The sequence below is a fragment of the Laccaria bicolor genome, genomic scaffold (assembly GCF_000143565.1).
Source record: "Laccaria bicolor S238N-H82 LACBIscaffold_21 genomic scaffold, whole genome shotgun sequence".
Classification (NCBI taxonomy): Eukaryota; Fungi; Basidiomycota; class Agaricomycetes; order Agaricales; family Hydnangiaceae; genus Laccaria; species Laccaria bicolor.
In genome coordinates, this window is record NW_001889892.1 from 604852 (window position 1) to 670692 (window position 65841).

The 65841-nt window shown below is 47.9% G+C and overlaps 24 protein-coding genes across 24 annotated transcripts in view; 15 read left to right on the forward strand and 9 right to left on the reverse strand.

Moving 5' to 3' along the window:
- LACBIDRAFT_329437 (uncharacterized protein) overlaps nt 1-219 on the reverse strand; it is a gene marked incomplete at both ends in the record, with an annotated part of 1674 nt that extends 1455 nt beyond the window's left edge. The window contains one exon of the mRNA XM_001883565.1: nt 1-219. This exon is cut by the window's left edge and continues 1455 nt beyond it. Coding sequence (XP_001883600.1) covers nt 1-219 — 219 coding nt within the window.
- An 8443-nt stretch (nt 220-8662) lies between these two features.
- Nucleotides 8663-9483, forward strand: LACBIDRAFT_329439 (uncharacterized protein; the record flags this gene model as incomplete). The annotated part of the gene is made up of 5 exons (XM_001883463.1): nt 8663-8726; nt 8765-8846; nt 9006-9026; nt 9221-9298; nt 9372-9483. The coding sequence occupies 5 exons, from the start codon at nt 8663-8665 to the stop codon at nt 9481-9483; spliced, it is 357 nt and encodes a 118-aa protein (XP_001883498.1).
- A 391-nt stretch (nt 9484-9874) lies between these two features.
- On the forward strand, nt 9875-15413 carry LACBIDRAFT_302624 (uncharacterized protein; the record flags this gene model as incomplete). The annotated part of the gene is made up of 5 exons (XM_001883464.1): nt 9875-10695; nt 10755-11229; nt 11808-14671; nt 14723-15101; nt 15162-15413. 5 exons carry the CDS (start codon nt 9875-9877, stop codon nt 15411-15413), a joined length of 4791 nt encoding a protein of 1596 aa, XP_001883499.1.
- A 744-nt stretch (nt 15414-16157) lies between these two features.
- LACBIDRAFT_251636 (galactokinase gal) lies at nt 16158-18328 on the reverse strand (the record flags this gene model as incomplete). The annotated part of the gene is given in 10 exon segments (XM_001883566.1): nt 16158-16456; nt 16529-16762; nt 16816-17291; nt 17343-17358; nt 17412-17469; nt 17555-17728; nt 17779-17844; nt 17875-18044; nt 18064-18079; nt 18167-18328. 10 exon segments carry the CDS (start codon nt 18326-18328, stop codon nt 16158-16160), a joined length of 1671 nt encoding a protein of 556 aa, XP_001883601.1.
- Nucleotides 18329-19825: 1497 nt separating this feature from the next.
- On the forward strand, nt 19826-21758 carry LACBIDRAFT_191053 (uncharacterized protein). The gene is given in 9 exon segments (XM_001883465.1): nt 19826-19949; nt 20008-20315; nt 20380-20438; nt 20498-20541; nt 20592-20695; nt 20765-20933; nt 20945-21102; nt 21171-21379; nt 21460-21758. 8 exon segments carry the CDS (start codon nt 20097-20099, stop codon nt 21713-21715), a joined length of 1218 nt encoding a protein of 405 aa, XP_001883500.1. The 5' UTR covers nt 19826-19949; nt 20008-20096; the 3' UTR covers nt 21716-21758.
- Nucleotides 21759-23353: 1595 nt separating this feature from the next.
- LACBIDRAFT_147958 (uncharacterized protein) lies at nt 23354-24189 on the forward strand (the record flags this gene model as incomplete). The annotated part of the gene is given in 5 exon segments (XM_001883466.1): nt 23354-23456; nt 23533-23649; nt 23699-23931; nt 23983-24129; nt 24145-24189. Coding segments are annotated over 5 exon segments (645 nt in total), but the record flags the coding sequence as incomplete, so codon positions are not given.
- A 1735-nt stretch (nt 24190-25924) lies between these two features.
- LACBIDRAFT_302629 (uncharacterized protein) lies at nt 25925-26214 on the reverse strand (the record flags this gene model as incomplete). Its single annotated transcript, XM_001883567.1, has 2 exons — nt 25925-26132; nt 26189-26214. The coding sequence occupies 2 exons, from the start codon at nt 26212-26214 to the stop codon at nt 25925-25927; spliced, it is 234 nt and encodes a 77-aa protein (XP_001883602.1).
- A 113-nt stretch (nt 26215-26327) lies between these two features.
- LACBIDRAFT_291245 (uncharacterized protein) lies at nt 26328-27633 on the forward strand (the record flags this gene model as incomplete). Its single annotated transcript, XM_001883467.1, has 7 exons — nt 26328-26528; nt 26579-26721; nt 26784-26900; nt 26951-27043; nt 27108-27228; nt 27283-27422; nt 27475-27633. 6 exons carry the CDS (start codon nt 26328-26330, stop codon nt 27403-27405), a joined length of 798 nt encoding a protein of 265 aa, XP_001883502.1. The 3' UTR covers nt 27406-27422; nt 27475-27633.
- Nucleotides 27634-28296: 663 nt separating this feature from the next.
- Nucleotides 28297-28512, reverse strand: LACBIDRAFT_302632 (uncharacterized protein; the record flags this gene model as incomplete). The annotated part of the gene is made up of 1 exon (XM_001883568.1): nt 28297-28512. The coding sequence occupies one exon, from the start codon at nt 28510-28512 to the stop codon at nt 28297-28299; it is 216 nt and encodes a 71-aa protein (XP_001883603.1).
- Nucleotides 28513-28945: 433 nt separating this feature from the next.
- On the forward strand, nt 28946-33066 carry LACBIDRAFT_329444 (uncharacterized protein; the record flags this gene model as incomplete). Its single annotated transcript, XM_001883468.1, has 11 exons — nt 28946-29104; nt 29800-29890; nt 30039-30049; nt 30208-30641; nt 30673-30724; nt 30782-31131; nt 31194-31702; nt 31877-31918; nt 32023-32154; nt 32203-32364; nt 32420-33066. 11 exons carry the CDS (start codon nt 28946-28948, stop codon nt 33064-33066), a joined length of 2589 nt encoding a protein of 862 aa, XP_001883503.1.
- Nucleotides 33067-33162: 96 nt separating this feature from the next.
- Nucleotides 33163-33794, forward strand: LACBIDRAFT_302634 (uncharacterized protein; the record flags this gene model as incomplete). The annotated part of the gene is made up of 2 exons (XM_001883469.1): nt 33163-33292; nt 33349-33794. The coding sequence occupies 2 exons, from the start codon at nt 33163-33165 to the stop codon at nt 33792-33794; spliced, it is 576 nt and encodes a 191-aa protein (XP_001883504.1).
- A 273-nt stretch (nt 33795-34067) lies between these two features.
- Nucleotides 34068-34244, forward strand: LACBIDRAFT_302635 (uncharacterized protein; the record flags this gene model as incomplete). Its single annotated transcript, XM_001883470.1, has 1 exon — nt 34068-34244. One exon carries the CDS (start codon nt 34068-34070, stop codon nt 34242-34244), a length of 177 nt encoding a protein of 58 aa, XP_001883505.1.
- A 2410-nt stretch (nt 34245-36654) lies between these two features.
- LACBIDRAFT_302636 (uncharacterized protein) lies at nt 36655-36882 on the reverse strand (the record flags this gene model as incomplete). The annotated part of the gene is made up of 2 exons (XM_001883569.1): nt 36655-36754; nt 36809-36882. The coding sequence occupies 2 exons, from the start codon at nt 36880-36882 to the stop codon at nt 36655-36657; spliced, it is 174 nt and encodes a 57-aa protein (XP_001883604.1).
- Nucleotides 36883-38546: 1664 nt separating this feature from the next.
- LACBIDRAFT_329445 (uncharacterized protein) lies at nt 38547-39161 on the forward strand (the record flags this gene model as incomplete). Its single annotated transcript, XM_001883471.1, has 1 exon — nt 38547-39161. The coding sequence occupies one exon, from the start codon at nt 38547-38549 to the stop codon at nt 39159-39161; it is 615 nt and encodes a 204-aa protein (XP_001883506.1).
- A 1758-nt stretch (nt 39162-40919) lies between these two features.
- Nucleotides 40920-41400, reverse strand: LACBIDRAFT_302637 (uncharacterized protein; the record flags this gene model as incomplete). Its single annotated transcript, XM_001883570.1, has 3 exons — nt 40920-41059; nt 41110-41311; nt 41362-41400. 3 exons carry the CDS (start codon nt 41398-41400, stop codon nt 40920-40922), a joined length of 381 nt encoding a protein of 126 aa, XP_001883605.1.
- Nucleotides 41401-41866: 466 nt separating this feature from the next.
- On the forward strand, nt 41867-44776 carry LACBIDRAFT_329446 (uncharacterized protein; the record flags this gene model as incomplete). The annotated part of the gene is made up of 11 exons (XM_001883472.1): nt 41867-41889; nt 42089-42154; nt 42180-42278; nt 42319-42375; nt 42592-42629; nt 42756-42841; nt 43077-43164; nt 43262-43282; nt 43358-44003; nt 44033-44178; nt 44238-44776. 11 exons carry the CDS (start codon nt 41867-41869, stop codon nt 44774-44776), a joined length of 1809 nt encoding a protein of 602 aa, XP_001883507.1.
- Nucleotides 44777-45679: 903 nt separating this feature from the next.
- LACBIDRAFT_329447 (uncharacterized protein) lies at nt 45680-47438 on the forward strand (the record flags this gene model as incomplete). Its single annotated transcript, XM_001883473.1, has 6 exons — nt 45680-45996; nt 46047-46231; nt 46275-46483; nt 46556-46600; nt 46955-47017; nt 47082-47438. The coding sequence occupies 6 exons, from the start codon at nt 45680-45682 to the stop codon at nt 47436-47438; spliced, it is 1176 nt and encodes a 391-aa protein (XP_001883508.1).
- An 805-nt stretch (nt 47439-48243) lies between these two features.
- On the forward strand, nt 48244-48765 carry LACBIDRAFT_302638 (uncharacterized protein; the record flags this gene model as incomplete). Its single annotated transcript, XM_001883474.1, has 1 exon — nt 48244-48765. The coding sequence occupies one exon, from the start codon at nt 48244-48246 to the stop codon at nt 48763-48765; it is 522 nt and encodes a 173-aa protein (XP_001883509.1).
- A 1883-nt stretch (nt 48766-50648) lies between these two features.
- Nucleotides 50649-51595, reverse strand: LACBIDRAFT_329449 (uncharacterized protein; the record flags this gene model as incomplete). Its single annotated transcript, XM_001883571.1, has 4 exons — nt 50649-50864; nt 50913-51283; nt 51483-51514; nt 51549-51595. The coding sequence occupies 4 exons, from the start codon at nt 51593-51595 to the stop codon at nt 50649-50651; spliced, it is 666 nt and encodes a 221-aa protein (XP_001883606.1).
- A 770-nt stretch (nt 51596-52365) lies between these two features.
- LACBIDRAFT_236913 (galectin) lies at nt 52366-52863 on the forward strand (the record flags this gene model as incomplete). The annotated part of the gene is made up of 1 exon (XM_001883475.1): nt 52366-52863. The coding sequence occupies one exon, from the start codon at nt 52366-52368 to the stop codon at nt 52861-52863; it is 498 nt and encodes a 165-aa protein (XP_001883510.1).
- Nucleotides 52864-57272: 4409 nt separating this feature from the next.
- LACBIDRAFT_302642 (uncharacterized protein) lies at nt 57273-57556 on the reverse strand (the record flags this gene model as incomplete). The annotated part of the gene is made up of 1 exon (XM_001883572.1): nt 57273-57556. One exon carries the CDS (start codon nt 57554-57556, stop codon nt 57365-57367), a length of 192 nt encoding a protein of 63 aa, XP_001883607.1. The 3' UTR covers nt 57273-57364.
- Nucleotides 57557-57680: 124 nt separating this feature from the next.
- LACBIDRAFT_329451 (uncharacterized protein) lies at nt 57681-59442 on the forward strand (the record flags this gene model as incomplete). Its single annotated transcript, XM_001883476.1, has 3 exons — nt 57681-58336; nt 58357-59125; nt 59383-59442. 3 exons carry the CDS (start codon nt 57681-57683, stop codon nt 59440-59442), a joined length of 1485 nt encoding a protein of 494 aa, XP_001883511.1.
- Nucleotides 59443-59626: 184 nt separating this feature from the next.
- Nucleotides 59627-60296, reverse strand: LACBIDRAFT_329452 (uncharacterized protein; the record flags this gene model as incomplete). The annotated part of the gene is made up of 2 exons (XM_001883573.1): nt 59627-59889; nt 59954-60296. The coding sequence occupies 2 exons, from the start codon at nt 60294-60296 to the stop codon at nt 59627-59629; spliced, it is 606 nt and encodes a 201-aa protein (XP_001883608.1).
- Nucleotides 60297-62316: 2020 nt separating this feature from the next.
- The window catches only part of LACBIDRAFT_294783 (uncharacterized protein), a gene marked incomplete at both ends in the record, with an annotated part of 5911 nt that continues 2386 nt past the window's right edge, over nt 62317-65841 (forward strand). Inside the window, 14 exons of the mRNA XM_001883477.1 lie at nt 62317-62414; nt 62535-62846; nt 63163-63219; nt 63369-63440; nt 63484-63495; nt 63701-63735; nt 63792-63849; nt 63878-63926; nt 63988-64340; nt 64394-64947; nt 64999-65057; nt 65109-65150; nt 65315-65393; nt 65450-65841. The exon at nt 65450-65841 is cut by the window's right edge and continues 37 nt beyond it. Of these exons, the coding sequence (XP_001883512.1) occupies nt 62317-62414; nt 62535-62846; nt 63163-63219; nt 63369-63440; nt 63484-63495; nt 63701-63735; nt 63792-63849; nt 63878-63926; nt 63988-64340; nt 64394-64947; nt 64999-65057; nt 65109-65150; nt 65315-65393; nt 65450-65841 (2172 nt within the window). The remainder of the gene's footprint in view (nt 62415-62534; nt 62847-63162; nt 63220-63368; nt 63441-63483; nt 63496-63700; nt 63736-63791; nt 63850-63877; nt 63927-63987; nt 64341-64393; nt 64948-64998; nt 65058-65108; nt 65151-65314; nt 65394-65449) is intronic.

Below are 65841 nucleotides of genomic sequence, written 5' to 3' on the forward strand. Positions count from 1 at the left end.
AATAGGTGAGGTCAACGCGTGATACTGATTGATAAGCCGGACTAGCTCGTCGCGCTGACGTTTCAATTCGTCCAAAGTTGCCTGTGCTCGCTCAATCTCGTCATTCATTCTTGCAAGGCGCGCCTTGGGTTCCACGAGGATCCGGGGAATTTGCTGCAACTCTTCATCTGATGGAGCATAATTGGTGTTGAGACGTTGCTCGAGGGGTAGTAATGCCATGACTGTTGGTTATCTTCTACTAAAATGTAAGAAAACATAAGCAATAGATGGTTGGCATGCCTACCGCAATTCTTCACAACTCGTTCACCGTCGGAGAGGGCAACAGGTTATTGTGAATTGTTATGTTCGGCTTCAATTATGTAAGTACAGTAGGAGAGCCGTGCCGCGTGCCGCTTGACAAATCTCCCTGCTCTCAACTTTTGTACATGGTCAAGGAGCTCCTCCGAACACACACCTCAGCATCATATAATGAGAAGAGCTCTAGCATAAACACAATTTCACTGCACAATTACAATCAAAGCAAAATCAAAGTCTTCATATCATGCACAAAGAGTTTCTTGCCGTCCCTTCTTTCGATGCTTGAGATAAAAGTTTACAACCGATTCACAACTTCAAAAAAGTACGTGGTTGGAAGCTGTGAAAACCTGGACACAGCTCTCCTTCCAGTGAAACCAGAATCTCGGATCTTACACACTACACGCCCAGCTCGAATGCACTTGCACACCAAGGTGCCCGTGTAGTACACTGAGCGAATGGCTCAGTTTGCCACATAATGACACCCGACGAAAGCATAAACTGTAGCAGGCGCTGGCGTCGTTGGCCTTGAAGAGAAATTGAGAGTCCATCAAACCCAGATGCGTGGCATTCACGAACGTACGCGTCTTCTGCATTTTATAACCATTTTAAGGCCAAGGATACATGATCATAACTATCTTAAATAAGGTGGTGAGCGCAAGGACATTCTAGTTGGTTCATCGTGTCTTAGAAGTGTTGCTGGGAAGAGTATGATGGTGGAGTGACGTTTGCAATTTTGGGTGCCAAAAAAGCGAGGAGGTCATCTCCTGGGAAGGGGATTTGCTTTCTTTGCCTGTTTGTAAGATAAAGATAAGTTGGTAAGCGAGATCAGAGCGACGTGGAAGCTTACATCTCGCGGACTGGCACGGTGAAATGTATATGAACGAAGGTATCGAGAAGCGGCCGGATAATGAATTTGATCAAGACGAACGTGGTATGTGAGCGGAAGCAAATGACCAGAAAAGGAAGAAAGGTACAGACCCCTGATAATGAAATTCGCAAGGACAGCAACAAAGAGGGCAATGCTGAGTAAGATGGGGCCTGCAAGAGCGTCTATGGTACATTGAATCAGTTACGTTGTGCGGAGTGGATAGGATGGGAAAAGGTGAATACCAAAGTGACCTGGATCACGACGGCGGATCATGGTAATGCGATGTTGGTACAAGGTGTACCCATAGATCTTAAGATGGAAACAATCGGATGTCGAGAAACCAGATGCGGGGAGGAACGAACCAGAACACAAATGCTTATCACAGCGTAAACGTAGGCCATTCTGCGCGCGATGTCGTCCTTGGAGGCATTGAACAACCCAAGAGCAAGAGCAGCGAGTAGGACGGAGATGTTCAACCACGAAACCCACGCTGAAAGCAAGTGATCAAACATTCATAACCGCATGAATGGAAAAGAAACATAAAAACTCACTCCGTTCATTCGCAAACCAGACCTTGCTCTCGACCTTGATTGAAGTAGGTATCTTCTTCGGTACACGGACCTGGGGGGGCACCGAGTTGATGGCGTGGTAGTCGCGCACGGTCGGTTGCTGGCCCTCGCCATCGGTGGAGGTCTCGGGAATGTCGTCCAGTCGTAAGTACCTTGCTGGACGTTGGAGATTGGGCAAGGTTGCTAGCGCGGAGGGCGAGAATGGCGAGAAAATGGCATGCCACGACCGCGTGAGTATCGATTGCTGTTGGGCGGGCTCTTGCTGCTGGGTCTGGTGGTTGCCATTCCCATTCGCAGGCACCGTTGGTGCTTCGGACATTGTTGTTGGCGAGCAAATTGCAATCGACCGCGTGACGGTGATCAGATCGTATCGTCAAGTCACATGACCAACTTTCACCCTCAAATTAAATTCAAATTGCCTTCCAATCTTCAGAATAACGACTCACAATGCATACTCCTCCGCGAGTGCTATATGGAGATCATGGGTTTGGCTCCGCTCCTAGCCCCATTACTAGGATTACTCTGTCTAACCGAGGAAATGCTCGGACGAGGTTCGGTCTCGACGCCCACGATTAGGGAAAGGAAATACAAACTTGTTCACCTATTCGACGGATCCCTTATGAAATTCTCCAAGAGATATCTAGCAATTGCCTTCCGCCAAACCGAAATGCCCCAATCTCGGCGCATCTGTAGCAGCTGGAGGTCGATTTTGCTGTCGAGTCCCCGTCCAGTATGGACAACGGTTCACGTTCCGATGCCCAACCCGTCCACCAAACTTTACGCTTCAGAATTTCCCGACACGAGCGCACACAAGCATCACAGGCCCGGGAGTGGTTGAAGCGTTCTGGATCACTTACAGTTGACATCGTTAAGGCGATGTGTCGAGACTCCGACACGAATTTCTCGGGAGTTGCAGCCTGTCATTGACATCATTCTTTCTGTTTCCCAAGTTTGGAGGAATAACACCCGTACGTAGCGGGTGCAGCATGGTGTGTTTTCTCACCCACCCGCCCCACGGACTTCCGTTCCCGGTGTCCTTTGACTTCACTTTTGCGAGGCTTCGCGCATGGGGAGTGCAGCCCCAAGACGACTGCCTTCAGCTTCCTGTCAACTGGGCGTCCCTTACAGACCTGACTATAGGAGGAAATTTATGGACATCGGCAATCTTGTCTTTACATCAGGCGGTGGACTTGCTGTCGCGATGCCCACGTTTCATCATCCGTTGCAAATTGGAAATCCGAAATGCTGAGGTAACGCCAACCCAATTTGCCGTGTTGACGCTGCCCACCTCGAATCCCTCTCAATATTTGAGACAACCATGTTCGATTGCCTGGATCTTCCTGTCTTACACGAAATCGAATACCATAGCGATACCGACACCGCATTTGACTCTACCAAGAGACCCTGGTTATTTACGCTTCTCAGAAAATTAGGCGAAGCAATTCACAAGTTCACAACAGGGCCTCAGCATTTTACGAGGAAAGACTTTATTGACTGTCTACGTCTCATCCCCCATGGAACCATTCTCCATTTCGAGCTCCCACTCTTTTGAACGTTCACAGCAGGAACGACTCCCGGCGCTGTCTCGATAGTTTTGTCTGACGGTGACAGCGAAACTCTTTGCCTCAAGTTGAAATTCCCGGAAATTACTTCGCGTTTGAGTTTTTTGGACGAAGACCTGCAGATATCTATCCTGGAGAAACGGCGAGGAGTTTATTTGGATATTCTGAAGTTGAAGTGCCTCGGGATTATTTTCCTCTGATCTGGAAGGTTGGATATTGCGCAGCATCTTACAAGGAAGAATTAGATCTTCCCGTAAGGGCAATCATTTTTTCCTTCGGACGGTCTCCTCGAGGTCATTTAGTTGGTCCTATTTTGACATCGGCGACTCCGAGGCGCCGTTTGGCCCATGGTTTTCCAACATCGACGTACCTTCCCCTAGCTTCGTGGCAGCCCATCCTCCGCTAGAATTCTGCTTTTGCAATGGGGTTGTGCGTACCTCATTCCAAAATCTCAAGGCCATGAGAAGTCACTTGATGATTCATGAACAATGATTTAACCGAACGATCCTCGCTGTAATTCTTGCCCCGTTCATCTTCTTCTACGCCCGAGCATCCAGGTGATATGTGCGGCCATGCATCCCCTTTTCGACGTAATTACTGTTCTGCGTCTTCTAAGCTTCACAGCCTAAACTACCCCCCTTTTACGGAGTGCGAATAGTCCTATAAGAAGCTCAAGCGAGGGTCCAGCTGCTTCAAGTTGGACCACACCGATCCTTCCTCCTCTGACAAGGAAAGCACTGTCGTACTCCATCCAGACTCGACTCACCGTTATACTAGGCCAATATTGAATGATGATGAAATTCCTTACAATCATCAACCTCCTTATCACGATCACCGCCGCCGCGACTATTTCACCCAAGCCACGCGATACTCCCCCAGAGTTCCGGTGCTATCGTCTGTGCTACTATCGTCCCATGGTGCCGGATTGCAACTCCATCTCGCATGAAGTGGAGACTAGTCCGGGATGCTGGAGGTGTTGCTTGAATGATGATCAGCCTTAGAAATTTGGGGCATCTCTCTTTGGAGGTGAGCAGCACCTCGATTATGATCATGGAATGAACACTTTGTTGATTTTAGATTTAGGGTTTTACGGACTTACAGTTCACTCCTCCCTCTATTTTCCTTTTTAGCAAAGATAAATTTATCTCGCATCGCGAATTTCGGTTCGCTTTATAACGTGGGATCTCTTTTCAACTGAAAAACTGAAGTACATACTCTCGAGATTCTTGTGGTGAATGTTGCGAGCAAGATATTTTTGAAATTCAAGTTCAATACCTGGCAGTGCGTCTAGTATATTTTGGCCGTTTTCTTGTGGTGTTGCCAAGGTGTTGCTGCTAGATCATGAACCTAGAAATTTCAGGATTGTTATATCCATATCTTACGCACAGCACAGTATGGCGCTGAAGTGTACAGGTAAGTACATAAAGAAAGATTCTGATCAAAGTTCCTTCCTTGAAAACTAGGTTCAATTCCTGGCAGTGCCGTACCAGTGTGTACATCTAGCTGAAGTGATTTTTTATGATTATAGGAATAAGTCGGGATCCTGAAGGCCAGATGACTCGGAGATTCTTCAATTCGACTTGAAAATATTCAATATGTATGCAACCTGTCTTGGGAGCCGCTTCGCGAAATGCTTGCGCGTTCCTTAAAAGGGTACAGTGTGCAGTGGTGAAGTACGGATATTTTGCTAGCTAATAGCCCTCTTCGTTTCACCATGATTTTTATTTCTGCCAAGAATAAACTGGCGCGTTGGTTCAACCTACCCGTTCAAAAATTGAACACTGGAAACATGAATAATACATATAATCTCGATGTTATGACTCGGATACCAATCTCCACCCTCCTTTATTTTTTTCAGCCGGCATTACATTTACACTGCAGTCCAGGGGGCGTTCTATTTGTGAGTGAATCAAATTGGCAATTTACAAACTTCCTTCAATTTAATCTCGCGAGTCGCCGTGGGGCCGGTGAAATAAAAATTTATTGACGTGCAAGTCGCCGTATCGTCTATGACGACTCGGATTTTGCCAACTTGATTTAGAGTTTCTGGTGCCGAGCTCCTGTGGAACGTGTCGAATTGGATTTTCAGTACTATAATGGATGTCTGGATTTAGGAGGTTGGTTGTGTTGGCTGTAAACGCTGCGGCCGTAGGACTTGAAATCTACTGACACTGGCAAGCATGCATTTAAGAGCATTAACCTATATGAATTTTTTCGTCAACATTTGAGGTCGGCGCTACAATGTACCCACCTTCAAGTACTTGTTTCCTTTTTTATGTTTCTCATACATGTATAACCAAGGCACTAAAGTGTAGCGGTACACTAAATATCCTTGTAATTGCATATAAGTATAAGAATACAACATTATTGAATTACAGGTTCGAGTCCTGGTAGTGCCTCTGATTACCTGGTGTTTGTTGATTTTTACTTTCGCCAGGAATCATAATAAACGTGCGCGTCGGTCGGTATTCAACAGTATTAAATTTATCTGTGCAATGCCTGTGATGTCCAAGGCACTAAAGTGTAGTGGTACACTCAAGATCTTTGTGGCTAAATCGGAATGATGAAATATTCTTGAATTCCAGGTTCAAGTCCTATAGCTTCATTGCGTCATGATTTTTACTTCTACCAGGAATTATAATAAACCCCTATGTGTCAGTCAGTATTCAACAATCTGTGCAATGCCTATGATAATCAAGGCACTAAAGTGTAGTGGTACACTCAAGAGTCAAGGTCCTTGAAACTCAATCAATAATACAGAATATTCATGATTTCCAGGTTCGAGTTCTGGTAGTGCCTCTAAATCGAAGTTCTGATTTTTACTTCCACCAGGAATCATGATGAACCCACGCGTCAGCCAATATTCAACAGTCCATACAATGCCTATGATAACCAAGGCACTAAAGTGTAGTGGTACACTCAAGATCCTTGTTAGTGTGTATAGGAATGAAATATTCTTGAATTCCAGGTTCAAGTCCTGGTAGTGCCTTAGCTAGTTGTGATTTTTACTTCTGCCAGGAATCATAATAAACCTGTGTGTCAGTCAGTACTTATCCACAATCCATGCAATGCCTATGATAACCAAGGTGCTAAAGTGTAGTGGTACACTCAAGATCCTTGTATTTCGAAGGGAAAACAGAATATTCTTGAATTTCAGGTTCAAGTCCTGGTAGTGCCTCTACTACTAGTTTCACAGCCTTGTGATTTTTAACTTTTAAATCCGCCAAGAATCATAAGAAACCTGCGTGCCAGTTGGTATTCAACAATCTGTGCAATGCCTATGATAACCAAGGCACTAAAGTGTAATGGTACACTCAAGATCTTTGTAGCTGGATAACTTGAAGAACTATGGAATATTCTTGAATTACAGGTTCAAGTCCTGGTAGTGCCTCTTTCCATTCGGTAGTGATTTTTACTTCCACCAAGAATCATTATAAACTTGCACCGCAACACATCAGTCAGTTTCCAACAGTATTGAATTTATCCATGAATGCCTATGATAACCAAGGCACTAAAGTGTAGTGGTACACTCAAGATCCTTGTATCTCGATAGAGCAGAATCTTCTTGAATTCCAGGTTCAAGCCCTGGTAGTGCCTCTAGTAAAGTGAAGTTCTGATTTTTACTTCCACCAAAAATCATGATAAACTCACACCGTGCCGCGTCAGTCGGTATCCAACAGTATTGAATTTATCTGTGCAATGCCCATGATAGTGAAGGCACTCAAGTGTAATGGTACACTCAAGATCCTTGTACGACAATGTGATGCAAAAATGGAATATTCTTGAATTCCAGGTTTGAGTCCTGTGATTTTTACTTCTGCCAGGAATCATAATAAACCTGCACATCGGTTGGTACTTATTCAACACTCTGTTCAATGCCTATGATAATCAAGGAACTAAAGTGTAGCAGTACACTCAAGATCTTTGTATCTGGAAAACTTGACAAAAAATAGAGAATATTCTTGAATTCCAGGTTCGAGTCCTGGTAGTGCCCCTACCTCAGGCTTCCTTGCACCCTTTTTACTTTCACCAAGAATCATGATAAACCCGTGCGTTGGTCTGTATTCAAAAATTCATATAATGCCTATGATAACAAGGCACTAAAGTGTAGTGGTACACTCAAGATTCTTGTATCGCGATATTGTGATCAAAAATGAAATATTCTTGAATTCCAGGTTTGAGTCCTGGTAGTGCCTCTGAAGCGGAGTTCACTTTTACTTCTGCGAGGAATCATGATAAACTTGTGTGTCGGTTTCCAACAGTATTGAATTTATCTGTTAAATGACCATGATAACCAAGGCACTAAAGTGTAGCGGTACACTCAAGATCTTTGTGCCTGGTACGCTTGGTAAAAAATACAGAATATTCTTGAATTCCAGGTTCGAGTCCTGGTAGTGCCTCTTTGTCGAAGTCCATCATTTTTACTTCCGCCAGGAATCACGATAAAATTGCGCGTCGGTTTCCAACAGTTTTGAATTTATCCGAGTAATGCCCATGATGACGCAGGCACTAAAGTGTAACGGTACACTCAAGATCTTCGTGTTTGGTAGTTCTCCTGGTAGAAAATACAGAATATTCTTGAATTCCAGGTTTGAGTCCTGATAGTGCCTGTTCCTTCGTCGCTGCGTTTTTTACTTCCACCAAAAATCATAAGAAACCCACGCGTCGGTCGATATTTATCCAACATTCCATGCAATCCCCATGATGAGGAAGGCACTAAAGTGTAACGGTACACTCAATATCCTCATCGGGGTAATTGTTGGCGTGGAATATTCTTGAATTCCAGGTTCGAGTCCTGGTAGTGCCTCTTGGACACCTTTAGATTTTTGTTGTGTTTTTTTATTTTTTTTTCCGCCAAAAATCATGACGAAGTCGCGCGTCGACCTACCCGTCACCATTGACGCACTTCAAATTTCACAACGTAACACCTGAATAATACTTGATCTCGATTTTATGATACCAATCTCCACCCTCGTTTACTTTTTCGGCCGCCGGCATTACTCTTCTACACTTCGGGGGTGTTTTAACTTTTGATTGTGAGTACAGTAAATTCAAATTGGAAAAACGCGAGTCGCCGTGGCCGGTGAAATAATAATGTATCGACGCCGTCTTGTAAGTCGCCGACCCCACTTATGACGCGATTGCGTATTTGATTTTAGCGTTTCTGATGGCCATGTCCCATGGCCCCCGAGAAGCCAGCCCCCTGTGGAGCGTGTCGAATTGGAATTGCATTCTATAATGGGAAGTGGGGTGAGGATTTAGGGTTAACGTTGTCTGGTTGCTTTGGCCGCAGGGCTCGAATCTGCCACACTGGCAGGCATTCGTCCAAGAGGGTTAGAACCTGAGTTTATCGTGTCGGCGTTACAATGCGCCCATTTACGCTCGTTCCCCTTTTGACATTTGGTTCCCGGAGTGTTCAGATTGGCAATTGTGGGTAATTATCGGAGGGACTCTCGCGTAGATTCTAGACGTTAAACGCCGTAAAGTTCGTCGAATCGCGTCCATCGAGAACTTGAACGACTCAGCTGATCGTTTTGTTGATGTCTTACGGTGAGCACAACGTTAACATTGTATCAGGACTCGTTCCGTGCCCCTGTTTTTTTAGGACGGTGTGTGCGTCTTAGAAATGAGCAATGGGCGCGTGCATGAATGTGTTGCGCGGAGCTGGCTTTTGCAAGAGTCAAGTTGGGTTTCGTGGGTTTTATTCAGTTGTGATACAGGAGCGACATTGTGAGCTTGGAAACTCATAGGAGGCAGGGCGCTGTAGTGTAGCGGTTATCACTCAAGATTCTGATTACTAGGATGATTGAATTCTTGGAACCCAGGTTCGATTCCTGGCAGCGCCTTCAATGTTTGAGTTCCATATTTTTCGCCGTATAAGCGACTTGTTGAGCTTGGAAACTAAGAGCGATATGGTGCTGTAGTGTAGCCGGTCATCCATCATCACTCAAGCTCAAGATTCTTATCGAATGTAGGAACAGTGGTGAATTCTTGAAAACCAGGTTCGATTCCTGGCAGTGCCTTGTTGAAACAACGAGCGACATTTGTTTTTCCTTTCCTACATCTTTATTGCAGGTCGATTGAACTAGTATTTGACAAATACACCGGAGCGGTACTATACTCTTCCAGAAAGTACCCTTGGCCCCATGGCCACGAGTTATCTTTTTCCGGGTGGCGTAGTGCTTAAATCCTATTGATGGGTCAAGTGGTCGGTTTGAACCTGACGGCCTGACGGGTATTGACAGGTCCTCTCGGATGTATTCGTACGTCTACCTGCCAGCGCCTGCTCCTAAACGTCGATGCCGTGCGCTGACTGAGCTCTCCGCTGCGCACGACACCCAGTTAATAAACGAATTCATTTGAATTAACATGACGAAGAGGAGAGTTTACCGTATTGAAATGGGGGACATTGGGGGTGGCTGAGCTAAAGTCCGTTTGATCGATCGTGGGAGGAGTAAGCGGGTCATATGATAAGATCGAGATCTCAGTCATCCATCATCCATTCAGTTTCCCTTGTGTTTTTGTCAACACAACTGAGGGGTGCCAGTGCGGCCCTTTGTCGTTCACCTCCACCAAAGATGTGCTATGGCTTACAATACCCAAACGACCTCCTCGCCTCTCTCGACACCATAAACGACATTCCTCTCCTCCCCTCACGAACATTCGCAGATTTACACTTATCGCATACGCTCTCCCACCCGCCCGACCACGTCCTCTTCCCCTTTTTGCATGGCTTGGAAGGCGATAATCATGCTCAGAATACGTTCTTCTCGTCTTCGGGGACGGCGATACATCATGCTCGTCATGTCCCGCCCGAGCATAAGCAGATACGCCCGAAAGTGCCGGAGTATAGAGGGTTGGTGTGGGTCGTGTGCGAGGAGGATGTAGATGATGTTGCGGCGCTTGGTGTCCTCAAACGCAAGCCTGTTGATGAGCTTTCGTCGGTGTGTTCGTCCTCCGAGTCTAGCCAGGGCGACGAGTCTTCGTCTGGCGTTTCGTCGTCCGAGTCTTCGGAGTCTTCGTATGGCGACGACGACGATGAGTTTGAGTGTGAGGACGAGGCGGACGTTGTTCCGTTCGTTGACTCTCCGATGGATGTTGAGGGTGTGGTGCATCATGTGGGTGTGGCGATGGGCGAAGAAGAGATTTTACAGGAGCCTGGGATTATGGTCGTGGATTCTGAAGAGATAAAGGCGAAACAACAACAACAACAGCACCAGGGAGGGGAGGAGGAACAGAAACATATGCATCCGGTTGTACATCACCGCCCGGGGATACCTATCCATATCCCCCAGCAGCATGTAGTGGGCGGCGTACATACGCCCGAGTCGAGCGTTTCGTCTTCGTCGGCTAGTACGGGTACTGAGCCTGTCAGTTTGGGTGATGCTGAGGAAAATGAGTGAGTCTGCTTTTATCTTCTCGTTATCTTTTCTTCTTAACTCGCCAATGCTATGATAGATCAACACAGAAATCAAACCCACCTCCAATGAAGGAGGAAGTCCCACCACAGCCAACGAAGAGAAAACCAGCAACGACAGACCCTGCTGCTCCACCTTTGTTGACGTCCACATTTAGGCCTAAAGAATTGTTGAGGAGGGTAAGGAGGAGTTCGGCTGTGGTGCCTCCACCGCCTCCTCCTCCTGCGCCTTCTTCTCCCACTTCTGGTTCCACTTCTGACTCTCCTACTGCTGGTCCTGATCCTGCTTTGGCCGCCTTTTCTACTACTCTTTCTCCTGCGTCTGACACTTCTACCTCCCCTCCCCCCTCTTCTCCGTCTTCCACCCCTTTGGTTGAGACCAAGCCCTCTAAAGACGCTAAAGACAAAGGCGACCCCAACAACAAAGAAAAGGAAAAGGGCCCAAAGGAAAAATGGGAATTCGTGCCTACACGAGTCCCTGATGGGATTTCGTTGAGGAATTTTGGGATTCAAGTTGTGAGTTTCTTTGTCTTTCTTATCCTTTTTTGTCTTGTTTCGTTTTTTTTTTTGTGGGGGGAGCTCACTTTTTTCTTCCATCTTTTGTTCCTCGAGGACCTTGAGCTTATCTTGATTCTATTCCTCTTCCATCCTCATCTGTTTTGTTTCGTTTTCTTTTGTGGGGAGGATTGGGTTGGGTTGATGGTTTGGCATTTGCGTGATGACTTCGCTCTTGACCTCTTTTTTTTCTTTCTTTTCTTCCTCATCTTCTGCTCCTCGAGGATCTTGAGCTTATCTATTTCGTGTCCTCCAACTCCCGAGTGGGAATCTTGATTCTCTTCGTCTGTTTTGTTTCGTTTTCTTTTGCGGGTATGATTGGATTGGGTTGATGGTTTTGTATTCCATATTTTGGATTGGTGTTTGCGTGATGACTTTGCTCTTGACCTCACTCTTTAAAAACTCCTCTCGAGGATCTTGAGTTGCTCTATCTTGTGTCTTTCAACTTTCCAATGGGATGCACCGATTCCATTCCTCATCTTATCCAACATCCAAATCCACAAACAAAATGCTAACTCTTTGTCTATCCCACTCTCCAGCCAATATACGCAACCCTCTCCGACATCGTCATTTACTCACCCAAAGGCGCTACACCAGCAGCCATCGCGCTAGCTGAAAAGTTCCGAGAAGCGATACAGAAGAAGCGGAAGGAAAGGATTGAGGCTAGGAGGCCGGGGTTACGCCATTCCACCACTGCCACTTCTACTTCTTCCTCTTCCTCTAAACCCGATAAAGTGCAAGTGGGAGTGGGAATGGGAGAGAGTAAGAGCGCCCCTGCACACATCGAGCATACCGCTCAAATCGACAACCAGGAAGAAGAGAAGCCAGCGGCTGTGGAAGAGGCGCGTAAAGAGGAGGAGGAAGAGCAAGGCGATCTGGAAACCCAGTTGTTGCAATACAACGTTTTCGTGCTGAATGCGACGTGTGAAGAGATGAGGAAGGAGATGCCGCATCTTATGATGCGGATTTGTGGGGCTGGTGTTCCGGGGGGTTTGGTGTTGAGCAACGAAGGGACTGGGGAGCAGGGGATGTGTGCGTCGCCTGTTGAGGAATTTGGGGTTGGGGAACTGGGAGCGTGCATGGACGCTTCTATTGGTGCACACACGGATGGGCCGGATGGGCATTTGATTGAACAGTGGGGGGAGGAGCAGAGGGATTTGGACGAGAGGAGGGAGAGGGAGAGGGAAAGGAAGAGGGTTAGGGGGGAGGGGGTTGGTATGGATGTTGATATGGTTGGTGATATGGATTTGGGTGGTGGGGATCAGAACCAGAACCAGAACCAGAATCAGAACGAAGAAAACCTGGGTGGTGTAGGTGGGAGGGGTATAGTGGACGATAGGGGGAGCGACGACGTTGATATGCGAGAAGAAGAGCATTATCACGAAGACTCTGACGAGGAAGGCGGCGATGCTTTTCCGAATACTGTGGATTTTGCGTTGAGGGAGAAGGAGGAGATGCGCGATTTGACGAAGGCTTCGGAGATTATTAGTCTTTTCCCGCTTGTTGAGCAGGTTGGGCAGGGGCAGGGCAACGAGCAGCAGCAGCAGCATCATCAACAACAACAACGACACCACCATTTCTTGCAGCACCAACGACCGATTTTCTTGCCACAGCAACAACAACAACAGGTCTTCCGGTCTTTCCCATCTGCACTTCCTGCATATGCGCATCTTCACCCAGATTCAACGGTTGATATATCAACCACTTCGTCGTTCTTCGATCCTAGAGTCGGCCAGGTGTTCCTTGGCAATTCGGGGGATGTTCCTTTGACGCCGGACGTTCCTAATGTTTTCAAGCACGCTGCTGCTTCTTCTTCTATACAGGTCTTGGGCGATAAAGAAGAAGAACAGCTGCCTCTTGATGATCCGTTCAATTATCGCGCTACGAATGATCCCAAGATGGGGTACGGGTATGATATTTGCGTGGAGTGCCATGATCTTGCGCCGTTCCCGAGCGCTGCACATCTGCGGGCGGCAGAGGAGCACCTTGGGATGTTGGATGTTATGTGGAATGATCGGTGGATTGCACGGCAGCAGAAACGCCAACGTGAAGGAGGAGGAGGGGAAGTGGGTCCACCACCACCTCGTCCTCCACCCCATGCGAATGCGGTGATCCACTTGCCTTTCCCGAGCTCTCCGTCGAACTCGCAGGCGACGATGTCGGCTCTCATGCCTGTTGTGAGGTTTTTGGAGAAATGGTTGAAGCCTGTGCCGACACCACCACCTCCTCCTCCGGCTAGACCTGCGACTCCACCAGTGCTGATCCCTACGAGACCGAATACGCCGCCTGTTGGTGGTGCTGAAGGACCCTCGAGTGCACCTGGGCCTGGTGCAGCTTCTAATGCGAGGAGATGGTCGTCTGTTACGTCTTTGATGCCTTCCTTCCCGTCTTTCAACCCTCTTGGAACGGGGAGGACTTCGCCTTCGCCTTCTCCTGCTACTTTACCTTCCACGGCTCCCCTACCCCAAGGTCGTACCCGCTCGTATACGAACCCCTCACCTGCACTTAGACCTGCGCCTCCTCCTAGTACACCCGCCCGTGGCCGTTCTCGACCTTTAAAGGTGCTCATTTACTCTTCTGATGGGTATACGGAATCGTCTGTTCCTGCTTTGTGTCTCCTCATGGCGATAAAGGGGCTTGCGTTGCCAGAGGCGTACCTTGAGCTCCAGGTAGCCAAGCGCCGTAGCTTTTTTGTGTATCAAGGTGATTTGGGGATTCTTAGACGGGTGGAAGCGAGGATGAAGGAGGAGAGGGAACGCGAGAGGGAGAGGGAAAGGGAGAGGGAACGCGAGAGGGAGAGGATGATGATTATGAATGTAGGTGGGGTAGGGGTTGGTGGGATCAATGCAAATGGGAAAAGGACTGCTCCGAACCCGGGTAGGGTGGGCAGTTACTGGTCCAGTCCGGGTGTGACGGGAGGCTATTATGGGAATGCGAACTCCAATACCACCCATATTGGTTTCACGACTTCGACTTCGACTTATTTCCCTGTTAGACCACCCCCGTCCCACTCGCAGCCTATTATAGGACGACCGGCTGCAAAGTCCGTTTCTTTTGCACATGCGCCGGTTATAGCGCCCCCTCCTCCGTCTCCACCCATTGTTGTTCCGTCGCAGCAGCAAAATAGGGTGGTGGCTTCGCCGACTGCGACGTACGGGACTAGTCTCCCGTTACAGACCAGCGCAGCAGGTATACCGCTCAGACTTGAGGGTACGGTCGTACCCATCTTAAACACAGCATCGACTGTCGAAGTGCAAAGCGCGGTGAAGGGCCGTCCACGGGCGAATACCAGTCCTTGGTTGCCGAGCTTGTTTGGTGGGGACCATCAATCGTGGTTCAATGATCCACGGTTCGATGGGAGTTTCCCGAGTCGAGTGCTGCCGTTTTTGTATCTGGGGAATTTGTGAGTTTTCCTTTTCTTTTGCCACTGAGTCCGTATCTAACTCATCGATAGGAATCATGCGTCGAACGTGTACATGCTTCATGCTCTCGGTATCACGCACGTTGTTTCTGTAGGCGAGTGTGCGCTGGTACCGCCTCCACATCATTTGGCTCCTCATGCTGCGTACAATACGGCTGGGGGGTATCATCGACCGGCTCCTGGATCGCATTTCGTTGCGGGGAAAGGACCTGGGGGACATGGCTCGCTGTGGCATGAAGAGAGAGAGGGTCGTATCAAGGTTCTGGATATCAAAGGCGTGTGTGACGACGGTATCGACACCTTGGAACCACAGCTTGAGCCTGTGTGTGATTGGATTGACCAGGCGCGTCAGGAGGGCGGTCAAGTCTTAGTCCATTGCCGTGTTGGCGTATCGCGCAGTGCAACTGTTACCGTGAGTAGTTTTACCTTGTACATTCCTTTAATGTGCTTTATGGTAACCATGATCATCTAGATTGCATATGTGATGAAACACCTTGGCTTACCATTGGTGGATGCGTACCTCATTGTTCGGTCCCGACGGCTGTCAGTCCTCATCCAGCCTAACATGCGTCTTCTTTATAACCTTTGTGGATGGGAGATCAAGCTCGCGAAAGAACGCGCGAAATCTGACACGCGCAAGCTGAAAAGGGAGCTGGCAAGGACGTTGATTTGGCCGTATCTTGCAAAAGAGGTTCATGCCCTCAACGAAAAGTACCTCCATTGAGTTGAGTGGGTTGTTTCTTTTTGATCCCTTGCTTTTGCATCATCTCCCTTATCGTATCAATTTGTTGACTGCTTTCGTATCATGCTTTCTTTCCCTCCTCACCATCCCTGTGTCTTGTTCTGCTTTTGGTACCTATTTATTCCCTTTCTTTCTTGTACCATCACCAAATCGATTACTCTTGTACGATCTTCAATCCTCATTTCCGTCCTTCCTGTGTATCTTGCCATTGTCAAATCATCCTGTCTTCCCTTTTTCTGCTTGTACATAGCTTGTCCCATCGCCCTCGTCGTGATATCTGCTGAGGTGATGAATGTATCATGTAGCAGTCCACGCCACGTTGATTTCGCGGTGCGTACTAGAAAGAACTTCAAAGAAGTGTACGCTATCTTCCCCCCGTCTTCCCCCATATGTCCATACTTTGGCATCAATCGTATCCATGAGTTCTCTTGTTATAGATCTCAAAGCACTCCCGCGAAACGTTTTTTTCTTAGTTTACCCGAATATTTGGAGCGTATACTTCCTCCGTTCCTGATGGTCCCTTTCCATGCTCTGGTTGTCCCCCAATCACTCTGATGAAATATTATGAAGGCCAGGTTGAAAGAAGCATAGAGAGTCCGGTGTTCTCCCATTAAATCTTTGCTTCCGTCAGTGATTTCAATGATCGATCTAGCAGCTCCCAAAGTGGAATTGTCTGATGGAAAGGATGGAAAACGGGCATTCTTATACGAACATAAACTCAGCGAGCTATCGTTCCGAAGGAGGCAAGGTAGAGATGTAGGGATGAATGGTTCCACTTGTCTTGCTTATTGGACTTTGTAAACTGACGAGAAGAACTACGTTCAGACCAACAAAAATTCCCCACATAATGAATAGGTAGAACTCACCGCACGCGCCACTACTCGGTTTAGTAGCAAAGACGACTTCGTTGAGAGCCTCGCCGTCGAGGTCCTTATAAGGCGGGTAGGTCTCTCTGATTTTTCTGATGAACGTGTCCACCTCGCTCTCTGCAACGAGAGAAACCGTGCACCCTCCCCAGCCGGCACCTACCGAAATTTATCTGTCAATTAGCATATGACACCTAGCGGCTGACGTCGTTACGAAGTAAATTTCCGCACCAGTTAGTCGGGATCCATAGGCTCCAGCTGTTCTAGCGAGATGAGTAAGCTGGTCCAGTTCTGGACAAGAACAATCGAAGAGCGTCGAGCAACTGAAATGCGATTCATTCATGAGCTGGCCAAGCTTCGACAGGTTATCAACTTCAAGGCAAGCGTCACGGAATTCAAGGACGCGAAGAGCTTCCCCGAATACGTGCGCCGCTCGCTGGTATAATTGGAAATGAGTCGCCTCGACTGGCGGGAGAAGATCAAGTCAAAGGTGCCATAATGATGAGATGGCAACTCACTTTCGACCCAAGAAAGATAGACATCATAAAAAACATCAGGGGCAAGACCAGTCATTCCAATCATCTCTTCCATGGTCACTCCTAATTCGTCTTCGTTATTTTGCTTCTTTGGCTTCAAAACGTCCAACTCTTGCTGAATTCGCTTCAGGGCACCCATCAGTGACACCACACCGATATCCTCTCCTTCTTTCTCCCCCGCCGAAAGTCCAACTACTTGCCTGAGCGTGACCTTCTCTTTCTCACCAACATCAAGTCGGAGCGAACGTGCGAGTATACGAGCCGCGACAAGGGTTTCGACCACACGGAGATTGTACCGTCGCTTAGCAGTGACAGCTTTATCTGACACGACGAGAGAATTGGCGACGATAAAAACAGCACCAGGGGGAAGTCGCACAGGTTCGGCTTTAAGCTCGGGGTGAAATGAAATGTAAAGGGCCGATGAAGGGTCGGACATGACAGACGCCGCTTGATCCATTCTGAAATCCATTATTAATGAGGACTTCCCGAACCTGAGAGATATGTTTTACCCTCCGCTGTTGACGCCTGGAAAGAGTGACCGTTTAACAAGGAGGATTGAACATCACCGTACCACTCACCAACTCGTTTTTCATTTTCCATAGAAATTCTAACGAGGTCACCCTTGTTTAATAGAGCCTTTCCCGAGGCAGTGGCTGCATCCTCAAGCTAGCAATCGTCGGTATGATAAAAGAAAAAGCAATCAAGTTCCCAAAAACTTTACCTTCCCATTCACTGCCAAGAAAGCCAATGTACTAGCTACCACCATGGCAGCGCTTGATGATAAGCCAGATCCAGCAGGAACAGACCCGGTGACAAGGAGGTCTACCGCCACGGGTTTCTGGACCTCATCGTTATCACAGGGATTCGCAGGTGCGAAATGATGGTTGAGGACACCCTTGTTAGAATTAGAAGCATCGGCGGAGGAAAGGGAAAGCTGGAGCGCACATAGTAGCCAGCTTTCACATAACTTTCCCACCTCAACTCCTTCGTGTCGATATCTAAACGCCATGCCTCCGCATGGGAATCGTTTGCATCGGACACTTGGCTGGGCGCGAATGTTTGACGCGTGTATTTCGTGTGCATATTGTCTGCGATGACGCTTCCTGGAGAGTGATCCAATGATGCTGCATCCCTGGGCGCGCAAGCGATCAAAATATCGCGCTCGATAGCAGTAGGCAAGACACCGAATAAGGCGTAGTCGATGTGTTCACCTGTGGGATCGGCGTGAACAGGAGATGACATCATTCTCAACAGAGAATTTCAGACCTATCAGGCTGTTTAACGGTCAGCAATGTTCCCAAGCATTTGTGAAAGGAATATAGGCTTGCTTCACTCGTCCCGGAGCTCTCGAGATATACGTAGGTTTTTTTCCGAACCTCTTCCCAAACTCTATTGCGAGATCGTTCCACCGTTTAACATGCTTGAGCGATACACCCAGGCTTCCAAACAGATCACTGAGATTCGTGTAAATCGGAATTCCCTGCTTGGCAGCCATCGCAAAATGAGGTAAAGAGATTGTCGCAGTCTAGAAAGAAAGAAGATATATTCAAAAGATCCGGCAACAGGTATTAGCTGGCATGTGACTCCGACTGCTGGCTACTTCATCAGTCTTCTGTATCAGTTGATATCGATATTGATTGAGTTGAAAAGTTGTTCAAACGATAGAGAATCCAACCAAGATATTCAGAAATCATAGTTAGAAAAATCACACTCAAAGCGTTGCCTCGAATTGAAATTCGCGCACAATTCGCGCAACTATCTGGTTGTGCTTGTCGCTGTTTGGTCTAACCCTTCAAGTACAACAGCTTCAAAAGAATAATGATACACCAGATTCGGAATTTCTTCCACGTCTGGCTCCGACTTTTTCTGACGACCTGGACCTTCAGGTTTTCAACAAGCTTCATTTATCCTTGTTCAGTCCATATATATGGGCAATTTCACAGCGCCCTGAATTGATGGGGTCCGTGAGCTGCTCGTATTCTGATGGCCGACTTGAAAGCCATTCAGGATCTTTTGACGCCACCGTCAATCGCTCTGAAGGAAATTTCCGCTTTTTATTCACTTGTTATCGCTTCTTGAGCCGTGTGTGGAAAGTACTTTGTACTTATACAGAGAATGTGAACCGAGGACATAATTAGGGGTATGGTGTTAGTGAAAGGGAATGTACGTATGTCATGTCCACATACTATACGAATATACCATTATCTCCGCCGTTCACCTTTCTTCTACTTCTTGCCGACCGCGCATCTGGCTGTGTGAGCTACTTTCCCAGAATAACCCGACTTCGGACAAATGGTACATAAGGGTGCCACCTTCCTGAAGGACCATCGACCGACTCGGAATGGCTTTGAGGCTTGAGCTCGTGTGCGCTCAATTTTACGTCTTTGTCGTCGGAGGAACCAAGGAATCAAGTGAGTACAGCTTCAAAGTTCGAATTTTTTTGCGAAGTTTTGACGGACCCAAATGGAGGTCGGCAAAGCATTCTCCAAGCAGTAACGGCGGTTCAAGAAGGCCTGAGCAATTCTGATCTGACAGACAATGCCTGAGATAACTGTACGCATAAATGATCGGTGAAGTTCGATCAACCGCTGGCTTCATGCTAATTGTCAATGATAGGCGGCAACGCACCAAGTCCACTTCAAGTCCATTCATGATTCCACAAGCCAGATTCGAGTCTCACGAGAATGATAAGTAGTCAGGAACGAGAGCCATGAGCTGTAATGAGTCAAAGCAACTCGCGCTTCAAAATGTTCACCCGTGTTCTGATCGGCAATTTTCGAAATAGCCGAGCAGCTCTTTATTCCCGACCCCTCCCTCACATCTCCAGCTGCGATGTCCCAAGTCAGCGAGACCCCAGCCAACCAGCCCCAGATACCCGCGAATGGCAAAGACGTGCGTGTATGATCGAGAAGCACTCAAACCCTGATGCTCACATGCCTCCTCACAGATCAATGGGATCGGCGATAGAATCATACCTCATTCCAGTGTTCTTCCCGACGTCGCTGATGTCGATGGTGATGCGAAGGTGACAACACAGCTGCAGGTGAAGCGTGTATCCCCAAGCTACTATACCAAATTCTTGTCCGACGCGGCGAAGGAGCGTAAACCTAGCCCAAGTGCGTTCCCTTGATCTTTTACGGAAAAAAAAACTTACTGACCCGATAATTAATCCAGTTAGGAGCTTGTTCCCTTTGGAAAAAACCCCAGGGCTTATCTCATTGCTTGCCGGCAAGCCTAACGCCGCGACCTTCCCATTTACATCGATGAAATTTACGGCGCGCTCGCCCACTGACCCAAACAAGGAACTCTCGTTAAATTTGGACGAGGCTGATCTACAGCAAGGATTACAATATGGTGATACTGCGGGTCTGAAGAAACTGCGCGACTGGTTCGTCGGACTTCAGACTCTCAACCATGGAAGGAAAGAGGACGAAGGATGGCGTATTTCGGTCGGATCTGGCTCACAGGATCTACTCTATAAGGTACCTATGATCTCATTATGTGTTTTTGGGGTCAAGATGAAAGTCTAAAACTATGTTTTGCAAGGCTATAACGGCTATAGTCAATCGAGGGGACTCAGTCCTCGTGGAATCTCCGGTCTACGCGTGAATGTCTCCCTTCTTCTCCACCGCGTGCTGTTACTGATACAACCATCCTCGTTCAGTGGCGTTATTCCCCTATTCCAAAGTCTTCACTGTGATCAGATAGGTTGGTCGTCTTCTCTCTCCTGTTCCTTCCGTTGCTGAGATACCTTGCAGAGGTCGAAACTGATGCTGAAGGAATAAGTTCAGACTCCCTCAGGTCCATCCTAGAAAATTGGCCTGTTGGGAAACCCAAGCCCAAGGTCCTATACACCGTTCCCGTAAGCTATTTTCGCACCACTCCACGACGCAACACCAGCGCTCAACCACTAATTTATTCACATCGGTAGTACGGCTGCAATCCGACCGGCATGACTGCGACTCTGAAGCGCCGGAAAGAAGTCCTTCGCCTAGCTCGAGAACATGATTTCATCATTCTGGAAGGCATGTGCTTTTTTCTTTCCCATTCAATTGATCGAGAATCTGATCTCGAAAGACAGACGATCCCTATTTCTATTTGTACTATGGAGACGCGCCAAGATACCCATCGTACTTTGCTCTTGAGAGGCAAGAGCCAGAGGTGGGCCGGGTCCTTCGGTTTGATAGTCTTTCCAAGATCCTGTCGGCTGGTATTCGGATTGGCTTTGCGTCAGGGCCTGAGGCCCTCCTGGACGCTATGGACCGTCATGTATGTCTTACACGCTACCCGTGCATTCCCGTGTTTTTTTTTTCTGGCGGCTAAAATGTTCGAGATAGACAGCGACAGCGAACCTGCAAGTTTCATCTCTCACACAAGCTATCACATTTACGCTGCTCGATTCTTGGGGTTACGATGGGTTCATTAAACATACAGAAAACGTCGCAAACTTCTATCGCGAGAAACGCGATGTTTTCGAGGCTGCCATGAAAAAACATCTTTCTGGTCTAGCGGAATGGAATACACCAGAAGCTGGCATGTTTTTCTGGTGCGTGCTGAATTTTTTTTTGTTACGGTATCCCGCTTTCCCTCTTAATTTATTAACACCTGCCCGTTCTGATATTTCAGGTTCAAGTTGTTATTAAATGACAAACCGGACCCCGATGAAACGGGGGATTCTGAGGCTGCCATCAAAACCCGAGCGTTTGAGCGAGGCGTCCTCGCGCTTCCCGGCACTGTCTTCTTGCCGAACGGTAGAAAAACTGCCTATGTTCGGGCGTCGTTCAGCTTGGCAGGTGAGGAGGACGTGAATGAGGCAGTTCAGAGGATACGTCTCGCTATTATAGATTCGCGCGCGGCGGCGGCGTTGAGTGTGTCGTCGTAGTCGACTGAAACAAATATGTGAGGGCCTATTTAAATTGCCTACCCATAGTAAGAGATGTTGACACGCTTTCTGTGGAGATTAAAGAATCCGAGGGTGACGAGAACCTGGATAGATGGAATGAACGTTTCATCAATAGAGTTGACGGGTGGATGATTCATTTCTGTTTCACAAATCCGATGTTTGGTCAATCTAAGGTTTTTAAGTGGGATCTTAATTCCTTTAAGGCAGGGTACCGAGCTGCCTATTCACTCGGCTGCGACGATGTCTTGTTATTTTTACAAGTCGACGTAGAGCAATAAAGTGTTTCCTGGGCGCTGGGGCCGATAAGTTTCCGGAGAGTGACAGGATGTGACATATCTATCGCTTGACTTCTCCACCACCTCACCCGTTTCATCTCAAGACTGTGGGTTGCTCCTCCCTGATTCTAGACTACGGTAAAAACGCTGAACGTCATTGTTCTTGCTTGGCACCCCAGTTCTAATGTACGTCCTACCTAATACGCCGTTCTCATTGTGCATCGATCAATTTACCGCCGATTGATCAATCTTTCATAGAACCAACTACTCGAGATGACCATTGTTGTTGAATCTACTCCGGCGGATGGCTGTCGCGCAGTGAAGTGCGAAAAGTGTGGGAAGACGACTTGGGCGGTATGTGGTTTCCTTAAAGATTTCCACATCCCTTCTCTCTAGCCACAATCGGAAGGAGCCTCCCCGAGTTCATTTAATTTGGGTGCTCCAGCGCTAGCTGTCAATAAGATTACTGACAACCATTGTCCCCCCATTTTTTACAGGGTTGCGGTTTGCATGTCGAAGCTGTAAGCACCTTTCCCTACCTCTCTGTACGGGTGAAGGATCGAGATCGGCACCCTTCATCAGAACCGCCACCAAGATATGTCATGGGAAAATATTTCCTGACTTGCGTGTGCTGTTGGTGACAGGGTGCTGGTAGGAACTGTGAGAACCGAGATCTGACTTGTTTTTTTAGGTTATGGGGAATGTGAAGGAAGAAGACAGATGTACTTGCGCGCGTTGATAGTAAAATGAATCATTGATGGAAGAGTTTCCGGGGTCCGTAGTTACTGAATATGGAATGTGCCTCATGATCTTCAAAAGACTTTGAATTGTTTGACTAGATCCTGAATTCAAACCCTTACAGGCTTTATAACTTGCTCTGGACTATCCACAGCCTACCCCTACGCTCTCTTCTCTCCCATGATTCTACTTCTATAATGCCTGAAAAATCCCCAGAATCGACGAGCTCGACCTCCCTGCTGTTCGACCCAGGCGAGGTCGTCACCACCAATCGCCTCAAGGCTATCATGGATATGGGGCGGCCCATGCTCAACAACTACATACGCCACGCGAAAGTTGGGGGTGGCCAACATGGCGAGGTCTATCTTTGCTATAAAGTCAACCCGCGTCTCGCCCAAGACGACCCAGAGCGTCGTCTGCCTGTCGTGAGTCTCACTTTCGTCCATCGACGCGTCATACGAGTTTAACCGACGCTATTGAAAAGGCCATGAAATCCGTCAAGCGCGATAACCCTCGAGCGGAGCAGATGAAGAAACTGCGCCAGCAACGGCTTCCTACCACCAACCACACCTCCATGGCGGACAAGCTCAACACGACAGAAGCAAAAATTCGGAAGGAGATCGCTATTATGAAGAAGTTAAGGCACCCTCATGTTGTTCGGTTGTATGAGGTTATAGATGATCGAATGAAGGATAAAATCTACATGGGTGGGTCCTCGACTTAATCTAGGCCTCGGCGCCATGATACTCAGGGGTATTAACGACTGCGGTTAACTTTTTCTAGTTATGGAGTACCTTGGTGGTGGAGAGGTAAAATGGAGGAATTCGGACGACCAACCTGTCTTGACGGTTGTTCAAACACGTCGAATTATCCGTGATGCTGTCCTTGGCCTCGAATATCGTAAGTGGTCGCCCCAATCATGTTATTTCTTCTTTTCACGAGGCCACAGTACATTACCAAGGAATCATACATCGGGACATCAAGCCCGCAAACTTATTGTGGACAGACGATCGTCGCATGGTCAAGATTGGCGACTTTGGCGTGTCTCACTTTTCCTACGCCCAACGGCTGGCTGCTGCGGGCGCGGAAGGCGCGCAGGGTGATCCTCATGACCCGATTCTTCTCGACGATTCCGATCTGACGAGAAGAGCTGGCACGCCAGCTTTTTTGGCTCCGGAGATCGTATTCGAACATACCAACGAGTATGATTCTCCTGGCGCTTCAACTTCCCAGTTTTCTTCGGGGGCGACTTCCTCGACGATTCAAACACCTCAATCGCCAGCATCTTCGACTCCTAACCGTCCTCCAATAACGAAGGCTATCGATATTTGGGCTCTTGGGGTCACGCTGTACTGCCTCCTCTTCGGGAGAACACCATTTGTGGCCAACCCCAAGTCGCACAGTTCTGAGTGGAGCCTCTATAACTCCATCTGCAATGATGATTGGATGGTGGATGACACCATGGGTGCTGACCAGGTACCGACAGGGGGGCGCCATCCGCAGCCGGGTACAGAGGGAGCTGGAGCTATCCACCTTCTCAATCGCTTACTCCAAAAGGATCAGAAAAGCCGCATCAACCTCGAAGCTGCCAAGGTGTGTACTCAAATCCCCGCTCACCCATACAGCCCGATAAATTATTTTCTGCGTATTAGCTCATAATCGGTGATGCACAGAGTAACTCTTGGATTCTCAACGACCTACCCGAACCTCAACGATGGTTGCAGGTGACCTCTCCTGCAGGACGAATCCACGTGTCCAGTGACGAAACGTCCGACGCTATGTCTACTGTTCACTTTAGATGGAGGTGGGGCGCTCAAATCACTCGCCGCATCTCCTCGCTCTTCCGCATGCCAAAAGGGCAACGTGTCCGCCAGCCTTCATCCAAATTCGAGCACTCTGATCGTGGACCCGTTCGTTCCGATCCCCATCTCAAGATTGCCCGAAATATTGGCGATAAATCATTCACGTCATCGACGCCCACCGTGTATCATGTTGCCTCTTCACCTGCCATCAGCGACAAAGTCGGGGCGAAGATCGACAAGGGCAAGAAAAGGGTTGACCCTCGCCCTTCAAGACACGCTGCGTCCAAGTCTGGGTCAAAAAGCTTACGGTCAAGATCAATTGAACGATGGCCGTCTGGACCTTCCCGAGGGGCGCCTAGCCCTCTTGGGATACAAGGTTCTGCTCCCAAAGCTCGTCGTGGATCTGAGACCATCCTCGTTCAGACCAACAAGATTGAAGGTGAATCCTCCCAATCAAGCCCAACGACCGCTGAACGCCCGCGAGCTCGTTTCGCTGGCTTTCTCACCTCCATTTCGCATTGGCGGCCGAACAAGTATTCTTCGAGCCCACATGGACCTTCTCGGGTGGGCATGGCTGATCCTTCGTCGAGCAACTTGCGGCTTCCGACTCCTATAACGACGATATCGCGGACGACGGGCGCGCGTACGCAGGCTGATCACGTCACGAGGAGGAGTGAGGAGGCCTTGCGGTATTATCGGACAGAGCAGCCTATTGACGACGATGAAGATGGGGGAAGGCTCACGGCTGCAAGGCGCGCTTCCAGCTGGGGTCAGGGCGACCATTCTGTCGAGTTTGCAGAGGTTGTCAGCGTTACTTCTGTTGATCAGGATTTGAACGAGCAAGAGATGAATGTTGGGGCTGGAGGGATTTTGCAAGAGCGGCCCTTTGTGCCAAGGGCTTCGTCGAGGACAGCTGGAGACTTTTTTGAAGCTGCCCCGTCGACTTCGGCTGTTCCTCCTGTGGATCCTGCTGATGAGCAAGGTGTGGAGGATATATATGGCCCGCCTTGCTTTGATGAGGATTCTTCGACTATTGGAAGTGGGTTCGATAATGACGAGGAAGATGATGATCGGGGTCGATGGCGGACTGGGAGCGACCTTGATGAAGGTGATGAAGATGACGACGATCTTGGGGACGACGACGATAGTCAAGACAACGTTGTGACATTTTCACCAAGGAAGCGCAGCCCTAACTTCGACGACCAAGATTAAACCCTCTCCTCTCTATTTTCTCTCTGATTATCTATCTGCCTTCTGGAGGGCATCATCAACCCATTTCACGGACTTTGGACTTGTTGCATTAGGTTTCTTCTCAACACAATACACATCTGCATTCGATACCATCTCATCCATTCCTCACACACACCCTCATTTCATATTCGTTCCTCACTCAAACCACCACTCCATCCTTTGGTATATATTCTCTCCACTCCCCCATTAGACGACACACGCTCGCGTCCACCCTTCTTTATCTGATTTTCACGCCGAATTCGGACAGAGCCTCCTTGCGTTAGAGCAGAGTATTTAGTGTAGTTGTAGTAAGATTGGTAGCATATTTCGCTACTTAGATATGTGTCTGCGCTGTATACTTAGTAGACAAGCATTGAAAAGGCATTGAACAAAAAATTTGAGGTGACAAGGGGAGTAGTGTTGATGATGGCATTGCAAATAAAGGTCTGGCAATTGCAGGACCGGACCGGGGATCGGATCATGGTAGCCGGTGCCCTTGCCGAATGAAGCAAAAACTTCTCACGACAATATCTCCATGACCGCTTGATGACCGCCATCCTACGTGGCCTCGCCTGGCTGCGCGATTCAATTGTCAACCAAGCTGAGCGACTCTTCCTCAGAGTCCTCGCAGCGGGCCCGGTGCCCAGACATGTCGCTTTCGTTATGGATGGAAACCGCAGATACGCTAGAAGGCAGCAGAAGCAGGTACAAGAGGGGCATGTGGACGGATATGTTGCTTTACGGCGGGTGAGTTTTTTTTTATTACGGAGGAATCATGACTAACGAGAAGAGAACAGATGTTGGAGGTTTGTCTGCGTTTGAATGTCCAGTGTGTCAGCGCGTACGCGTTTTCAATTGAGAACTTCAAACGCTCCGAAGATGAAGTGGAGGCGTTGATGAAGCTAGCGGAAGAAAAGCTGCTGGAGCTTTGTGAACATGGGTGCGTTCCTCATCCTGCCTTCCTTCATTTCGGCGCCTCACAGTCTCCCGGCCACCTAACAGGGACATTCTTGATGAATACGGTGTCAGACTCAATGTTTTGGGTAGAACGAGTCTCCTGCCAGAGAAAGTCCAACTCGCAGTTCAAAAGGCGGAATCTATGACTCGACACAATACACGGTGTGTCTCACCCCCGCTCCGCTCCACCAACTCTGAACCGCAATAAATAGCGCTATCCTCAATCTCTGCATGCCGTATACATCGCGCGACGAAATAACAACCGCCGTTGAATCATGTGTCCGAAACGCTGACCCCTCAAACCCGTGCGTTCATTTCTCTTTCACCCCTACTGTTTCTCCCTTCTCATCGCGTAGTTAACTCACTCAGGCAAATCACCGAAAAGGACATCGACGCTCAACTAATGACATCATTAGGCTGCAGTCCCCCACTCGACATCCTCGTCCGAACGAGCGGGGTCAAACGGCTGAGTGATTTCTTATTGTGGCAGGTACGCTCGACTTTTTCCTCAATTGATTAGAATACCTGACGATAGTGTCGTTAGTGTTGTGAAGATACTCAAATCCAGATCTCTTCAACTTTCTGGCCGGACTTTGGCCTCTTTGATTTTGTACCTATAATTCTCGACTTCCAGCGAAAAGCGTGGGGAAGGCGGATATCTCTGTAGCTTGTTGTTGAAATGAGGTAAGTGGGATGAATGGTAACGGATCATTGTAGTTTCATAGACAAATTCCAGGTGGTTTGCTTGCTTTTCTGAGTGAAAATGCTGCTCTTTGTGGAAGTGCTGTGCAAGCGAGAATGGCGGTACGACTATATGGCGCCCAGAGACCATTCACAACCAATGCTGGATCAGGTCCTAAGCTTCACCAAATGTGTTTTGTACTCCCTTTACATGGAGATGGACGTTGAGGCTGGAGGAATTCTGCAAGGGCGGCCCTTTGTGCCAAGGGCCTCGTCGAGCACGGCTGGAGACTTTTCTGAGGCTGTTGCGTCGACCTTGGCTGTTCCTGCTGTGGATCCTGCTGATGAGCAAGGCGTGGAGGATATATATGGCCCGTCTTGCTTTGATGAGGATTCTTCGACTATTGGAAGTGGGTTCGATAAAGAGGAGGAAGACGACGATTGGGGGTCCATTGCGGACCTTGACGAAGGTGACGACGATCTTGGCGATGGCGGGGTCGGACGACGGCGACCGTAGTCAAGAAAACGTTGTAACATTTTCACCAAGAAAGCACAGCCCTCATTAAACCTCTCCTCTTATGTTCTCTCTAATTATCTATATGCCTTCTGGAGGGCATCAACCCATTTCACGGACTTTGGACTGGTTGCATTAGGTTTCTTCTCAACACAATACACATCTGCATTCGATACCATCCCATCCCATTCCTCACACACACACCTCATTCGGTTTCGTTTCTTCTGCTCAAACCACCACTCCATCCTTTGGTATATATTCTCTCCACTCCCCCATTAGACGACACACGCTCGCGTCCATCCTTTCTTTATCTCACTTTCACGTCGAATTCGGACAGAGCCTCCCTGCGTTAGAGCAAAGTATTTAGTGTAGTTGTAGTAAGATTGGTAGCATATTTCGATGCTTAGATATGTGTCTGCGCTGTATACTTAGTAGACAAGCATTGAAAAAGCATTCCTCCCAAGGGAAGCTTGCGTATTGCTGACTCGAGCGCGGGAATAAATCCTTGACATCCTCCAACCCCTCATGTTCAGAAATGGTACTCAGCGCTTCAAGTTTGCCCACTAACGTCGAGGTCATTGAGCTTGTGGTTGGTGGGGGTGGTTTATCATTGGAATAACTACGAGAACCCTAAATGGTGAGTCAAAAGTACTCGATGAGTCTCAACTCTGCGTTTCAGCTTGGTTTCAGCTCTAATGCTGCCACCAGCTTGTGCCCGTCTCTTTTTCACGGTTCCCGATCGACAATGACACCTGATGGAGGGATCGGCGGCAGTTCTTCCTTGAATCACGATGGGCTTTTCCTCGATATATGTCGCGGTATGACTTGAGCTGGACCATTCCGAGTGGCAATTCTAACTTTCTGGGCAACGAATCAATTAGGAGGCTCTTGTCATCTATTGGCTCATCAACCTAAGTGCTTTTCCGACGGCCATCGATCGAGTCTCTTAACATTGTCAGGATATTCAGGTCCAGGTGAGTGTCGGACGGCATACCGTTGAACTCGATATCTGATGGCCTCAACTCCATTCCAGCGTATTACGAGTGCGCTCAAGGCACCTTTGTTACATTATGGTCGTGGCACGCATGATGGGAAGCTCTCTGCAAATCTCGACCTTCACTCGCTAGCTCAAGGCAAACGACGAGAGGGCTCACTAGAAACACGACGTTTCGTGAGGGCACCAATGTAGATGGCGATTTCCGCAACTTCGCACTTGAAGAGCATACTCCCGCTCAACCTTTCTGCCTGAGCCCGAGATAGGTGGTTTCGATCACCGCGTCCACAGCCGCCGTCTGACCAAGTACCAGATTAACGCAGACTTTTCGCGCTCGAGGAGATGGGGTCGTCTTGCTTGACTCCTTATCCGAGGGTTTGCTGTTGAACATCGTTGGCTGTGCACGATGTTACACGCTTTTCGCTTGGTGAGTTCTGTTTTTATGTGACACGTTTCTATATATTCTTAAAGGCGTGCAGAGCCTTACTTGCCTTTACCGGATCAATTCAGCATGCAGAAATCTTCTTTTACCTCTGAAAGATATCCGAACCCTGGGCGGATTAACGACGTCGACGCTCATCGGAGCTGTGAACACTGAACAAGACTGCTCGACCCCGTCCTCAAATCAAGAACTTTCATGGCGACCATCCTTCCGCGAGGGGATGTTCTGAATTGGTTTTCTCCAATGACGTCCACCTTCTGCATCTTCTCAACAACGAGTGACCTCAACTTGAGGAGAGTACAAGACGCCCGCGTCAGCCTTGACCAGGGTCGTGGACTATAACGATCTTAACCTTTGGTGGCGGAAAGGTCTTTACTCTGTATTACGACATGTGATGCATATCCATTTCTTGATTGAACTGTAACAATAGATGCTGGCTCTCAGGTCGATGATTAGGAATGCAATGAATGTCATTGCTGAGCAGGCCCTGGGACATCTCAACTTCAGCCCTTCCAAACTCGGTTAGAGTGCTATGTAACAGCAGTTAACATCACCGCGCCTATCAACGTCGAGGCAGTGCCATCCTCATCCACTCAAAAAGACACCAATTCGATAGTTTGCCCACGGGAGACTGACTGACCTTTGAATCATCGACACCGAGTTATGGAGAATATCACTCAGTGAGCATCAGCGCGACTTGATTTGACTTGCTCTAACGCTCCGCCAGCTCATCTTCTCATCTTTTTCATGGATCCCGATCGACAACGATATCCGGGGGAGGGTTCAGCAGCTCTGCAAGAGATCATAATCGGAACAGCTCTGTCGTCAACATTTGTAGGTTCCCATCTCAGACCCGAACTGCTATGATTATACTCGACGCTATGCACTGACCAACTTTGAACTTCCTGCACAGTCACGGGAACGCAAACGAACCCAAGCTACGAATCGGCGCTCTGGAGGCCCTTGCAATATTTTGACCCATCAACTGGCAGCTCAAACCGGTTGGCACCGTCTGCCGATTTGGGATGGGGTCCTCAGCCAGCCTATCCATCAAATCCAGGTGGGTGCACGCAGCATCAGATCGCGCACCCAACTCACCAAACATTATCCAGGTTCAGGTATGGGGCTTCATGTTAGGCCCCCCTACAACGACACGCTCAACACCACTGGTACTGAGCGAATCCTTACTCGCAGAATGCAACCAGGCCTCGACAACGAATCAGTTTGGAGGCCCCTGCTCTCGTATCTTGGATCATTGATTAGTAGTCTCAGGTGGGTGTACATTATTATCACCGAATGGCAGTTCCATCTCATCAAGAGATCCCTTCTCTCGAGGTAGCATACAACGGACTTGTGTAAGCCTGATTTTTGTTGACGAGAACTACAGTCGCATTGAGCCTGGTTTATCATAGTATGTCAATAACGGAGTCCAAGCTTCGACTGAAGAGAGGGAATCTCCAATAGCTCGATACCAGCGCCATCTACTGGTCGAAAGGCATGGCTCCCCGCTTTGGTCACCTCAGCCACATCGTCGACTCCCTCTCTCTTATCGACAGAAGGGCATTAGTGTTGGCGACATTGGAGTTATTACGCCGCAAGGCAGCTTTGATTTTCTCTTCAATATCTGCCTGCCGCGCGGTCACCCCAGTAATCCGGAAGTCTTACCAGTTGGCTTTTCACCAGTCAACCTCTTGCCTACCGACATCTGCGAGTTGCGTGAACACGACTCGGGAAGCTGCCTCTTAACCCCTTCCATCGAAAAGTCAAGGCGAGTTTGAATGAATCGTGGCCGTTTGCAACATTTGGCCTGACGGTGCTTTTTAGAGGCTTGACTTACAAATGTAACGGACCTGAAGGGTCGATTTTGATAATGCCCAATGGGGCTTACCACGAGGATTTGCTTAACTTTCAGGACTTCAAGGCGGTCGCCTCACAGAATGCTGAGGAATGGTATAGGTTCGCCATTGAAACTTGTGGTAGGAATATCAAAAACGGGCAACTCCGACTTGTTACGGGTTGCGATAAGACCAACTCATGGGGGATCGCTACTTATTCCGATCTTCAAGGACCTGTCGCAATCTCACTAACTGCCAACAGCACGCAGCCAGCCGTGGAGTATACATGGGATTATGAGGGACGTGTCCAAGCCAAGGCCGGGCCCAAATTCGAGGAGTCATTGGATTCAACAGGCAATCGAGAATACCCGCAAAGTGTTCACAACCAATGCACCTTCCTCCGCTCGTTTACCCTTACACTTGCCGAGGATGTTTGGAAGACCATGCCATCGAATCTTACTCAAGATTTATCAGACAACAACAACAACTTGGGTTTCAGTAAGTTACTTTTGAATGACTTTGGAGACCGGAAGCCTCAATCTATGAAAGATCATGAAAGAAGGGTCAACATAAGAAACGACAGCTTCGGGAGTGATTCTGACACGTCAACGGTTGGCGCCCCTTCGAGTCCTTGTCTATAGGCCGTTTTTAACCCTTATCAAAACGTTCCAGAACTATCCGGCAATGGTTATCAATCAGATGCTTCTGAGTCAGGTGAGTGTGGAAGAATGTTTTGCGTTTTGCTCACTAACATCAAACCAGTATCCAAACGCGAAGGTGGCCATTAGTCACGATAATGACTGGTGTTCTGTCATCAGAGAGGTGGGATATTCGGCTAAAGTGGATAATTTGCTGTTCAAGGCCTACACAGGACGAAACCACAATGCCAGACGCCCCCGAACTCCTTGGTCGGATGCGAAAAATCTTCTCGTCCCATATCGACGACGACGGTATGTTTTCTGGAGTTCTGAAAGATTGACTGATATATTACTACACAGGAACGGTCTACATCTCCCAAAATCATGCTTCTGAAACAAAGCCACACCTACAGTCTTGTTCAATTTTTACTCCAGAGCGTCCTGTTTACGCTGGAGGGATTTTGTCTGACGGCACTGGGAATACACGTAACGAGGACGAAATATTCTCTGGCAGCAGTACTGGTAGGAGCTTTCTTATCTCGCTTGATGTTGGAATCTCTGACCATTATTTTGCTAGCATGGGGCAAGCAATCCGAAGGGCCTCCAAATACGGTGTTTAGTGAGGAGGGTATCGGTTCAGACGATGAGGGTTTTGTTCACAGACTCGCACTTGAAGAACGCGCTGCCCCTCAACTGTTTTTGTTGGGATCGGAGGTTCCTACCCCCCCAACCCTAGTTGCCGTTGGACCAAGCTTTTCTTTAGCCACGTCCCCAACGCAAACTTCTCATGATCAAGGAGAGGGAGCCGTCCTATTGAACCCCCTGGACATGGAATCTCGTGACTACAACACGGACGGTAATGCTGGTATCTTGCGTAGAGGCCAATCAGGCAGTGGCCCACTAGCGCTTGAACCTTCAAACACGCCCAGTATACGGTATAGGATTCTTACCAAAGCCATCGCCGCAAGCGCACATCGCGATCCGCCCCCTCCGCAATGCGCCTCCGGTACTCAACAGGCAGTCTTGAGCGATTTAAAGTCATGGATAACTAATGATGTTTACGCAAGGTTCCAACACGTCGACACGGATTTCCCATTCAACAAGTTTCGGAAGATCAGCAACGAGTTGTCAAGACCGCAGGCGAGCCTACTAACACAGATACGCACGGGACACATACCGCTCAACAGCTACTTGCACCGCATCAAGATGGCTCGGAATAGATGATGTGATTCGCGCTGGAGTGCAGGGAGGGGTGAGATCACGGAGACGGTGATACACTTTCTGTTTGAATGCCAGGCGTATGCAGCAGAGCGCTTCGATATGGACAGAGCGCAAGGCCGACACCCAAGGGACCTCAAGGGAATTTTGGGGAGCATGTCGAGGATTAAGGAGTTCCTCAAGTATGTGGGGAGGACTGAGAGACTCAAGGCGTCGTTAGGCGACACAATAGGTGACGTGTCCAATCTGGAATCCGAGGAAGCCTGACAGATAGCACTTCATTTACAGGCGAGCTCAGTCGAGGAGCAAGGACATCAGATGCACAGTCAATGCCCAGTCGACGGGTTCGCCCTCAAAAAACTCCACCTTTTCTATACCCGCATCTCAGCTTGCGGACATCAAGCACACTGAACCATATTTCGCTAGGAAAACACGCTACATGGACACTTAAGCAAACAGCAACACGACTCAAAACAATTTCATTTCCTGAACGCGCTCGTCCCGTTAAGCTGTACCTATTGCATTGCGATCGGGTACTTGGAAGAAGAAACGTGCTACGGACAGACTGCATTGATAAGCGGAGAGACGAGACTACCCCGCTTACCATAGAGATGGGTTCCCAAACGGCGTTTTCGTGCCGGGCTGTGTGGGGGATTGGTCGCCACGGGCGTGCCTTCACCAGTGCAGGGGACAGTCACAGGGGTCAGGAATATGGCATTAGGGGCCTTAGGTAGTCTACAAGTTGTAAAGTCTGACATGGGGCTCTGCCCCAATAGACTATAATTTGACACAAAAAAAAAAAAAAAAAAAAACTAATGATGTGTCTGCACCGATTCTTTGGCTCTCTGGTCCTGCAGGATCTGGGAAGTCTGTAATTGCTCAGACTATCGTGCAGGAATGCCGTTATAGGGGTGCAAGATTAATTAGCCTCGAGTTTTTTCTTCTCTCGGAGAACTTCTGATCGAAATTCTGATGAACATTTTGTGGCCTCCATTTCATACCAACTCATGGTAAACATCCCAGAAACCAGGCCAATTATCGAGAAAATTGTCAAAGATGATCCGTCGATCTTCTCGCGTGCCGTCAACGTACACACCTCAAACAAGGGACAATCGGGCAGTGAAGCGAAGCGTTGGACAGATTCCCTGACAAATTTATCATTTTTGCACCTTGTATGTAATTAGGTCAGATAAATGCGACAATTTTTATTTTGACAGTATATTTGCCAATTGTTCAAGGGGGTTGACACAATAAAAACAATTAATAGGCTTATTGTTTAAATTTGTCCACAACTCTGTTCCCTAGGCGAAGCTTTTGTTAAAAATTAAAGTTTTGCCTCATGCCGAAGAGACAAACTGAATTGTTCCTGAAATCCATTCCATTGACAAATTTTAATTCTTAACAGCCTTTTGTCCTCTGGATGTACCTTACAACACATTTTTAAAATAGTAACAACAATTTTTTTACATTTGGACGTCGCCTTCACACAATAGGCAAACACACTATCAAAATAAAAAAATTCCCATAGGTCTGTTTTAATCACATAACAGGTGCAAAAATGATTAATTTGTCCTAGAATCTGTCAAAGACTTCGCTTAACTGCCCGATCATCCTTTGTTTAAGGTGACAGTCACGGACAAACAAAGACAACAATTTCAGTAGCTTGGGAAGAAATGAATATTTTGACAATCTGACTTCAGATTCAAACTCAGGATGTGAAACTACATCCAAAAACACCCCTCCAGAGTTTTTCCCACAAGGGATTGAATTTTTGTTGTTTTGTAGAGGTCTTCAACAGGTCTTGGGACCCTGCCTGGCAGGTTCCCAATGCCAGTGGTCATTTAAAAATTGAATGGCACTTGCTAAACATTGTAATTCTGATCAGAAGTTAATAATATGCATGTGTTGAAGATGGGGAGGGGAAGGGGATCAACAGGCCAGGGTTCATTGAGGGTCTGTGGGGGTGGGAAGACCCTGAGTTGCCATTTTTGGTGATTTAATTTTTTCCACAAGAACAGCTTGTCAGATTTTTCCCAAACTTCAGGATCAGATACAGAATTGAAAAAGGAGTCGATTGTGCTATTTTTTAAATAATTTTAAGGGTTCATTCAGGGTCTGGCCAATATTTTTGGGCTAAAATTTCCCATTTCATTGATTTCGAAAAATCAGCTTGTGTAAATCAAAGCATTGGGTCCTAATCTTCATGTTTCTGCAATAAAAAGTAATATTGAGGGTTGTGCAGAGTCCCCATCTCACAATCACCAAAATTGTTGTTTTTGTTTGTCTGCGACTGTACAGTTTGCAAAACTTGTCATTGACCTGCTTCTGCAAGTTTTGAAGGATTCTGATCCTTGAACGCTCATCATTGTTGATGCATTGGACGAGTGCAACAGCTATGCCAAGCAATGTGGCATTCTAGATGCCAACTACAAAGCAACCTTCTGCAGCCATATTATCCCCTTCCACTTCCCAGTTGTCAGCTGACTGGATCCCTATATCCAAGATTTCTTCAACCACTACACTCTCCATGAAGTATCTTGACATATCCCACTTTCTGATTACTATAACAATCATGAGGATGTGTCAACCTTTCTTAAGATTAGCCTTGCATGCATTCACAGGGATCAGTGGCTCCCTACAAGATGGCCATCAGAAAAAGACATAGGGACTCTTGTTAAGAAGGCTTCAGGGAGTTATATTTTTGCCTCAACAGTCTTAAAGTTCATTGAAGACACTCAACATTTCCCTCCCCCAAGGCTCAAAATCATTCTTGGGATTACTCCACACAGTAAGTCACCCTTTGCAGAGCTTGATGTGCTATATCGAGAGATTCTGAACTTGACAAGTGACATGAAATGTTCCTTGAACCTTATTGGTCTGTTACTTTATATGAGAGACAGAAAGTCTGCTTCCCCACCTTTCATTCAGGGCCTCCTTGGCTTTGGACATGGAAGATTTGAGACTTTGCTATGTGATGTCCATTCACTTGTTGATGTCCCAGCTAGTGTTTAAAGGTTCAGTCCATAGGACCACAAAAAACCAGTGGACTGGACTGAACTGGACCATGGTCCAGTCTTTTTTTTCAGTTGCAGTTGCCCAAATTTGGGGTTGGTCTGGTTGCCAGTTGCCTCATTTCAAAAATCTATTAAAACCATTCTTTGAAAGGTTTTAATCGGTTGCAACTGGTTAAACAGTCATGTACGTTACATAGCCTTGTAACCACATTTATTACCTTTAATTGGGTTTCTGTTTCATCAAAAATGGTTAAGAACTGAGAAAGATATAACCAAATCCATTTTGGAATAAATATTTGTTTGTGAAGAATGACTTTAATTCTAATTCACTCAAATTTTGATGATTTTGCTTGATTCAAATTTTGGATATTGAGACTATAAGTATGAAAATATGCTCACCATGTATCAATGTATGGTATGCAGCAAATAGTTTACAGTTACCACATTAAATTTTGCCTGAGTCTTTAGAAGATGTAATTCAGTTTGGTTCTCTCAATATTTGGGTTGGTCCTGGACCGGTTGCAGTCCACAGTTGTGCATTTTTGGGGCAAAAAACCAGACTGAACCAAACTTTTAAACACTACCCCCATCCCAGCATCAGCTCCACATCTTTAAGATGCCGTTCTTTGCCTTTGAGTTTGAAGTTTCCATTGACAGTGATGAAGAGGGCATACAAGAATCTGTTTGAGCATGAGTGCCGAGACAACAGAACAAGAACAATAGATAAAACTCACAGTAAAGGCCCTGCTTTTTCCCAGTTGTCAGGGAGATTGCATCCAGGATGAGGACAAGCTGGGCACTTGACCATCAACTCCCCTTGAGAGGTCCCAGCAATGCCTTGAGGATCATGCCCACAACCTGCTCATTTGAGGGACATTAGGTTCCTCCACATTCTGAAAACTTGGTGCATTTTAGTGTTTGGAAGTCCGGTCTCGTGACCGGAAAAAGACCGTAACCAGACTGGACCAAGACCGCAAAAGACCGGACCTGCGGTTACGGTCTTTTATTTTTGAGATGTAAAGACTGCAAAAAAACCGGTTAACATGAACCGGTCTTGACCGGTTTGGACCGGTCTTTTGTAACCCCTTAAATACCCTTTAAAACGCACCCAAGAACGTACGATTTGGTAAAAAAACGAGAGAGATATGAATTAAAATGTAAATTACTTTTGGGAATAATAGATGTACCAGACTTATTTTATAGAAACACCAATTCCTAACGGAATTTGACGTTCTTGGGCTCGTTTTGAAGCTAATAGAGATGTTAATAAATTTACCGATTCACAAATTTAAAATATTGGCCTAAAGACCGGTCATAAACCGGTTAAAACCGATGCAGACCGAAACCAGTCTATAGACTGCAAAAAACTGCAGTCTGCAGTCTTTTTGCAGTCCGGTCTGGTCTTTTGACTTCTGGGGAAAAGGCAGACCGGTTACGGTTATGGTTAACGCCCCTGGGCATCAAAAAACTGGACCGAACCAGACTTTCAAACACTAGTGCATTTCATTGTATTGGTACTATTGGCACTTGACATTAGAGCTAGTAATGAGACAAAGCAGGTATACACTTACAATGGATGTCGACAAGTTTGCGTTGTTGGACAGTTGAAGAAGGGTGTGGTAATAGTTGTACAAGTTTGTCTTTCCTTGAAAAGTGAGCTCATGGAATGTTTTGAGACATTCAAAGGTGAAAACTGATTGCAGGCATGAAAGAATGGTGGGAAACCATTGTTCACATAGTAGCTGGGCCCAATTTGATAAGGGTTCATCACTGCATTGACAGTAGTCAATTGCGAGATGTTGAGGGCTGGAGCTATTGAAGATAATGAAGTTCTTTGGGCCAGCTTGAGGACAAGGGCAGGGTGCCCCAGAATGGCCAGGTTGGTAGTGAAGACCAAGGGTTTGGAGGGTTATCTTGATGAAAAATGACCCATTCCACTTCTGGCAGAAGCAACAGTCAGCTATGCGCAAATGTTGCACAACATGATCTGGATAGTGAGGGAAGTTGGTGTACACCTTGTGGCAACCATGCAGTGGAATAGGGATTCCAGGATCCAGAGTGTGGTCACATGCACACTATATATATACATCACATGTAGTAGATAGACACCACAATACCACCATCTACCCAGCTAGCTATATGCTGGGGAAGCACCTCTGCCTGTTCCACCTGGTGATGAGAGTGTTTTTTGTGCTTTAACATGCTAGCTTCTCTCTCTCAGCTACTTTTTGTGCTTTGTCTCATTCCTGCTGTCTCTACTGCCACCTCATCAACATTGTCATGTCCTGCATTGTCCCCCATCCTATGCCATATGTCTTACCATCCTATTACTATCCTATTGTCCTATTACCATCCTATCATCCTATTACCATCCTATCATCCGATTACCATCCTATCATCCTATTGTCCTACTGTCTTCATCTCCACATCCATTGTGCCTTCTGACATCACTGCATTCCGCCCTATGTCACCATGCCAGAAAAGAAGACCACATCAAAGAAGAAGCCTGTCAATCAGGCACCACCTGTGGTAATGCTGCCAGTGCCAGCATCCATATCTGCATCAAAACCAGCAGCAGCATCCTCACCACCACTGCCAGTATCTGAAGAGAGCCTTGCGAAGCTTATCACTCTTGCCACGTCATCACTGGACTTGCCATTAGGGATCATTTGGGCACACGCCTTTCGGGAAGGGTTGAGGGATGGATTTCAGAGGGGGACAGAGCTTTTCAAGGACAAGGATGTGAAGCAGGCATTTTGTGATGGTGCAGATGAAGGTCAGATAATGGGAATACTGAATGAGAGGAAGGAATGGGAGGCAGCAGGCCATGGCTTCTGGTGTTTCAACATGAAAACAGATTGTTTCTCCTGCGATGTAGGACTTCCTGACAGGCATACCTGCACTGCCAACAAGGTTGATGCTATGGTTCAGGTGGATTTTGTTGAGGCTCGACCACCTTCTCTTGATGCTGCCATTCAGGTTTCTCCCTCACACCACACTTCCTCATCCCAGACCACTCCACCTCTTCTTGTCAATGCCGAAGCTCAAGCCCTGCTTGTGGATAGTGTTTACAGGTCCAGTCCATAGGACCAAAAAAACCCGGTGGACCGAACTGAACCAGACCATGGACTGGTCTTTTTTTCGGTTGCAGTTGCCCAAATTTGGGGTTGGTCCGGTTGCCGGTTGCCTCATTTCAAAAATCTTTTAAAACTGTTCAAAGACCGGTTTAAATCGGTTGCAACCGGTTAAACGGTCACGTGCGTTACGTAGCCTTGTAACCACGTCTATTACCTTTAATTGGGTTTTTAGTTCATCAAAAACGGTTAAGAACTGAGAAAGATATAACTAAATCCATTTTGGCACAAATACTTGTTTGTGCAACTTGTACCAGAATGACTTTAATTCTAACTCACTCAAACTTTCATCATTTTGCTTGATTCAATTTTTGGATATTGACATTTTAAGTATGAAAATATACTCACCATCTGTCAATATATGGTATGCATCAAATAATTTACAGTTGCCACATTACATTTTGCCTGAGTCTTTAGGAGATGTAATTCGGTTTCAGTCATAGCTATGTCAAACCTTCATTAAATTTCTTAAGAATTGATGGAATGATGGGTATTTATATGTTATACTATGATATATAACCAGTTTATTTTTTAGAGTAATAATAATTGAGATACACATGGTTTATATTGGTATGACAAATTTTACACAAAAAGACCGGTCTGAATCGGTTTGAACGCAGTCCATGGACTGCAAAAGACTGGTCCTAGGTGGTCCGGTTCGGTTCCCTCAATATCTGGGTCGGTCCTAGACTGGTTGTGGTCTGCGGTTGCCTGTTTTCGGGGCAAAAAACCGGACTGAACCAGACCTGCGAACACTACTTGTGGATTCGCCCCCTGCTGCTACCATTGCTCATACCTTGGACCCCCCCAGCCTTTGATTGGTTTGACGATGCTGCCTCCATACCTATTGTCCCTATATTCCCAAAAAATCAGCCTTGCTGCGACCTTTCAGCTCTTCGCACCACCAACCCCAACCCCTTCAGCTCGTTAGCACATCAGAACTGCTGTTCTCGATTGCCTTTGGAAAATCGTGAGGTTTCTCATCCCTGACCACCATATTCAGCCACATCAAACTCCACCATTCTTCCCTGTCTCCCAAACTGTTCCTTGTCAACACTTCATTCTGGTTTTGAACCCGACTGCACCACCATTGCCATCAACCCCATTGAAGATTCCTATGGCTCTTGATTGGGAATCTGATCCACACCTCTCAGATTTGAGTCAAGCTCTGAAGGCACTTGGTTGGATTCATCAGTGATCTTTCTTTATGTTCCTACTTTGTCCATCACATCTTCTTTCATTGCCTTGCTTAATTTTGGATTTCTACCCTACAATTTTCTGAATCCTCTTAGCTTCCTTTTTCTTTTTCAGCAGATGGCGGCAGGGACATTGCCTTATGGGAAGGGGGCAGATGGAATAGGGATTCCAGGATCCAGAGTGTGGTTACATGCACACTATATATATGCATCACATGTAGTAGATAGACACCACAATACCACCATCTACCCAGCTAGCTATACACTGGGGAAGCACCTCTAGGGAATGTCACAGGCTACCCTGGGGTTTTCCAGAGTAACCCGCACCCGTACCCGTCAAAACCCGTACCCGCATCCACGGGTGTGGGTTTTCACGGGTACGGGTCGAGGGTTTACAAAAACCCAGGGGTTCCCAACCCATGTGCGGGTATCCCTCCAGAAATGACCAATGAACCTCGCAAAGGCAGTGCAAGTGTCAATTGATACTGCTGTGCAACCCTGCGAGGATCGGAAAGTCAGGAAATGGTAACTGGGGCACAGGGCATGCACCAGTGTTTTGACGGCATCGTGTTGTGTGGTGGTGAGCAACTGCATGTGACTGTGTTGGTGTTGACCTGCGAGGTGGGGTCCATTGGCAGGTGTTGTCGTCGTTGTGCTGTTGTGATAGTCAGTAGACGAAAAGAAAAGAAAACTTCACGGGCGCACCTTGTAAGCCTGCCCTCTGGTTGTGTCTATCCCCCCCATATTCCATCGTGTTTGACTCATCGTTGTTGGTAACTGGGGCACTGGGCATGCGCCAGTGTTTTGATGGTATCGTGTTGTGTGGTTGGTGGTGAGCAACTGCATGTGACCATGTTGGCGTTGATCTGTGAGGTGGGGTCCATTGGCAGGTGCCGTCGTCGTGATGCTGTTGTAATAGTCAGGAAACAAAAAGAAAAGAGAACTTCACGGGCGCACCTTGTAAGCCCGCCCTCTGTTTGTGTCTATCCCCCCCATATTCCATCGTGTTTGACTCGTTGTTGTGGTTGCTGTGGTCTGTGTGTCACTACTACTGACCAACATATCCGAGTCTTTTGCATTGTTGTTGCCGTGCCATGCTGTCTGGTAACCGTGCTGGAGGGTATGGTGGTGGTGGTTGAGTGTCGTGGTGAAGGTTAGGGCTGCGCACCGTCCGTCTGACGGACACGGTCGTCTAATCGACGGGCGTCGACAGGGGCGGTTCAACCAGCAACCGTCCGTCTGGGTCACCCAAGCAGAAGCAAACAGAGACGGACTGATATAAAACGGCCGTCAACGGATGTAGACGGACGTCAATTGTATTGACGTTGACAAATTTTAGTGATACATGGAATAAATGATATTACAAAGGTATTAAAAGTTACTATCTAGCAGCGTACTAGCTCGTACTAGGGCGGCATTTGTCTGTGCACGTGTCGTCTCTTAGCGAACTTCATCACACAGGATGGAAACTACTAGTAGCACAATGTAATAAACAGATGAGTACTGATTGCAAAGTACATACAAAGCAGAAATTTACTCAATACCTACCTACTACGGTCCACGATGAGATCGATCTTTCGGTCTTGATGAGTGCTTTTGCTGAAAGGTTTCATTCCTAGTGATCAACTAGTGATAATTAGATAATAATAATAAATTAAGTATCCGAAAATTGAAAAAGCAACAGGGGCTGCACGTACATGAAGAAATATTTGAAGGACAGATCGCCGGTTTCAGAAAAAAAGTTCACGGGGTACGTGGGGGTTGGAAGGCGATAGCGGCCTTGGTGCAATTCTCATTTCAAACTCCGCATATGCAGTGACGCCCGTCAACGCCGTTAACGCCCGTCACTCAACGGAAACAGACGGCCTTTCCCCGTACGTCTACCGTACGTCAGGAGACTTGCGACAGGCCCAGACGGTACGGTGACGGTGCCCGTCTGACGGACCCGTCTATCCGTCTAAGACGGACACGGTGAGCAGCCCTAGTGAAGGTGACGCGTTCGTGATTGACATGTCACACCCATCACACCCGTGTCACGGGTACGGGTTTTGCTGGGGTACGAAAATGCCAACCCGTACCCGTACCTGTACCCACCCGCGACCTCAACCCGTACGGGTTTGTAAACCCGTGACATTCCCTAAGCACCTCTGCCCATTCCAATGGCTTCTGATGTGAGATGCAAATTAGGTGCAAATTAGGTATTTGCAATGCATCTGAACTTCTTTGTGAGCATTTGGGCTTATTGGAAGGGCTTTCTAAGTGTAGGTCCCAAAAAAAAATTCAACCCCCTTAACCCTATATACGGGATCCATGTTCTGCCACCCCCTTGACTGCGACAAATCGTCTTTCAGCATGCACCCTTCGCAATACTGCAATTTACTCCATGCCTCCTACCAATTTCCAGCCCATCTTCTCATTACAAACTCAAAGAGATGGAGTAAGAAAAAACCACTCCCTGCAATTGGTTCTGGAGTATTTGTTGGGGGTTTTCTTCACAGCATTCATCGCAACAATGACAAATCCATTAACTCCTTTGACATCAACATCACTAATATCGCATATATTACCAACTGCGCCGAACCACAATCAGGACCATCTCAAGCTAGCCACGACACCCGTTCCCATGCTCGATTTGACTATAAGCCCATAAAACTTCTACCTCAAAACAAAAGGTTGAATCATCCCAACCTTCCCTGAAACGAAAAATCACAGATACTGAAGAGGGTGACATTGACAAGGAAAAAGAAGAAGAGACTCAGAGTGATTTGGAAGAAGCTCCTGCAAAGCGACCTCACACCGAAAACATGTAGCAAATAGTAAATACAAATTTGTAATTGACAATTAGTAATTACTTAAGCTGTGCAAGGCGCCGAGCGCAGTGAGGCACCGCGCTAGTTACTAACGTAGCGGGAATACCTCAAGAACCAATTGCGATCATTTTATCATTTACCAGTTGAAATCTGCGCTGCCGATCATGAACGTGAGCCATTTCCTGGGTCCCATGGGGGTGAATGTGCCCTCACCGAAGAAGGCCGAGCACAACTAGAAGGCATCATCGCACACCACCAGCGGATTGTCGTCGAAATCGAAGCTGAGGCAGCTATAGCTTTGGAGGCGTTGAAAACTCTGACGAAGCAGCAAAACGAGGCACACGCATGGTTGGCTTCCTTGAGCACCACTGTCGACAAAGGTTCGCTGCCCCAAGTCATAAAACATGAAGAGGCTCTTCTTGGAGATATTGATGAACGGATGATGAATGTAGAAGGCGAACTCCATTGTCTAGGTGGATTGGAGCACGAGGACGTCACATATCCTGGTAACAATCCACTTCCTGAACCTTCCGATGATGTCAAACATGGAATCGAGCAAAACCGACGAGAACTGCGGCGGCTTTTGGATGATTATCAAAATGTCTCAAAGAAGTTGGCCCTCCGGGGCCAACTCTCGCCGATACGCAAGGTTCCTCCAGAGATCATTCGTCTCATATTCCTCTTTTGGGACGCCGACAGGCCTCGCCGTCGAACAGCAACTTATGTGTCTCCGAATGTTCTTACCAGCGTTTGTATCGCCTGGAAGAACATCGCAATGGGCACACCCGAGTTATGGTCTTCGATCCATTCCTCCGCAGTAGTCACGCTGGGATCGACTACACTCTTCCCACCATACTTACCACCGAATCAGAATCTGAGGATCCAATTGATTCAGTAGTTTCGTCCATGTTTGAGGTCTTCATCCCCCATCACGCCCGATGGCAGAAAGTCCGTATACGATATGGTACGAGAAAACCGGGTTCGCTTCACTGCCCAAGGATACCTCATTCCCCTTGCTCGAAGAACTATATTTGGAGAAAAGTTACTGGTTGGAACAAGACGACGTGGATCGCATCACATCCACGATGATATCCGCACCATGGCTTCATTCCGTCAGTTGGCTGAGCCAGAAACCGTTCACGACGCTCACCTTCCCCTGGGCGCAGCTCACGCACTTTTGGCTGGGTCACATCATTTCGATGACTGAGGGTCTCCGCATCATCACATCATGCCCTCAGCTCACATCTCTAGAGCTAACGCTCATTCTTCCCGTCCAAGTAGCTATCACAAACGGCTCTGGCTCAATTGTTCATAAGAATCTACAACGCCTCCATCTAAGCACGGCAGGCGACCTCGGAATTCTCTTTGACAAGCTCACGCTACCAGCTTTGAATGATCTCTCGCTCTCTGAGGTCCACGGGTCCAGTACAAAGATGGAGAGCCAGTACCGACATCCTTCACCCACCGGAGCGAACCTATACACATCCCTATTCTTCGTAATCGAGACATCTAGAACCGTCGCAACACTACAGCCCTCACCAATCACAGGAAGCGACTTGTGAAAGACGTTGTAGGCATCGTAATTGACCTGTTCATTGTCAAGCATGACCATCGCAACATCGTTATCGTCTGGAGCGACGTCAACGTGGACCGAGGAGCTCGGTGATGTTTCGAGGTACATGGTCTAGTGGTTGGTGGGTTGTTGCCCGTCGCTACCCGAGTTGTCCTCGTTTGGGTGGGCAATGAAGTGGATGTGGGAGATGGGGAGGGGGAGGCTGTTTCTGAGGAAATGGCTGATTCCCTAGTGATCGTTTATGGTGTTGAATATGTGGTTTCGGACTTTTTCTTCGACCGAATTCGATGTTGGAGTGTTGGGAGGCATGGTATGCTAGTAGTCCTGTAGCCGGTTGTACGTCTTCATCGTCGTAATGAGTGCTTTAATCCTGGCGGGTGAACCTCCACCCAGAAACCTATATATCATTGAGTCAAGAATTTCATTGAAAAGGCATCTAAACCCACGAACAGTCCCACAAAACGACAACCACCAAGTCAATCAGAAGACATCTGGGCTCACATAAACCCTCCAAACGTTTCTCCCCTTCGGACGGTGTACATCCTCAATCTCAGAGTTCTTCCCGTCTTCAGTGACAAACTTCGATCTTTGTAACTTTTCGTCAGACAATGTCGAAATAAGGATACAGCAAAGGCTAGAAAGGAACCCACCAGACATTACACCACTTTTCGGGCACAACCAACAAGATGCCGCGCTCATAGCTGCATTTCGTGACCTAGTAGGTAGAGCGTTCGCGACCCCTTCAATTATGCACGTGTTGACGACCGCTGTTTGAGTTCTCCGAAATGGGTTGGGGACAATGCATAATGCCTGGCATAAAGCCAGCCCTTCCTAGCATGAGCATGAACCAATTCCTGGGTCCTATGGTGGCAAATGGCGCTCTCACTAGAAAATGACCAAACACGACAGGAAGGCATCATCGCACACCACCCGCAAATCGTCGTCGAAATTGAAGCTGAGGGACTATAGCCCTGGAGGCGTTAAAACCTACGACGAAGCAGCGAATCATCCTCCAGATCAAGCCCAACGACTGCTGACCTCCTGCAAGCTCGTTTCGCTGGTTTCTCTCACCTCCATTTCGCATTGGCGATCCAACAAGTATTCTTCGAGCCCACACGGACCTTCTCTGGTGGGCATTGCTGATCCTGCGGTCGAGCAACTTGCGCCTTCCATCTCCTATGACGACGATTTCGCGGACAGTGGGCGCAGGTACCCAGGCTGATCACATCACGAGGAAGCCCTACGATGTTATCGAACAGGACGACGATGGGAGGCTCACAGCTGCGCGGCACTCTTCAAGCTGGGGCTGGGGCGACCATTCCGTCGAGTTTTGCAGAGGTCATCAACGTTACTTCTGTTGATCAGGATTTGAACAAGCATGAGATGAACGTTGGGGCTGGAGGAATTCTGCAAGAGCGGCCCTTCCTGCCAAGGGCCTCGTCGAGTACGGCTGGAGACTTTTCTGAGGCTGTTTGCGTCGACTTCAGCTGTTCCTTCTGTGGATCCTGCTGATGAGCAAGGTGTTGAGGCTATATGTGGCCCGCGCTGTTTTCATGAGGATTCTTCGACTATTGGAAGTGGGTTTAAGAAAGAAAAGGAAGACGACGATTGGGGGGGTCGTCGATGGCGGACTGGGAGCGACCTTGACGAAGGTGACGAGCAGACGAGGGGCTACGCAGCATCCAAACAGGGTCCAGTGTGTTGGAGGTGAGAATGGTGGAACGGAAACAGTGTTTTCCGTCTTCTCTTTCTATTTTGGATTTCGTAGTCTCATGTTCTTGCGGTTGAGAAGCCCTGTTGGAGAATAATACATGTACGTCCTTGAACTCTCTTCGTTCCGAAGATGTGGGTACCAGCCTTGGCATACCGTACACAGTTGGTTGCAAGAGAAAACGCTTCTCCCTGGACGGAACGGACGGCTAAAATACGAGGTCGATCGCTGTCCCCGTACGATTCGTTCGTTTTTGGCTTTTCCAGAGTGATTCAAATGAAGAAAGAGTAAGGGGAAGAGGAAGGTACGCAGTCGACGACTCGACGACTCGACGAAGGTAAAGCACACCGAAGCCACTCGAAAGCCAGGAATGGGCAGCAATGCAGGTTGAGTTTACCAGTGAAATTCGACATTGATGCCCAACCGCGCCGTTTGACTAATTTCTTGTCGCCATAGCCATCATGTCGGAATTCAAAGGACCAGCTTGTTAAGCTCCCAGGAGCGACGGAGGAAAAGGGGGTAAAAGACGCAGCGAAGCCCAATCAAGACCTGGGGCTCGCGCAGCTTCAATACCTGATGGCAGGCCTTGGAACGAGTGTCCGACGCTGGTATCGGCGAGTTCCAGTATGCGAAGTGGGTCGTTGCGGTACCTCATTATGCAGATCAAGATGGTAGCGCAGCTGGTGTCGCTATCGATGTTATCGGGGGCAAGGTCGCGTTATGGAGTCCCAATATCGAACATCCATCAGAGCCATCATTGTCGTTCTTGGCCCAAAGCACGCCATCCGAGGTGGATTCGTTGGAAGTTAGCCAGCGTAAGCTGTTGAAAGCCACCCTAATCCAGCTCGGAATACAGATTCGTGGAAGAGGAGAAAAAGCATGCATGTCCCCTCCCTTGATCGCACCTCTTCTCCAACCGCATATCGTACCTAGTGTGTAAAGTAACTCGTCGCCTGGTCCTCGGCACTCCGTGAGTCTCCGTTGCACCTTCATGCCTCGCTCTCCCAAATTTCGCGTGCGAACCCGTAAATGCAAGTGATCACCTATGCATCATCGACGCGACGCGAAGAACACAAAAAAAGCATTCATAGCTTCCGCAAATAAAGGCGAACATGCTGCCCCAGTTGGTGTTCGTCCGTCACGCCGACAGACACAGCACCCCTCCTAGACGAGAACAACAAGCCAATTCAATATCCCGTCAGGGTTGCTCATCAACAACGGGGTGAAGTACGAGGATCTCGGAATTGTGATGACGTCGAAGGAGGCGAGGGAAGGGGTATGGGGCTGAGGTGTTGACTGAGGTAGCGAATATGGCGTTTGAGGAGTATGGTGCGGAGATTGTGGAGTTGGAGATTGTATACCGGTGGACCGTTTGATTCGTTGATGAGTTTCAGAGGGTGGTTTGGTGATGGACCGCTCGGCGACAAGCTCGACGGCGTCGTTGGAGACTTTGTATAGACTCTGACTCGACGCGTTGCAGAGGGCGAATGTGGATTTGAACCAACTTTGAACAGGAAGTGTGTGGAAGCTGAACGGACGTTGCAGCATAAACTTTCGGAGCATGGGCTTGAGTTTGAGGAGACGCAGAGTCGGCTCGAGGGGGTTAGAAGTGAGCTGGCGCATACGAAGAGGGAGAAGGCCCGGGAGTTGAATGTTGAACGTTGAGGCCAAAGAATTATGTTTTTTGAGGGGGGTGATTCATTGGTGGCTCATGGGGCTTATTGCAGCGCTTGAACACGACGCAGATGAGTAGCATTGAACAAGAGATATCAAGGCTGGAACAAGAGACATCGAGGCTTAACAAGCTACTAGACCGTACTCGCTCGACGTACATCAGTTTAAACAAGCAGTACCAAGACCAATGCAGTATGTCTCCCCTCCTTCCCTCCGCCGCTCCCCCTCTTCCGTACTCACCCTCCCCTTCTCTGATAGTCACATCCGAGAAATACAGAGATGAACTCCGTCAACGTGAAGAACAAATACGCACCCTCCGCGAATCCGCCGCCTTGCAAGAAGTCAAAGCGCTCAAATACATGAAAGAGCACGAGAACTACGAAGCGAGGATCTTGCAGCTCGAAGCTGATTTATCGATCGCGCAACAGGCGCATGAGCAGTTGAATGAGCAGAAGCATGAGAATATGTTGTTGAAGGAGACGATTGATAGGATGAGGTTTGATATGGATGAGATGCGGAATGTGGTTGTAACAGGCATCGACGTCACCATCCACTGTCGTATTTCCCCCCCTTTTAACCACCAGCCGCGATAAGCTACGTTCATTTACATAACAATTGAATTCTACGCTGCCGAGCATGAATGTGAACCACTTCCTTGGTCCCATGGGGGTGAATGATACCCTCACCGAAGAAGGCCGAGCACAACTAGAAGGCATCATCGCACACCACGGGCGAAATTGAAGCTGAGGCAGCCATAGCTCCGGAGGCATTGAAGACTCTGACGAAGCAGCGAAACGAGGCACACACATGGTTGGCTTCCTTGAGCACCACTGTGGACAAAGGTTCACTGCCCCGCATCATATAACGTGAAGGGACTCCTTTGAAGATATCGATGAACGAATGATGAATGTAGAATGCGAACTCCATTGTCTAGGTGGATTGGAGTGCGAGGACCCTGGTAACTATCCTCGGCCTGAACCTTCCGACTCTGACAAACGCGAAATCGAGCCAGGCCGACAAGAACTGTGGCGGCTTTCGGAGGAGCATAGAAAAATCTCAAAGCAGTTGGACCTCCGAGCGGATTCCGCGGGAGGTTGAAGAGCATTGTGGGGGGTCGTAGAGGGGGGAGTACAGATAAATTCTGAGTCGCGCCCATCAAACCACAGATGGACAACCAACGCACTCACCACTTATGAGCACATCCTCAATCATGGAATACATGCCGAGGTATTAGTGAGAGGACATGCTTCCTTGTACCCGGTGAGGCTACGGTCACTCAAACTCTGATACGCACAGCCTGCAGGTTGACGATTTTGTATGAAGAATAAGTATGTTCGCGTATGTTAGCGAGAGGGTTGGGCGGAATAGTGTGAAGTGCGGCGAGACGGGTTGTGGGAGATGGTGGGGCGGGAAGAATGAAGGAATGCAGGCAACCCGATAGAGCTCTGAGATATATAGTCGCGTCGAGGCGATTGCGGCCCGCAGCGGAGCATCGCCAATTTGTCTCTTTTGCAACCGATCCCCGCGGAGGCTTACAGAGCCGGTTTTAACTTTTCACTGGGATGCACCTCGGCCAACTCTGGTTCACAAATGCTGTTCAGCGCCTATTCAGCATGCTACAAGCTTGCATCTGCCTGTCAACAACGAGTTGAACTTTCAGTCAGTGGCCATCGTTGATCATTGGAGTTATGGCGAATGTTGAGGGGCCCTCGAGGTGAGCAAAACTCGAGGCTTGACCAAACCTTGCCTCAAGCTTCAACAGTGCGGCCAGCTCTCCATCTTTTTTCTATCAGTCTCAATCGACAAAGATATCCGGGGGAGAGTTCAACAATTCTGCAGGAGACCTCAATAAGCTCGTCTTCAATATATGTATGACCTTTCAAAAGCTACAACGATACAGCGCTGATTGAAATCTTGATTGAACAGATCAGGGAGGGAAGTTAAACCCAGGCAACGAATCGGTTAGAAGGTCCTTGTTATGGATTGGTTGAGAGTCATTGACCTAAATCATTTTCTCTCTAAGACATTGGCTGGCAGCCAATTGAACCTATTGGCATCGTCGGGCGATTCGGGAACAGGTGGGCGTTTCTACTAACACCGTACATCAGGAAAACTACACGTCCACTTATGTCACTTAGGTCACTTTGACAAGTGGCCAAGTGACGAAAGTGAACTCAAGTGGCCAAAGGAAACTCACTTGGCTAAGTAGGTTGCTGCCTTGGCCAAGTGATTCCTCTTGATGCAAGTGAAGACTCAAGTGGGTAAGTCGTATGTCAAGTTGATCTCAAAAGTGACCAAGTGACGAAATAGCAGTCTCGAACTGTTCCCAATTTCAAACAGAATGGTATATTTAGTAGGGTAAAAGAGTATATTAAATGGTACCAATGTCTACCTACAATGTAGCGGCTCAAGGAACCTCTGAAATGCGTAGAAAGCCAAACATCCCGCAACCCAACATCCCACCCTTCAGTCTCGCTCATGGAGAAACCAAAATGACCCGTTTCACTTGTTCACAGTGCCAATGCCTATCCCCTCGATGCGCGAATTGTCTTCGTGACAATTTGTTGATAGAATCGATGTAGCCCACGGTGCTGGCGCCCCAGTTGTCCTCCGAGAATTTTGCTTCTTCCTTACGATCCGGAATGCCGGCAGTAGAGACCCCCGTGATCCAGAACTTGAACGCGCGCTCAGCCTGCATGAAAATAAGATCACGTGGAAGGGAAGGGAAAAGGAGACATACCCAAATGTCGAATATGTAGGCACGGCGAAAACGGCGATGGGATTGCCGCCACCTCCATCTAATGCGAATGAGCTCGGAATCTGGGCACGGTGAAGACAGCAGTGGGAGTCTCCATATGAGCATGGCGGAAGATGGTGTAGATGTAGTCGAGGTACCTGGGTAGGGTAAAGTCATGAGGAGGGGACAGGCGGAGAAGAAGGGAACAAACCAGATTGTTTTTGGCTCGGTGGGGATCTCCATATGAGGGTGGCGGAAGGCGGTGTAGACGTAGTCGAGGAGGTGGTACCTGGGTAGGGTGAAGTTGTGAAAAGGGGACAGGCGGGGAGGGGAGAAGGGAACAGACCAGATGACCAAGGTTGTCGTATTCTCCGCTGTATCCCAACATCAACTTCCTCCCCTCTAGAAGTACAAGAAAACCATCCTGCACTAGCGAAGGTCGAGCGTGTGATGGCTAAGGTTCGTCATCGTGTTCTGTGAGACCGTCAATATGTTTTGCATTTGTCTGTAAGATAGGATATGCATGTTAGCTTGCCCTATCAAAATACAAAGCGAAGAGGAGGAAAGACGTACCCAAAACGTCCTGCTGGACAGCGGACTCAGTCCTGCACCAGCAAATGTCGAGCGCGTGATGACTACGGTTCGTTTTCCATGTCGGCGAGCGAGCGAGCAGGCACAGACTGCATTGGGATTTGGCGAGGGCAGGTTGGACACCGCTCAGTTATGATAAACGTTGAAAAGAAAAACCGATGGTGAAAATTTCAACATTGTCACATGTCGTCGGACTTCGAATGCACTCAGGAATAATTTCTAAGTAGCGTGTTTGAGCATCCCGATGGCTTTTGTGAGCGCGGGCACTTACGACTTACTGACGTGAGTGACTTGAATCCCCACTTGGACTCACTTCGAGTTTGAAAGGAAGTTGTGGCTGTAACATCAAGTGCCGAAGTGATTCAAGTGAGATCACAAGCGATGTAAGCCCAACAAGTGAAGTGTAGTTTTCCTGATGTATGGCATGGCGCCCAACTGACGAAGGGATTATTTCCCAAGGCGCGCAACCACACCATGTATAGTTAATCGTCGATGACATCAATTTCAATCACTCTAACGCTCATCACTATCTTATAGTCTGTTACTTCCGAAGCCTCTTCGACTGATGAAAGGGAGGCTCCAAACGCTCGGTATGAGCGCCATCTCGGCGTCCCGCCTCAGCCACCTTCTCGGTTGCCTCTATCTTATCGTCGGAAAGGTGTCAGTATTAGTGACGTTGGCATTATCACACGGGATGGTTACCTTGACTTTTTGTTCAACCTTTCCCTACCCCCTGGTCACGCTGGCAGCGATTCGGTGTTTTTGCCGATCCAAAAAATTTTGAGGTGGGAAGAAGACAAGCTACCATTTCACAATGTGCTCACCTTGCATTCATAGATCTACAACCAACCCAGCAAATCCAATCATGTCTTACCACCTTCCCGTTCACCAGACTGTCGCCTTGAAAAAAGAATTCAAGGTTGAGAACATTATCGTCTTCCGGTCCACGAAACTGGACTTGACTCCCAGCTTTGGTCCGGGTATTGATAACACCTCCGTCAATATCATGAGTGCCGCCGACGACTACCTTCTCCACATCAACATCAGCTTCCGTCGCGCGCAGAAAGCCATCGTCTTTAACAGCAAGCGTGCCAATCGCAGTTGGGGTCCTGAAGAGAGAGTAACACTTGAAGGGCTGTTCCTCAATGGACTCCACACTACTATCACTGTCTACGACCACGGCGATCGCTTCCAGGTCCTGATCGACTACAAGACCATTCATTACTACGTCAAGAGGTTCCATAAGAATGGTGCCGCCGTCTTGTACAAGTACAACACAAATTTCTCTGTGTTCTCCGAGACTTTGGATGTCACCATGTATGACTCCTTCGCCAACATCCGAGTCATTCCCAGCTGTGCTTAGGATGCAGTTGTGGACAGTGCAAGGACAGTGTGTATCCTCTTGAAGTTTTTGCGTCAATATTTTCTAACTAGTAGTGGTGACCATGCCGTTGACAAAGTTTAGAGCGTTCCCGGAGCTAATGTTGGACATGTATTCCTAGCTGTAGTTTGTGATGTATGTAACAATGATCAGTGTTTAGAACTGTTCTGTCCGTTGATGTCGGAAATTTCCCAGGCGCCTGATAAGGCTCCGGCCTTGTAATGTTGATCGCCGACATAATCAGGCCTTGCCAAAGTGAATCCAACCCTTGCAAGCAGCGTTGTGCGGGTCGGCGACCTGAGGTCACAGTCACCGACCGTAAATCGTGAGAGAGTCACCAAAGGTCGTCAACGGTCAAACGTTCGCAACTTTGCGCAGTGCCATGGGGTCCTACCTCTGGGCGTGTGCTATATCGCACTGCGCGGTCTTCTAATGCTGTACAGTTATTCCTACATCATATTCTGTATCTACCACTGTTCTAGATTCCTCTATATCATGTTCCGTATCTACCACAATCCATTTTGCGTGCTACCTGTGACAGTTGTTCTGTGTCACCGACCTTAAGTCACAGACTCACAGTCAACTGTAGATCGTGAGAAAGTCAAATCCACCTCGAAATCTCAGAAGTGTCTACACCTAAAATTACATTACATAATATATGAGGACACCCCTGGCACCCCGCAAAGTCGCGGTTGTGTTTGGTTGCGAAATGTCACAGTCAGTGACAGTCGGCGACTTTCAGAACAGTTGCGCAACTGGCACAACGCTGCTTGCAAGCCCTTGCCATTTCACGAGGGCATGTCAGCCACTGGGGTAGACCAGTCTACAGAGTCCACAGAGAAGGCACAGGCACCAGGGTCCAGCTCTCTCATGTTAACTAAACCCTGATTTGACACACCCCGAAATTCTCCGGTATTCTCCTGCGTTGTACGCCACGACGCCAAACGATGTTTTGGCGTCGTCGGCCCCAAACTAGTAGGGCATCTTTAAGTCAATTACAAAGCTTTCACCATTAAAAGAAATTGAGGAAACATTATATTTGAGTTCTAGCTATGAGTTACTGAAGAGTGTGTCAAATTAAAGCCACAAAGAAAAGATTTACTCGAGCTCATCGTTGGAAATGGCGAGTAGCGAACAACCATGAAGAAATCGCCCTGAGCGGACACTTAAAATGTTAAATCTATGTTATATAAGCTGATGGCTCTTGCTACACCTCGAGCTTCAAGCCAGTGTGCTCATTTTTGAATGGCCCTGTTAGGTCTGCCAGTAGCATCCTATTACGAGGATGGATGGCAAAAGGCGGACCAGGGTAAAAGTGGGCGGGTTCAGGGACGTGTCCAGATAACATGGTCAGGGATCGATGAGCTGTTTATATGAGGTTGATGGAAAGTCGGAAAAGGCCGAGTCCACCACTGTCCACCATCAGTCTACATAGAACGGTCTACCCCAGTGGATGCGAAGCTCTGCATTTCATGGCAAACCTGATGAGATGACGCCGGGAAAATCCGGGGGGCGGTTGCCTTACAAGGTGACCAGACGTCTGATGTAATGATTATTTCCATGTTACAAGCTTGATGATCTCGGGTAAGGTGTGATAAGGCAAATCGGGTCTGATAAGATTAGTCCAGCCTCGTAACATAGGCTCCAATTGCCTCTATGGACAGGTCAAGGCTATGAACCAATTATTGATTTTTTGTGTGTCTTATCAGGTTACCTGTATCATTTTGATCATTTTCACCTTAAAATGATACCACATTCCATGCAGAGAGTAAAGATAATGCTGTTGTAAGGTAGGCTTGAAGACTAGATATATGGACGACCTTGGGAAGTTTCTTATATGCCCTTGTAGTGTAGTGGTATGTTGTGACTACAAATTTGTAGTCTTTGCTTGAGGATCGCACAAGCCCCGAGGTTTTTGGTTCAATCCTTGCTTGTTGCATTTTAATTTGCCACGTAACATTGTTAAGTCTAGACTGTGACTATTTATAATTTGGATAACCTTATCAGGCCTGATAATTTGATCTTATTAAGTTAGCCTAAAACTTAATAAAATAACTGCAACGTTGTAAGCCATTATTAGGTTAGGGGTGCCTTGGGTGCCTAATAACCCTTATTAGGCGCCAGGGAAATTTCCGACATTTTTATTTGGCCCCAGAGAAGCACGTGAGCTGTTGATTAGTCAGCTAGTAGGTAGAACTTGGGGGAGTGGAGTTGTTATGGACAAGCTGTGACCAGTGTCGAAGCAACGGTCGAGCGCACCAGTACACATGTTTAATCCCAGTTTTGGTACACATTTTTTATCCCAGTTTCATTACACATTTTTTATCCCAGTTTCAGTACACATTTTTTATCCCAGTTCATGTTGAGTTAGAATGATGTCCAATGCCATGGCTACACACATTTGAATGCTATGCAAAGAACCTGAAGAGCTTATAAAAGTGAAACAGGGATGTGCTGTTACCCAACAGCACCTGTTGTTCTTTGCTTCACCAAGCAGCTCTTCCAACCCAAGTCTTTGTTGCCACTCGCCTTCGGCTCGTGGCTCCTCCTCCCCCTGGTACACATGTTTAATCCCAGTTTTGGTACACATTTTTTATCCCAGTTCATGTTTAATCCCACTTCTGGTACATATAATTAATCCCACTTTTGGTACACATAGTTAGACTTAAACCTGAACTTATACTACAGCACTCACTTTGCTCAGTCATACCTTGCCACCCCCCAGCACATGTGTTTGTTTCCAGTTCTGGTACACATCTTTAATCCCTGTTTTGATACTTACTCTTTATTTCACTTCATTTGAATTTTCAAAGATACACTTTAACCTGCAGTGGTACTCATTGTGCTTGGTCAGCTTGCCAGAGGCAAGCCCTTGGACTATCTGATACAAATTTAACAGTTGTGGTGTATATGTTGCTCAAAGTTACACTTTCTGCACCTATGGTGTGGACCCCCAGTACACATGTTTAATTCCAGTTTTGGTACACATCTTTTATCCCAGTTCCAGTGCATATGTTTAATCCCACTTCTGGTATTCAATCTCCATTCTGATACACATTCTTTATCCCAGATCTGGTGTATACCTATCATCTGAATCATCAATGTTAGGCTTAGAGCTGGACACAGCACTCACTTCACTTGGCCATGCCTTCCAGAGGCAAGCTGTCCCCCCAGTACATATGTTTATTCCAGTTCCTGTGCACATTTTCAATCTCTGTTTTGATACTTACATCTTATTAAATTTAAATTTTTTAAATTATGCTCTGACCTGCACCTATGGTTTGGCACTCACTGCACTTGGCCAGCCTGCCAAAGGGAAGACCCTTGGGCTATCTCATAAAAATCTGATAACTGTGGTGTACATGTTTCTCAAAGTTACACTAATCCCTGTTTTGGTACTTAGACTTTATTTAACTTTTCAAAAATACACTGCAGCAGCACTGGCTGCACTTGGCCAGCATGTCAGGGCAAGCCCCCTGGACCTCCCAGTTGATATGTTCAATCCCAGTTTTGACACACACATTTTATCTTAATCATCAAAGTTAAACTGCCCTCATTCAAATTTCATTCTAATCCAAATCATCAAAGTTACATTTAGATCCACACCTATATAGTCCTACATTTTTACTGTAACTGCAGTCAGCAGTACAAAGCTGGCCATATTTTTTGATTTTTCAACTCTTGGCTATGGCTTACACAGTACCATACCATGCACCATAAATTACAATTCAGTAGGCCACTCATGAAAATCTGTTGAGCAGCTAAAATCCACCTGAAAATTAATCTGCACAGATCTCAAAAATAAGAAAAATATACCATGACAGTGGGTGGAGGGGAGTGGAGGATGAAAAATAGTACAGAAAAAGCAAAATTGAGGTTGGGCTATATTTTTTGGTCTTTCAACCCTTGGCTATGGCTTACACAGTACCATATCATGCACCCAGTAGATCAATGATGAAAATCTATTGAGCAACTGAAATCCACCTGAAATTTAATCTGCATAGATCTCAAAGTAGGAGAAAAATACACTGACAATGGATATAGGGAAGTGAGGGGTAAAAAATAGTACAGAAAAAGCGAAATTGAGGCTGCTCAGAGAGGTGTGACCACAGAACCACTCACAAAAAAATAATGCAGCACTATACAAAATTTTACCATTACAGAATGTGGTTGGAAGCTAGCAACACAATGTTTTGGGTTCTGTAGTTGTGGTCACAGCGTGTGACATTCCCGGGAAACGCCGCTGACGCGGCTCAGTAAAAGACAAAGAGGCTGCTTACATGATCTATTACGTAATAACTGTCAACTAGAGGCTGACACTTAGCAGCGGCAGCAGGCACCTTGCTTGCTGACAAATACACTGCTTTGCACCAATACGATGCGACTTTTTTTTCGTAACAAAGGAAACAGTGTTCAAGAGCTATAGTGCTACATAGTTATGTATATAAACATTAGAGCTGGCACTAAGAAAGAGACGACAATATCATGTTTTGAAAAGACCAATTGTTTGCACTGGTTTGCTCGCTCGCGTGCGCCATATGCATCCATAGAAAGTTTGTACATGCTTGCCCGCTCGCGTGCGCGATATGCAAGAAAAGAGCCCCATGGCCCCTGGAAAGTTTGTTTGTTCATGCTTGCTCGCTCGCGTGCGCGATATGCAAGAAAAGACCCCCATGGCCGCTGGGTAGTTTGTTTGTACCTGTTTGGTATTTATGACCCTGGGAGACCTTGACAAGCAAGGTGATTAGATTTCTCCCTCGTTTTATTTCATTTACCAATTGAAAGCTGCGCTGCCGAGCATGAACGTGAACCATTTCCTGGGTCCCATGGGGGTGAATGGTGCTCTCACCGAAGAAGGCCGAGCACAACTAGAAGGCATCATCGCACACCACCAGCAGATTGTCGTCGAAATTGAAGCTGAGGCAGCCATAGCTCTGGAGGCGTTGAAAACTCTGACGAAGCAGCGAAACGAGGCACACGCGTGGTTGGCTTCCTTGAGCACCACTGTGGACAAAGGTTCGCTGCCCCAAGTCATAAAACATGAAGAGGCTCTCCTTGAAGATATTGACGAACGAATGGTGCATGTAGAAGGCGAACTCTATTTCCTAGGTGGATTGGAGTGCCAGGACGTCACATATCCTGGTAACTATGAACCTTCCGACGATGACAAACGTGAAATCGAGCAAAACCGACGAGAACTGCGGCGGCTTTCGGATGATTATAAAAACGTCTCAAAGCAGTTGGATCTCCACCGGGACCAACTCTCGCCGATACGCAAGGTTCCTCCACAGATCATTCGCCTCATATTCCTCTTCTGGGATGTCGACAGACCTCGCCGTCGAACAGCAACCTATGTGTCTCCGAATGTTCTTACCAGTGTTTGTATAGCCTGGAAGAACATCGCACTGGGCACACCCGAGTTATGGTCTTCGATTTCAGTCGAGATTCAAAGGGAGTGTGTTATCCTGACAAAAGAGTCGTCGAAGCATGGTTGGAGCACTCTGGTTCCTGTCCTCTTTCAATCTCCATCGAAGAACGAGATCCATTCCTCCGCAGCAGTCGCGCTGGGTTTGACTACACTCTTCCCACCGCACCTACCGCCGAACCAGAATCCGAGGATCCCACCGATTCAGTAGTTTTGTCCATGTTCGAGGTCTTCATCCCCCATCACTCCCGATGGCAGAAAGTCCGTATAAGATACAAAGACGCATGGTCCGAGAAAACCGGGTTCGCTTCACTGCCCAAGGACACCTCTTTTCCCTTGCTCGAAGAACTATACTTGGAGAAAAGTTACTGGCTGGAACAAGACGACGTGGATCGCATCACATCAACGATGCTCTCCGCACCACGACTTCATTCCGTCAGTTGGCTGAGCCAGAAGCCATTCACGATGCTCACCTTTCCCTGGGCACAGCTCACGCACTTCTGGCTGGGCCACATCATATCGATGACTGAGGGTCTCCGCATCATCACATCCTGCCCTCAGCTCACATCTTTAGAGCTGACACTCATTCTTCCTGTCCAAGTTACATTCACAAACGGCTCTGACCCAATTGTTCACAACAATCTGCAACGTCTCCATCTAAGCACAGCAGGCGACCTCGGAATCCTCTTTGACAAGCTCACGCTACCAGCTCTGAATGATCTCTCGCTCTCTGAGGTCCACGGGTCCTTTCCCAACATTACCCCCGTACACATCATTCACTGGCCACAATCCCAGTTCCTTGCATTCCTCCTTCGTTCTGTGTGCACCGTCAAACACTTTATCATACAAGAATGCGATATCTCCGCGGAGGAGATGCTGGAGTGCCTTGCACATCCACAAATATCAACATGGTTGGATTCGCTGTCTATCACGGAAGATCATCAAAAGCATCTATGCGTGACGGAGGAGGCGTTGAGGCGGTTGACGTATACCACCTCTGCAGAAAGGGTTCTGCATAGTGGGGACGATTCGCCGGCGGAGGAGACCGTTACTGAGACGCTCTGTCCGAATCTCAGCACCATCAAGCTGTGGGGATGCATTTCTGCCCAGGACGGGAGAGTGGCGGATATGGTTGAGTCGAGGTGGTTATCGGCCGAGGATTGCCCTGTCAAGCAATTGAAGATGGCGGTCATTGGGTTTTTCGCTAACGCATGTCATACGGAGGATTGCGCTCGGTTGCAGGCGTTGAATCGGAAGAGGTTTGGGATCACGTATCTTCGACTTTGATATGATATGAGGGTGCGTCTAATTTGATTTCTGTCATATGCATATGCGCACACGTTCGAAAGTTAGGTTCCTCGTTGCGAGCTTTTGAAGTACATTCATCACCGGAAAAAAACTACTAGAAAGAACCCCGTGCAATTTCTCGGGCGAACGAGCCAGTGCCAGGAGGAAAACACCAATACATCCCAAGCCAATCAATGGCATCTTGAACGTCTCCCTGATCCACCAATCCAGCATCCACCAGATCCAGTACAACGATGGAGAGCCAGTAGCGACATCCTTCACCCACCGGAGCGAACCTATACACATCCCTTTTCTTCGTAATCAAGACATCCAGAACCGTCGCCACACTACAGTCCTCACCAGTCACAGGAAGCGACTTGTGAAAGACATTGTAGGCGTCAAAATTGACCTGTTCCGTGTCAAGCATGACCATCGCGACATCGGTATCGTCCGGAGCGACGTCAACGTGGACTGAAGAAGTTGGTGATGTCTCGAGGTACATGGTCCAGTGATTGGTGGGTTGTTGCCCGTCGCTACCCAAGTTGTCCTCGTTTGGGTGGGCGATGAAGTGGATGTGGGAGATGGGGAGGGGGAGGTTGGTTTTGGAGAGTTGGCTGATTCCCCAGAGGTCGTTTACGGTGTTGAATATGTGGTTTTGGACTTTTTCTTCGACCGAATTCGATGTTGGAGTGTTGGGAGGCATGGTATGCTAGTAGTCCTGTAGCCCGTTGTACATCTTCATCGTCGTAATGAGTGCTTTAATCCTGGCGCGTGAGCCTCCACCCAGAAACCTATAATTATAAATTATTGAGTCAAGAATTTCATTGAAAAGGCATCTGAACCCACATACAGTCCCATGAAACGACAACCACCAGGTCAATCAGAAGATATCTGGGCTCACATAAACCCTCCGAACGTTTCTCCCCTTCGGACGGTGTATATCCTCAATCTCAGAGTTCTTCCCGTCTTGAGTGGCAAACTTCTATCGTTGTAACTTTTCGTCAGACAATGTCGAAATATGGATACAGCAAAGGCTAGAAAAGAACCCACCAGACATTACACCACTTTTAGGGCACAACCAACAAGATGCAGCGCTCATAGCTGCGTTTCGTGACCTAGGTAGAGCGTTCGCGACCCCTTCAGCTATGCACGTGTTGACGACCGCTGTTTGAGTTCTCCGAAATGGGTTGCATAATGCCTGGAATAAAGCCGGCCCTTCTTAGCATGAGCATGAACCATTTCCTGGGCCCTATGGGGGCGAATGGCGCGCTCACTAGAAAATGACCAAACACGACAGGAAGGCATCGTCGGACACCACCAGCAAATCGTCATCAAAATTGAAGCTGAGGGACTATAGCCCTGGAGGCGTTAAAAACTACGACGAAGCAGCGTATCATCCCCCAGATCAAGCCCAACGATTGCTGAACTCCTGCAAGCTCGTTTCGCTGGTTCTCTCACCCCATTCCACATTGGCGGTCCAACCAGTATTCTTCAAGCCCACATAGACCTTCTCTGGTGGGCATTGCCCATCCTTCGTCGAGCAACTTCCGCCTTCCAGCTCTTATGACGACGAATTCGGGGACAGTCAGCGCAGGTACCCAGACTGATCACGTCACGAGGAAGCCCTGAACAGGACAGCCATTGACGACGATGGGAGGCTCACAGCTGCGCGGCGCGCTTCCAGCTGGGACCAGGGCGACCATTCCGTCGAGTATGCAGAGGTCATCAACGTTACTTCTGTTGATCAGGATTTGAAACGAGCATGAGATGGACGTTCGGGCTGGAGGAATCCTGCAAAGGCCTCGTCGAGGACGGCTGGAGACTTTTCTGAGGCTATTGCGTTGACTTCGACTGTTCCTTCTGTGGATCCTGCTGGTGAGCAAGGTGTCGAGGCTATATGTGGCCCACCCCATTTTCATGAGGACTCTTTCGACTATTGGAAGTGGGTTCGAGAAAGAAAAGGAAGACGACGATTGGGGGTCGTCCAAGGCGGACTGGAAGCGACCTTGACGAAGGTGACGAGCAGACGACGGGCTACGCAGCATCCAAACAGGATCCAGTGTGTTGGAGGTGAGAATGGTGGAGCGTAGTCAGTGTTTTCCGTCTTCTCTTTCCATTTTGGGTTTCGTAGTCTCATGTTCTTGCGGTTGAGAAGCCCTGTTGGAGAATAATACATGTTCGTCCTTGACCTCTCTTCGTTCCGAAAATGTGGGTACCAGCCTCGACATACCGTACACAGTTGGTTGCAGGAGGAAACGCCTCTCCGGCTAACATACGAGGTCGATCGCTGTCCACGTACAAACCGTTCGTTTTTGGCTTTTCCAGAGTGATGCAGATGAAGAAAGAGTAAGGGGAAGAGGAAGGTAGTCGACGACTCGACGAAGGTGAAGCACCCCGAAGCCACTCGAATGCAGTGAAATTCGGCATTGACGCCCAACCGCGCCGTTTGACTAATTTCTTGTCTCCATAGCCATCATGTCGGAATTCAAAGGACCAGCTTGTTAAGGTCCCTGGAGCGACGGAGGATAAAAGACACAGCGAAGCCCATTCAAGACACTGGGGGCTCGCACAGCTTCAATACCTGATGGGCAGCCCTTGGAACGAGTGTCCGACGCTGGTATCAGCGAGTTCCAGGATGCGAAGTGGGTTGTTGCGTATTATGCAGATCAAAATGGTATTGCAGCTGGTGTCGCTATCGACGTTAGCGGGGGCATGGTCGCGTTATGGAGTCCCAATATCGAATATCCATTAAAGCCATCATTGTCGTTCTTGGCCCAAAGCACGCCATCCGAGGTGGATTTGCCGCTGGAAGTAAGCCAGCGTAAGCTGTTGGCTCCCAGTCCAGCTCGGAATACAGATCCCTGGAAGAGCATGCTCGTCCCCTTCCCCGATGCCTCACCTCCTTTCCAACAAGTCCGCATATCGGACCTGGTGTATAAAGTAATTCGTCGTCTGGTCCTCCGCACTCCATGAGTTTCCGATGCACCTTTATGCGTCGCTCTCTGTTCGAATCCCCAAATTTCGCGTACGAGCCCGTAAAGGCAAGTGATCACCTACGCATCATCAACGGATGCGAAGAACCCAGAAAAGCATTCATAGCTTTCGCAAATAAAGGCGAACATGCTGCCCCAGTTGGCGTTCGTCACGCCGACAGACCCCACAGCGCCCCTCCGAGACGAGAACAACAAGCCACTTCAATATCCCGTCATAGTTATGGGTGGCGTAACGGGTTGCTCATCAACAACGGGGTGAAGTACGTGGATCTCGGAATTGTGATGACGTTGGAGGAGGCGAGGGAAGGGGTATGGGGCTGAGGTGATGACTGAGGTAGCGAATATGGCGTTTGGGGAGTATAGTGCGGAGATTGTGGAGTTGGAGGTTACACCGGTGGACCGTTTGATTCGTTGATGAGGAGGAGTTTTGGAGAGTGGTTTGGTGATGGACTGCTCGGCGACGAGCTCGACGGCGTCGTTGGAGACTTTGGATAGACTCGACGCGTTGCAAAGGGCGAATGTGGATTTGAACCAAATTTGAATAGGAAGTGTGTGGAAGCTGAACGGACGTTGCAGCATAAACTTTCGGAGCATGGGCTTGAGCTTGAGGAGACGCAGAGTCGGCTTGAGGAGGTGAGCATACGAAGAGGGAGAAGGAGTTGAGGTCAAAGAAATATGTTTTTTTTTTCCTTCTTTTTTGAGTGATCTCCGCCATGCATCATGCATCATCATGGCCAACTCATGTTCATGAATGCTGTTCAGCGCCTATCTCATGCTCATAGATGCTGTTCACTGGCAGCGCCTATCCATGACTTAAGTTCTTATCCGCCTATCAACAACGAGTTGAAATTTCGGTCAGTGGGCATTGTTGATCATTGGAGTTATGGCGAATGTTAGCGGGTCCTCGAGGTGAGCAAAACTTGACGCTTGACTAAACGCTCTAGTAACAGCGTGGCCAGCTCGCCATCTTTTTTCTGTCAGTCTCAATCGACAACGATAGCCGGGGGAGAGTTCAACAATTCTGCAGGAGACCATAATGGACTCGTCGTCAATATATGTATGACCTTCCAAGCACTACAACGATGCAGCGCTGATTGAAATCTTAATTTGACAGATCAAGGAGGGCAGATAAACCCAGGCAACGAATTGGTCAGTAGAAGGTCCTTGTCATGGGAGACATTGACCTAAATGATTTTCTCTCCAAGCCATTGGCCGGCGGCAGCCAATTGGACCTATTGGTAACGTCGGGCAATTCGGGAACAGGTGGGTGTTTCTAACACCGTATGACAAGGTGCCCAACTGACGAAGAGATTATTCCCAAAGGCGCGCAACCACACCATGTATAGCTAATCGTCGATGACAGCAATTTCGACCACTCTAACACTCATTGCTATCTTATAGTCTGTTACTCCCGAAGCCCCTTCGACTGATGAAAGAGAGGCTCCAAACGCTCGGTATGAGCGCCATCTACTGGTCGAACATCACGGCTTCCCGCTCTGGGCACCTCAGCCGCATTCTCGGTTACCTCTATCTTATCGTCGGAAAGGTGTCAGTATTGGCGACGTTGGCGTTATCACAAAGGATGGTTACTTTGATTTTTTGTTCAACATTTGCCTACCCCGTGGTCACGCCAGCAATCCGACTTTTCTGCCGACCAACTTCTCGCCAGTTTATCTGTTACCTACCGATGTCTCGGAGTTGCGCCAACACGATTTGGGAAGCTGCCTTTTAACTTCCACAACCGAAAAATTGAGGTAGGTCTACGGGAGTAATGCTTCCCGACAATTAATTCTGATGTGGCTTTTAGAGGCTTGAGCTTCAGGTGCAACGGACCTGAAGGGTCCATCCTGGTAATGCCCAACGGGGCATATCACGAGGATTTGCTCAATTTGCACAAATTCCAGAGGATTGCAGTAAAAAATGCTGAGAATTGGTACAAATTTACCATCGGAACTTGTGGTAGGGCAATCAAAAATGGGGAACTCCGACTTGTTACAGGCTGCGATAAGACCAACTTATGGGGGATCGCTACATATTCTGATTTTCCACCGGGGGCCATAACCCTAGCTGCCAATACAGCCCAATCACCCGTTGAGTATACATGGGATTACGAGGGACGTGTTGAAGCTAAGGCAGGGCCCAGACTTGAAGAACTTTTGGATGATGCAGGCAATCAAGAATATCCTCGGGATACCCGAAATCAGTGCACGTTCCTTCGTTCGTTTACCGTATCATTGCCCGATGATGTGTGGGAGAGCATGGTATCAACTCTTGTTCCAGATTCATCAGACAACCACATCCTGAATTTTCGTCAACCTCGGAGTTATTTTGATTCCATCATATCGATGTTGTTAGGCCTTGGTGAGTTACTTTGAGCAAGCCATTGATAAGACTGGGATGATTGATTTGTAGAAAATCGAGAAGGGTCTGCCAACGTCGCGAATGATAGTTTAGGTGGAGAAAAGTTAACGGTGGGCGCCCTTCTTTGTTGTTCATTTCCACCCCCCAATAAGGCATTTCAGATGCATCCGGCAACGCTCATCAATAAAATGCTTTTGAGGCAAGTGAGTGAATGGCGCAATGCTGCTCGCGTTTTTCACGTTCATCTCGGCCCAGTTTCCCAGCGCGAAGGTAGCCATCAGCCACGATAATGACTGGTGTGCTGTCATCAGAGAGGTTGGCTTCCAGCTGAGTTGGCAAACTTAAGTTAAGTCTGAGGCACACGTAGGACGAAATCGCAATGCCAGACGCCTTTGAACTCCTTGGTCGCATACGACAAACGTTTCTGTTTCAATTCGATGACGAAGGTACGCTTTTTGAAGTTCACGTGAAATTTAATTTGCTTAGACATTTTACTATACAGGAACAGTCTACCTCTCCCAGCATGCTCCTGAAGCAAATCCAAAACAGCAGTTCTCTTCTCCAGATACTACTCCGAGATATCCTGGATCCGCTCAAGGGACCTTCCCCGATGCCAGTGATACTGGGCGTGCACGAAGAGCACCAAGACCCCGAGCCCGAGAGAACCGAATAGGAGAACCAAGTGATAACGATGCAGACGTGCAGGATGTAGATCGAGGCAAAAAACCAGAGACAAACGTTGTCAACCCTTATCTGCTAGATCGAGGCACACAACCTCAGCCTTCAAGCAGGGTGTTTAATCAGCAGGGCAACGTGCAGGGTGGAGAGACAAACGTCTTCGACCCTTATCTGCTAGTTCGGGGCAAGGGCTCTTCAAGCAGGGTGTTTAATCAG

Excerpts from the sequence above, each read along its gene's own strand:
- LACBIDRAFT_191053 (XM_001883465.1), top strand. The coding sequence starts at position 20,097 with ATGAAATTTACGGCGCGCTCGCCCACTGACCCAAACAAGGAACTCTCG. Across the intron at positions 20,439-20,497 it reads GTGGAATCTCCGGTCTACGC|TGGCGTTATTCCCCTATTCC; the intron begins GTGAATGTCTCC and ends ATCCTCGTTCAG. Across the intron at positions 21,380-21,459 it reads GAAGCTGGCATGTTTTTCTG|GTTCAAGTTGTTATTAAATG; the intron begins GTGCGTGCTGAA and ends CTGATATTTCAG.